Raw genomic sequence first — 71598 nt, 5'->3', positions numbered from 1 at the left:
AGTCTATTAAACTTTCAAACAGGAAAGAAATTTAGAACTGACCCTACTAAGGATTCGACTAGAAGGTGTGGAGTCGAAAAATGAAATTGGTGCTCGGAAAACTGAAGTAATCATTCCAAGGAAGAGACGCTGAGCAGTCTGAAGAGCAATAGTTGCCAGAAAAACTGCCCTTCCCAAAATGAAGATGGAACTCCCAGCAGATAACAGAGCGAACACCCACATCAACCTCTCTTTGCTGACCCTGTCTTCTTTCTCTGTTCCCCAAGCAATCCAGTAATTGCTGCCCATTTGTAGTCCCTGGAAGAGGACTTGACAGACAAGGATGACTGGGACAAGAGCACCTCTATAAGCAGAAGTTACAAAGGTTGAGTAAACACGCCATTTCACTCGACCAGTTTCTGCTTCTTCTTCATGACTTTTTTCTGAAAGTTTCCCATTGTTGATAGCCTCTTTTTCTTCTGAAACCTTTATTAGGTTAACTTGATGAGGTCTTCTGTTATCTTGTTGGCATGTGTTAACTTGGTCAAATGATTTTTTATGTGCAGTCATTTGTCTGACAAGTTCACCGTTGGGATCTGCAATCAAATCCTCATATTTTCCAGACTCAGAAATTTCGCCATCTTTAATTACCTATCAACAATTGAATTGGAAGGAGAGAAATAAGAGACTTGACAAAATATGTTGGTAATAGTATCTGAGTAGAGCAGCAAAGGAAATCCAATAACATACCAAGACAAGGTCTGCTGCTTCTAAGAATTCTAATTGGTGGGTAGCATAGATGACAGTCTTCATGGACAAGTGTTGCAAGAGACATTTCTGCAAAACATTCCAATTTCTGATTAAATCCATATTAAGACATGAACACAAATATAGAAGCACACGAACACAATTTCTGATTAAAATTATAAGAAATTTGGCTTGCCTTAAACAAGTGTGTTCCTGTATGTGCATCAACAGCACTGAAAGGATCATCGAAAATATAAACATCTGAATCACTGTAGACAGCTCTTGCAAGTTGAACTCTTTGCTTTTCTCCCCCACTTAGAGTCATCCCTCTCTCCCCCACTACAGTCAAATCCCCATCTGCCCACGTATTGACATCATGGTCCAAAGCACAAATTTCCAAAACATCCTCATAACAGCCACTATTCATTTCCTTGCCAAACAACACATTCTCCCTTATTGTTCCAGTTTGAATCCAAGCACTCTGTGAAACATAAGCTTTTGTTCCATAGACCTTTGCTCCAGCCCCAGAAATTTTGGGAATCTCACCAAGTATACTGAGTAGTAGGCTTGACTTGCCAGAACCAACAGAGCCGCAAACTGCAACCTTGGATCCTTTCATAATCTTTATCTTCTCCGTTATTTTAATTGTAGGTGTCTTTAAGTCTTGCTCGCTTGTTTTCCATGCATATTCTCCTGGCTCAAGAACAACCGTGACATTGGATACTTTTGAATCCTGGCAAGGTGTCAGCTTCATTTGATCTTCTTTAACAAACTCTTGGATACGATCAATGGATACCTTTGTCTGAGTAATCATGGAAATGAGCTCTGGGAAGTTGTAGATAGGCTCTCCTAGAATTCTGAACGTAGCTAAAGCAGACAATACCGTACCTATTGTTAAGGGTGTGTTTAGTATTATGCATACACCAAAAGTGGTAACTGAGACTAGAGTTGGTGAAGCCCAGAAGAGAAAGACCACTGCTGAGCTTGTATAAAGGTATCTCTTCAGCCAATTCCTCTCAGTTTCCCTGTGTTGAAGCAGCTTCTTCAAGAATGTAGGCTCCCATGAGTGCAACTTTAAAACTCTGATGTTCTTCAGAATCTCTGATGTTAACTTGATTCTTGAATCCTTCTCTTCCATGATCTTGGAGTGAAGCCGTTTTTGCATTTTGGCCAAAGGTGTGTTGCATACCATGATCAAAATTGTGGAAAGAAGAGCAGCAGCAGAGGGGGCCGCACCAAGATTCCTGTATTGGATAGCCAAGGCCAAAAACACCTGAACCGGGAGCAACCAAACACTGTGAATGTACCAGCAGAAATCTCCAATTCTTTCTACATCCACATTGATTAAATTAACAATTTTACCATTACTTGGACAAGAATACTTGATGGAGATAGATTTCTGGTAGATCAACAATGTGAGAGCCGCTCGTACTCGTACACCAATTACTTGAGCACCAAAGTACCACTGTCTCTGACTCAATGATTCCAATGTCTTAGCAATGAAGAATGTGAACGCAAGAATCAGTCCATGGTGGATGCTTGAATTGTCATGTTTTTCAAGTAAATAATTTACAAAATTTGTAATTAGGAATGGACCAACATATGATGAAGCCGTATTGACTCCTGCAAAAAAAATGAATAAAAAAATATAAAAACCTGCAGAACAAGAATGAAAATAAAAAGGAGAAACAAAACTGATTCAAGAACAAAGAGTTACCTGCAAAAACAGCATTTATAGCTAATGATTTTCCTATAGCCCGCATTATGGCTTTTGACAATGAAGAGTCTTCCATCTTCTGTTTCCTAAGTGATTCATCAAGCACAGAGGAAGCATTTTTTGCTCTTTCTGAGGGAGGAACATATGGTATATGAGGTAATTCTAGTTTCTGGATTCGACCCCTTCTGAAAAGTGGGTTCAGCCATTGAAATGTAGCCTTGCTCCAAATTCCAGCATTCGCGTAAGTATCAGTGTTTTCGGGTGGAGCTTCATCTTCCTTCTCAAGTAATGGTTGCTTAAGGTCATTTTTTTTCTGCGCATCATAGCTAAAAGCATTGAAGCAAAGGAGTATTGACAAAGGAAAAGAAGCGAAATCGACTATGTTGGCCTTCAGAAGAATATGTGGCAAATCTATGGATATGAAGTGAGTGATGAGGTAAAGGCACGCATAAAGTAAGTAAAAACTGCAAGCAAAGATCCACCAAATAATGAGGACCCAAGGCCACCTATTCTGCTCACTATGAGTTCTGTTCTTGGCGTAGAGTGTAACTACGGTGGCTAAAATCCAAGTCATGCCAGAGAAGATTGATTTACAACTTACATTTCTACCACCACCCCAATACTCATAAACGCCAAAACCAAGGTAGAAAATTGAGATTAAGGCGTTTGAAAAAATTGTAACCAAAGCAAAAACTTCACATCCTCTGTCTGCTCTATGTATCAAACTGCTGCCATCTCTTCTTCGTCTCATAATATCTAGCAAAACCCACGTCAATAACACTACGAAAAACCCTACATTAACAATCTCCAGCGAGATATCCATGGAGGCCAAGAAGAAGAGCAGTGAGGGGAGGAACGTAGGCGTGGTAAAGTTGGAATGTTTAGGTTTCTAACTATTCATAGTACATACCAAACATTCCCTTTTTGCACTCATATATTTCATTATTTATTTTCAGTTACGGAATGTTACAAAATCAAAATAATATAGGAAGGAACTAAAAAAGGAAAAAAGAAAAAAAAAAAGGGAAAGCTTCTTGTGAGCCTTGCCTGAATTTCAATGAAAGGAAGGAACTATCGGCATTCTAAAATCCTTGTCAAAACTTTCCTTTTCAGCTCTCTGAGATTTTTTTATTATTAAAAAAAAGTAAAATAATCATTAATTTCTATAATGGTATATATGGAACCTGAATCTTAACCTCAGTTCGTTTCCCCTTCAGCTCTATAAGAATGTGGTCATGCATGTCTACATAATCTTCCATTTCAAGCGTTGACCCTTGTTTACAACCACTACGTAGATATCAAAGTCAAAGTCTGCATATACTTATTTATTAATTTTCGAAAGGAAAATGTGTTTATGCATGTCTTCATAATACGTTGTTTAGACATAAATACAAGATCAGAAAAAAGAGGAAAGAGAAAAAAGAGATAGCAGAGAAAAATCCTAAATCTCATAAATTGTGGGTATCTCATTCCTAAAGTGTACGGATTATTGATGAAGAGATTTAAGAGCTTTAAAACTAGTTTTTAAAAAAAGGATATGGATCCTCTGCTGTGATTTTCTCTGTCACGATCCACTTAACTTTCGGTCTCCACATGCCACTTCATTTAAATTTAATCTAACGCATTTAAATTAGATACATCATCCTTTTAAAACTCAATTTTACTTCTAATTAAAAATAGAAAGGAAAAACAATACCCTAACTTGACTACAACTTAACGTCAGTTGTTATCTTCTTCTTCCATCTCACGTCCCCCTTCCAAAACAAAATATGAGCGCTCATCAAATTATTCAGCAAAAGAAATCAAGAACCTGTGTTGAGGGAAGTTATCACCAAAACGGATACTAGATAACATTATAGAATCTAAGGTATTTCTTGTTTGTTTGTTTGTTTGTTTTTTTTTTTTTTCTGAGAAAGACGAAATCCATTTAAGGTTTAATACCATGTCCTCAAGAAGATCAGGAGGTGTTTTAAACAAAATGCACTCGTGCTCATTACTCAAAGCATAACGTGCCAATCTATTATAGCAACCTCATTGCAAGGCCTAGGCGCATGACTAATTGTAGCCTTCTGGAAATGCGACAGAACCTCCCAGTAACCCTCATAAAGTACCCCCAGCAAGAACCTATTAGAATTCAGAACCCCCTTTTGAAACTGCCATTGCAGTTTTAAGAGAATCCGTTTCGAACTCAACTGCACTGTAGCCCAAGTCTTGAGCACAATGAGATGCAATTTTTCCAGTTGTCATCTTTAGGTCTCGTCTAACTACCAGAACCTATCATGAGGAGTCATCATTGTATAGCCCTCAGATTTTGGGGTGAAAATATCTGACTCTACCGGGACGTAGGCTAATTGCCGAACCTCATTAAACCTTGCATTGTTTTTGCTTATTTTTCTGCATCCAGTTGGTTTTTTTTTGGGGGTCAATTTCAATAATGCCCTCAAACTTATATAGGGGGTATTTGTTGTTAGCCCTATTTTAATTTAACAAACCCAACTTCACAACCTTTGCATGCATTAACAAATCCCACTTCAAAAGGCTTTAATTTGTCGAGTTTTGTGCTCCATTGTCAGCACCATTTCTTTTCTTTATAAGCATCCAAAGTGGGGTAAGCTGAACAATTCTTCAAACTGGGTTGAAATTATCAAACCCATTAACACTAAGGGCAGGGACAAAATGACAACAGCTATGGAGATTGGTATTATTGCTAGACAAAACATCAAACCCTCCTCTCCAACCCCCACTCACTTGAAAACCTTCAAGCTTTCCCTTTTGGATCAAATGGTTCCCCCCACTTACATTCCACTGCTGCTCTTCTATCCCACAAGTGATCATCACAGAGCCCGGCAGCTAAAGAAATCACTATCGGAAACTCTAACTCGCTTCTATCCATTTGCTGGAACAATCAAAGACAACGCCTTTATCGAATGCAATGACAATGGGGCATGCTTCATTGAAGCTCGAGTCAGCTGCCTACTTTCACACATTCTCAATGAACCTGACCATGAGGTGCTAAAACAACTGCTGCCTATCAACTTTGAGTCCCCAGAAGAAGGCAGGGGATGTGTTCTGCATGTTCAAGCCAACTACTTTAAGTGTGGTGCAATGGCTATTGGCATATGCCTTTCCCACAAGATAGCTGATGCAGCCACATTGACCACATTCATCAAAACCTGGGCTGCCACTGCTTCTGGGATTGGTGATGAGAGTGTGGTAGTTCCTCTGTTCAATGCAGTGTCAATGATGCCACTGAAAGACATCTCGATAGCCCCGCCAGCTGTTGAGATCAAACAGCACAAGTCTGTGACAAAGAGGTTTGTATTTCATTCCTCAAAGATTGCTGCTCTTAAAGCTAAGGTTACTAATAATTCTGTGAGCGCTGAAGTTGAACATCCTACAAAGGTGGAAACTTTAGCTGCCCTGATTTGGAAATGTGCAATGAAGGCCTCAAGGGCCAATTTGGGGATTTCAACTAGGCCATCAGCGTTGTACCAAAATGTGAACATTAGAAGCAGAGTATTGCCCCCCGTGCCTAATGAATCCATTGGGAACTTTGTTGGGTCCTTCATTGCTAGAACATCGGAGGCTGAGACAGAGTTACATGGGTTGGTTGCTGAATTGAGGAAAGGGATTCTGCAATTTTGCAAGAATGCAAAAAGGGTTCCACTGATTGAGGACATTTCAGTAATTTTGAAGCCTCAGATTGAGGCTATAGGCTTGTTGTGTAGGGATGACGTGGACTTCTATGCGTGCACCAGTTGGTGCAGGTTTCAGGTATATGAAGCTGCAGATTTTGGGTGGGGAAAGCCAATGTGGGTGACTTCAGCTAACCCAACATGCAAGAATATGGTAATTTTGTTAGATACTAAAGATGGTGATGGAATAGAGTGTTTGGTGAGATTGACAGAAGAAGACATGAAAGTGTTTGTGTGTGACCAAGAGCTGCTTGCTTATGCATCTTTGAACACAAGTATCTTCAAAACTGGTTGACCAACTTACTATGCATGGATAAGTTCTTTGTTTCTTCTTGTGGGTTTCGAAAACAAAATCGTAATGCTAATCTAAGACTATATATATGCAAACACATGATGAAAGCTCAAGTTCATTTAGGATGCTCAATTATTATGAGAAACTTTTTTTTCTTTTCATGATTTGGTTCTGCAAATAAAATCTAGACCAGCAAACACACGATGATGCTATTCTCATTCAATTTAAAGACGTGCAAGTGGATTTTCCTTGACATTACCAACTGGGGAGCTAAGCAACGACATAAACTCTTTGTTATGTTCGAACTTGGCCATGTCCTCCTCTTTGAAGCTGAAATAAGACTCAATTCCATCACCATTTCTGGTGTCCATGAAGACTATTTGATTACTGATACGCATAGCAGTCATGCTTACCCATGTAGGCCTTCCCCAACCAAAATCTGCATCGTACACAGGAAACTTGCATACACTAGAAAAAGTCAATGTGACCAGCTCTCCTTTTGCAGCCTTCTCCGTTCTTTTCTTCATGAAATCCAGATGTTCTTGATACCCCTCTTGGAATTTCCTCATATAATTATTGTCAATCTTCTCAATTTCCTCCATCACCTGCCTCACCGATCCATGATGCTTCTCACCGGTAGGCAGAGTTGGAGTTGCCATGGCAGCCCTGTAATAATTTCCAAAAGTATGCTGAGGCAGAGGTGGCTTGAACCTGGAACGAAGATCCATGACATAAACAACTGCGTACAACGTTTGCGGTCTTTCCCTAGGCCTTGACAAAACAAAGATGTCCCATAAAAAAGCAGACAAGGCCTCAACTTTTGATGGCCGTTTCTGGGTTTTTGAGACCTTGATGCTCTGTTCATATCTTGATCTCAAAGCCTCAACCTTTGACACATCAAACACAAACATCTTGGTTTTGATCTCATGCTTGTTGGTGATAGGAAACCCTAAATACCCATCCATATTTCTTGGTGGGAAAATTGAAGCTGCAGAAAAATCTGGATCCACAATAGAATTTTTGTTCCCCGGTCCACAATTAGAAGCAGCTGCCCAATTGTTCACAAATGTAAAACATGAGAGGCCGTCTGCAATTCTGTGTGAGATGCATAACCCAACAGCAATTCCTCCACATTCAAACACATTGAGCTGGACACCAAGGGCTGTTTCTGTGACTTCATCCAGCTTGAATGGCAGCAGTTTGTGGAGCTCAGAGAGGCAGGGGTTGGTGATGACATCAGAGAGCAGATGGGTTTTGACTTTAGCTTCAGAAAATGGGATGCCTTGGTCTTTGCAGTGAACAAAAAGGTTGTTTTTGACTCTCCCAGCAAAAGGGTAGTATTGGGTCAAGACTCTGGATAGAGAAGTCTTGAGGAGGTTGGAGATTTGAGTGATGGTTGTGGAGCCATTGAATTCATAGAAGTAGAGAAAAGGAACATAGGCATGGGGTGCTAATTGATCAAGAAAAGAGAGCTGGTGGTGGTGGAGATGGTGAGGGGTTGGAGAAGATGGTTTGATGGTCTCTTTGGAGATTACTTCAACTTCAATCTTCATTGTGATCTTATCTGCTAGAGAATCTGTTATCGATCTGCTTCGCTGTAGCTAACAAAAGTATGCAAAGTTGGAATCTTCTTTTGCTGTAGATTTAAGTGAATGATAATAACTTATTTTTTTCCCATTAATTTGTTTTTTTAATAAGGTGTTAATAAATTGATTATTTTTTACGGTGGAAAAAGAAAATCGAACTTGGTGGAAATGTTTGTCTGTTTTGAGAAAACTTGGATAAGTTTTTTTTGTTTGTATTGAGAAAACTTGGATGAAATTTTTTTGTTTGTATTGAATGATAGTGGCGTGGCGTATGCAATTGAGACTCTCTATGAGTCAAGAATTCTATAGTGAGAGAGTCTTATATATGGCCTTTAGATGAGATCCTGTTTCTTAATCATTGAATCAAATTAGTTAGTCTGATTCCATAATTAAGAGATAGAACTTTACCTAAAGGCCATATATAATGTCCTCACTATAGAATGACTTCTCTGTGAGTGGTTGGCTAGGCCCTGGGCATGGGCAATAAAGCCTTGGGCTTGGTTCGCCTTTGCCTTTCGGTTGAATGAATTCTTTGTTCGGACCCAATAAAAAATATACAAATTTATAAATAAAACATGTATTTATAAAAACCCAAGACTATTTAAACATGTAAACACACCCAAAATCAACCCAACGTCAACTTTTGGGTGTGTTTATAAATGAGTTTTGAGTGTGTATAATGATGGGTTTTGGGTGTGTTTATAAAGTGTTCTGGGTGTTGGTTTTATAATTTCAACCTCCATTTTGGGTGTTTTAGTGAAACTCCTAAAAATATCATAAATGAATGATCATAACAAAATACTTAGGGAGCTGATTTTCCCACTCCCCTTTTCTCCACTTACACTCCTTTTTTGTTTTTAAATATTTTTTAATCAACTTTGTTCTTTTTTGTTTTTTCTTTTTCCTATTCTACCCTTACCTACATTAATTTCTTTTTACTTCACTTTTATATTATTTATTTTTCTTTATACTTATTAATTTTCCTACTTAAACTCAATTTTTAATGGATGGATGAATTCTTTAAAATTAATATTTTAAAAACAAAAAAATATTTTCCCAAGCCGCAACAACCCCCTCTCTTCATCAACCCCCTCCTCCTCCCACCTCAGCCCACACATCCACCCACCGACCCACCGATAGCCATCTCTACCCCAATGCACCCACCACCGCAAACAACCTTACTGCCCCAAACGCCCGATAGTCAAGCCACACTCAAACCCCGAAACTCCTTAAAAAAAATCCTTACATCTAGATTTGGTGGTTGAAGATAGAGGGGGAAAGAGAGAAAGAGAGGGAGAGAGAGGGTACAGAGATCCTAGCTATAGCTACCAGAATAGATGATTGATGTTATTGGGTTCCTTTTACTTCTTTTGGTTATGTTTTTGGAGGAGAAGCTAACAAAAAGCGAGGAAGAAAATAGAAAAGGTCCTTTAAACTTTGCCATTAGAGCTTCTGTGTTGGCTTTTTAGACCTTCGCACAGCACAGAACAATAGACGGTTGACTTGTTGGGCTTGTTTTTTTTGTCAAAGAAAGAGGGGAAACAGAAAGGGGTAGAGAAGATGGAAGGGATGCGTAGGAGAGAAGAGACCAGAGGTTGGGTGGGGTTTGGGATATATTTTATTGGTTTAAAAATATTTTTATTAAAGAATTCTTAATTTTTTTTTTCACACATCAGCACCCTCCAAAGTGCTCACTTACCACATCACGAAGTGTAAAATAGGAAAGAGAAAGAACTAAAAAGGGCAAAATTTGTTTGTACCTTATCTGACTCCCAATCACGTCATGGCATGTGAAGCATAAACAAGGCAGGGACCAGCTCAGTGGGCCACGCCGGATTGATCGGCATACTCCACCGTTTCATACGTCATCGGCAAGTCGGAAAAGCACCTACAACTGGCACCTTCACCAACCTTGGCACACAATACCGAGTGACCAGTTAGCACATTCGGCCGATTCCGACAGATAAACCTCGGAACTCCCGCCAGAACCTATCAGGGCACGTGTCAATCGCCGAAGACACTCCCACGAGTCTCACATCAAAACTAAGTACTAAGAGTACCACAAATGCTCTTTATAAATAGAGCCTCCTGGCCCAGCCTGGAGGGAAGACGTTTTCGACTTGACTTGTGCTTTCACTCTGTCAATAGAATTTCTCTTAGTCACTAACTTTGCCATCGGAGGGTCTTCGGCCGGCACCCCACCGGTGTCCCAAACCTCACATGCCGTTTCTTTCTCTAGGCCGAATCTAGCACTCGCCTAAGAAAGGACGCTACGGCCCGAAGGCTCCTCGGGTCCAAACCCCCATTCCACTTGTAAGTTAGCTCTATTTCTATCTGTTTAGTTTTAGGGCAAACAAAATTGATTAAAAGTATTAAAAAATAAAACGAAGTGTAAGTGATGAAAAGGGGAGTGAGAAAATCAGCTCCCAATACTTATATTAGAATTAAATTAATTTAAATAAATTAAGGGTTTGTTTGGGAGTGATCCTGGATAGCCCCATAATCACTTCTCCATAAGTGATTTTAAGTGATTTTATGGAGAAGTGCATGTGCTACTCCCCAAAAATACTTAAAATCACTTAAAGTAATTATATGGAGAAAAACATGGGAGGTGCTTATTCAGAAAAGTGGTGATTCTGGCATGTTGAAGAAAAATGTGAACCTCCTAACATAATTTCACCACTACTAAATAAATAATTGGTTTTATTATTTTAGGTTCGAACCATTCAAGACGTGGTGTCTCTTAATTACAACCCCTTATTATTTTAAGGAAACACCTTTGATTCCATCATAAAGAAACAGAACGTGTGTATTTGGTTTTGTGACAACCCCTAAGTCAAACATCAGGGTGTCTACGTATTCCTTGAGGGAATCAAGCCACTCGTAGTTCAAAGAATTGCAATGAATAAATGACTCATTGCGAAGGAAATTTGATTTGAATTGTATTAAGAAGTGTTTGAATAAATTTAGCTGAATAAACCAGGGATTCAATATGGAATTGTGTTTTGGGGTGAATTTGGTTAAGAATAAACTAGAGATTCTGTTCGTATTTAAGATTTGGACTGTTGCATCTAGATTGAATCTCTAGATCGCCTATGTACCCTTTCGAAGGGATCAAACTAACATAGTTCAGAATTTAGAAAATTAATGGGTAAGTGTGACCCATTAATTTAGAATTTGTGTCTTTGAGACAATTTGGAGATTTTTAAGATTTTGGGTTATCTACTGTACGTCCTTGAACTTTGCCCCCAATTGCAATTGGGTCCGTGAACTTTTTTTTTTTTTTTTTAGGCAATTACATCCTTTAACTAGACAATCAATTGCAATTAGGTCATGCAATAACAGAATATGTCGACTTTGACCGTGTGAGTAGCACATGCTCTTGTTGTGACGGGTATAATTGAGTTTTCATCATTTTGAACGAAACAAAATCCAATTTAGTGCTGGAGAAAGGGTTCGAAGCAACCATTGGAGTTCCATATTGTGAACCGACCCTTTTGAGGCAGCCATTGGAGTTCAATTTGCTGCAGCAGTGACTGAGTGAGTGAGAAATTTTGTGTGTAAGTTTCGAAATTTAGGGTTGATTGGGGGTACAATTAAGGGTTTGGGTTTCATTTTGGGGATAGTTGGGTTTTTCGTCCTTTTGGCTGATAGTGATGGAATAGTTTGACTTCCGTTGAGGTGGTGTTGCTCCTAAATACAATAAGTGATTCTGCCTGTTTGAATACGTATAAGTTGGTTTTGTTTTCATCTGTGTGTAGTCTATAACTTTTTAAGATTCCTTACACGCTTTGCTTTATACTGTCATTGACTGCAACATTTAGGGTTTTTTTTTTTATTTTTATCCCTTCTTGTCTTCTATGCCTCACACCAAATCGATTGAAGTTAGTCCATAGCAATTAAAAAAAAGGTGTTTCACTAAAACACCTAAAATGGGGGCTGAAATTATAAAAAAAACCCAACACCCAAAACACTTTATAAACACACCCAAAATCCATCATTACACACTCTCAAAACCCATTTATAAACACACCCAAAACATATACAATTGTTGATTTTGGGGTTGATTTTGGATGTGTTTCTATGTTTAAATAGTGTTTGAGTTTTTTTATAAATACATGTCTAGGATTGGGTTTATTTATAAATTTGTATTAAAAAAACTCACCGAGCTGTGTACTGTATATTTTGGTTTTGGTGCACAACATTTAATTAAAACATGACAATCATCAATAAAAGTAATAAAATACTTTTTACCACCTCTAGTCTGTACAAATTTCAAATCACAAATATCACTATGAATTAATTCTACAGGTTCTATACTTCTTTCTATAGATTGGAATGATGATCTAGTTAGTTTTGCTTCAACACAGGTTTCACATTTATTATGGAAATCAATATGAAACTTAGGTATTGGTTCCATGTTAATCAATTGACGCAATTTGTCATAATTAACATGCCCTAATCTTCCATGCCATAAATCAGATGACTCAAGCATATAAGCATAACTAACTTTATTATTATTAACTTTGTGTACAACAGTCATTACATTCATCTTGAAAAGTCTATCAGCAACATACCCTTTCCCCCACATACATTCCATTCTTAGTAAGTACAAACTTATCAGACTCAAAGACTAACTTGAACCCATTCTTGCTAAGCAGTGATCTAGAAATCAAGTTCTTCTGGATCTCAGGGACGTGAAGTACATTATTGAGAGTGACATCCTTTCCAGATGTCACATTTAGAACTATTTTCCCTTGGTCATGAATTTTGGAGGTGGAGTTTCCCGTGAATAAGGGCTCTCCTTGATCATTTGCTTCATATGTAGAAAACATCTTCCTTTCAGAACATATGTGGCGTGTAGCTCCACTATCCACCATCATTCCTTGGTGTTACCTGCCAAGTTAACTTCAGACACGACTGCAAAAAGATTTATATTTGACAAATTAGTTGAAAGCTTGTCTTCTTCAATCATGTGTACCTCAGTCTTGCCCTTTTTTCTTTTGGTAGTCTTGTCCATTTCCACTTCGTCAATCCATAGCTCGATGGCCTTGCTTGTTGCAATTGAAACACTTTCCCTTAAACCCCTTGGACTTCTGGAGTTCCCTTGACTTGAGCCTTCTCTAGAGCGCTTCCTCTTCGTGTTATTTCTTGAACCTTTTCCACTATGTTAGCCTTAGCTTCCATTATGGATCCAGACTTTTTGTCAGCACGACGATTGTCCTCTTCGATCCTTAGGCTTACAATCAAATCCTCAAGTCCCATCTCCTTACACTTATGCTTAAGGTAGTTTTTGAAATCCTTCCAAAAGGGAGGTAATTTTTCAATGACATTAGCCACTTGGAAAGAGAATGAGTTGGAGTTCTTGGACTTGACTTATGACAGTCTTGAAGTCTACCATCTTGTAGTCAAGAAACTAACCGACAATAAATTTCTTCATTCCTGCATCTTCGGTCTGATATTTCTTGTCTAGTGACTCCCATAAAGCCTTGGCGATCTTAATTGGACTATACACATTGTATAGTGTATCACTTAAGCCAGTTAGGATGTAGTTCCTGCAAAGGAAATCGAACTGGTTCCATGCAAAAAGCAACCACTGTTTCTAGTGTATCACCAAGGTGCAGGAAGATCTGCTTTCAGGATATGAGCCAAATTCAATGTGGTGATGTAGAACATATTTTGTTGTCATCTCTTAAAATCCATCCCATTAAATTTTTCAGGCTTCTCTGCTTGATTATGGGATTAAGGCAACATAACAGCATGTGCACTTGTCTTCACAGAATGACCCACTTTCTATATCTCATTCGACATTTTCCTTAATTGAATGAATAATCTCAATGTCAATAAACAAATATTTGGCAGTCTTAAATAAATAATGACTCAAAACAGTGAGTTACAACAAACCACAAATAGAAATTAATAATACAATACTGATAAAAAAGTATAGCAAACACAATATGCAATTAGTCAAGATAACAGTATACAGAATGCTATAATTCACAGTTACAGTGAAAATTAATGTATGTAGATTAATATAATCAAAATTTATAAACAGAAAATAAAAAACAATGCCAAACAGAAACAGATTCCAAACAGAAAAATAAAAATAAAAACGACGCTGTAATTCAGAAGGAATAACTTTCTATTGTATGTATACTTTGTCTAACAATAGAAACAGAAGGCAATCAGACTTTCTTTGTGGCAATCTTAATTGAATGGGTCCCGATTATGATAACTTAGATTTATTCAACTTTGAATTGTATAAAACAAAAAGAAACTAAAAGGAAAACAAATTAAAAATGTTTACCCAGAAGTAATGAAATACTTGAATCAATGACCAATTAATTTAATCTCAAGTCAACAATGCAGTGAAACTGTTATACGCATCAAATTCAAATCGTTTTGTACTTTTTCATCTAAATGCATAAACACAAACTAATATATATAACAATTAACACATATTTACAAAAGGATAAACACAGACTAATATATAGCATAAACACAGACGAAATATGAGTGTTAAATTGCTATAAAATAAACAATATAAATACTACAAATAAAACATATTTTTACAAAAGGATAATTGAATTAGAAGAACCTTAATTGAGTCGAGGCAAGTGTTGGACACTCTAACCTTAAGACGAATTACGCCCCACACTGGTGCTTATAGTTCACTAGCGTTCGCCTCCCAGGATACAACAACTCCCCTCCTTATGAAAGAAGCAATTCAATTTACTAGGAACTTTGAACCAAATTATGCATGAACTAGGCCTGGGCACAGTTTGGGTCGGGTCCAATTTTGAGTGACCCAGTGGGCTGAACCGAGTAGGATATCGGTTCTCGAGTTGGGTCGGGTCCAAACTTAAAACTGAAAATGGGCCGACCCAATAGGCTCTGGTTCGATTTTGGCTTTTTTGTCGGTTTTGGGCTTTAGCCCAACACTAGTTTTTTAAGCCCAACTCACTTTTTTTGGGCCAAAATCTTTTTTTTATAGGTAAAATTGCCAAAACCTAATTAGTTTATTTATTCAAAAGCTCAATTTTGTTATTTTTTTTCACAATGCCAATTTTTCAAACAGGCCATCCCTTAAAGCCCATTTCATTTTTCCTTACCCAAATCATGTAAATTCAACTCAACTATAACCTGCTTTTTAAAAGTTTCAAAACTAAATCACAATCACAAGCATCATCCAACTATCAAATTAGTTGTTTCTTACAAGTTACATCCCAAGCCATGACAAAAAATACAAGTAAAGCACCAAATTATATTTTACAACCCATAAAAAAAATATAAGTAAAACACCTAATTAGATTTTAAATACCAAACACATTCACTTGTATGATTATATCAGTTAAGGGAGCTGCAAAAAAAAAAAAAAATTACACTTGTATCAGTCAAAAATCACTCACCAAACAACCATAATCATACTCCAACTCGATAGTTAATTTCACCCAATAAAAAAGTGTTTGCAGTTTTTGTCTCAAATCATTTAAACATATCAAAACAAGTTATAGCACCTCAATCAACTCAAATACACAGATCAAAACACTCCTCAATCAGTTATCATTCAAAACATCTTATAAGCTCTGTTGTTTCGTTTTCTTAAGAAATCTATTTCAGCCAAGGCAAACCAAATAGCTGGGAATGCCTTAATTTCCCCCAACCCCAATACTTCAAGATGTTAAATTTTTATTTCCATCAATATTTAATCAACCAAATACAAAATGAAGCATCAAATATCAATCCCACCGAAACAGCAACAGGTCTATCTATAACCACACAAAAATGTCAGAACCAAAATCTCATTAACATCAAACATATTTCAGAACCAATATATCATGAACATCAAGCAAGCAAATTTTCAGAACTCACCACCGCTAGCACTAAGTCAGATTCATCCATAATCACCACCACATTGTAGTCACAACAGACTTTTATCCAAGTCCTTACCACAAAGACGCACATATAAAGTTAAAAACAACATACCATTGATTTGGATTGAAGAAAAATTAGAAATAGCATAGGGTTTATACAGTGTTTTAAAAGGCACGCATCAAATATCAGTCCCACGAGCAGTAATCTTCACTTTTGTCAAATATCCATACTTTTTCAAAGTTTAAATAAAAAGATGCCGTTTTTTTAATTTTTCCCTACAGATCAACCAATGGGTACTCAAAGTGAAGAATATTGAAGATAAAAGTGAAGATATCACCAAGCAGTTATCTTCACTTTTGTCAAATACTTCAAGCTAAACTGAAATTTCAGATGAGTGAGCAAATCACAGATAGCCATCAAACTACATTGAAAATATTGAAGAATTGACGAAACTGAAAGCAAAAGAACTGAAAGCCATCAGTTACTTGCATCGGACAAAGCTCGATCGGGTCTTGACTATGAGGGATTCTTTGTCAAGGTGCTTCGGTTCCTCCTTGTCGAAAGAGAGGTGTAGAGTGCGAGAGGAAAGAGGGTGAGGTGAGAGAGAGAGGTAGAGAGGGTGAGTGAGACAAGAGATAGAGAGAGCGCGATGACAATGATGACGCCGTGTAGCCATCGTCGTCGATTTGGTGAGGACAGGAGCAAAGTGAGATGGAGAGAGCGGCGAGTGTGAGTTAGGGTGAAAGAGAGAGACGAATGAGAGTGAACGAGTTAAGTTAGGTTACTTTGTGAGGGTAATGATCCAGTGCAAGCAGACTCCGCATAAACTCTTCTTTAAGCCAATCAGACAATGACACATGGAAAATGCATATATAATTAAATATTATGCGATTGTTCAGTCTTCACTATGAGGATTGTCAAGGTGCTTCTGGTTCCTCCTTGTCGAAAGAGAGGTGTAGAGTGCGAGAGGAGAGAGGGTGAGGTGAGAGAGAGAGGTAGAGAGGGTGAGTGAGACAAGAGATAGAGAGAGCGACGATGACAATGATGACGCCGTAGCGGTAGCCATTCGATTTGGTGAGGACGCAGGAGCAGTGAGATGAGAGAGGCGGCGAGTGTGAGTTAGGGCTGAAAGAGAGAGACGAATGAGAGTGAACGAGTTAAGTTAGGTTACTTTGTGAGGGTAATGATCCAGTGCAAGCAGACTGCATAAACTCTTCTTTAAGCCAATCAGACAATGACACATGGAAAATGCATATATAATTAAATATTATGCGATTCGGTTCAGTCCATTGGTTTAAAATTTTTAGACTGAACCAAGTCAATGGTTGGTCAGTCCAGCGTTGACTTTTTCGGTTTGGTAAAAACCCTCCTTTTTCGGTTTGGTTTGGTTTGGTTGGTCGGTTCATTCGGTTTATCGGTTTTTATGCCCACCCTTAGCAGGAACCTCTCTTTATGAAAATTCTAATGCTCTCTATATATGGAAGTCTGTATGTAGAGAATTAATTGAATGATAAAACTGCATGAGGATTGCTCTATTTATAGATGATGAAATACCCTTTCCAAAAAGGTATTCCAATATGAAAGTGCAAACAATGCATCCCTAAGTCTCTGATTGGGTTCCAGACACATATGAAGAGTTGTCACCTCCCAATTGAAGATGTGCCATTATAATAACGTCATGTCTTTCATTTGTTGAGGCCCAAAAAATCCACAGTTCGGCCCGACTAAATTCCCAGCCCATTACGACACCTAACTTGGGAAGAAACCCAATTTGGGTACCCAAGAGTTCATCATATACGCTTGCACACATGCCACGCCAAGCAAATAAGCAACACGCCACACTACAAGCTTAAGTGGGCCCAAGCCACGCAAATGCCGGCGGCTTGCTTGAGTGCGTTGTGGTATAGATGATAATGAATTGTCATGAGGCCCATTGATGGGCCAAGAAATGGAAGTCCCAAGTTGCTTGGGAATCCCAGAACTTAAGCTCATTTCTTAGGCCCAAATATGTGGGTGAGCACAAAGAGGGAAAAATAGCTCATTACTTCAACCAAAATAGTCCATTAACTCAACCAAAATAGCCCAACAATTGATGAAGTTAGCCCATTTACTTGATAAACCAACTTATTGTCCTAGAAGGCCCAAGCAACTCAAGAAAATATATGCAAAATCTCAAGTACTTAGCTAAAAACAAAAGCCACGATGAAAGCCAAAATATCCATGTATGTAAGCTGCTGGGAAGCTCCAGCACATGAGAGGGAACAAGTTTCAAGCAAAAAAATCCAAAAAACCAAGGGATACTTGAGCAAAACACCCTTCAAACCAGTGTACGTACTCATTTCTTTCCCTCATCAGACCTAGCCTTAGAAGAGGGGAGAAAAGAAGGAAGAAAGATGGCTAAAAATGGAGATTCTCCACTAAGGCATCTGCGGGAAAGGGGCCTTGAGCTCCCAAAAATCCTTGATTTTATACAAATGGGCAGAGGAAATTTCACCAAAATAGGATGATTGAAGGGATGAGGGGAGAAAGGAAGGGAAAGACTTGGCCAAATTAGATAGAAACCATTAGGGTTTCTTGGAAAAGATAGCTTCCAACGCCTATAAAATGACGCATTTCCTACCCATCATCCCAACACACATATAGAGAGCAAGCTTCATCTCTCATCTCTGAAACTCTGCAATTTTGTGCTACATTCTCCATTCTCTCCCATTTTCCCTCTTTTGTCAAGTTGCTGGAAGAACACCTAAGACACCCATTTCTTTCTCTCCCTCTTTTCTCAGCCAAACCTTCTTGCAAACCTTTCTTTTCTTACCTTAACACTCCATTTTCCCCTAAGAATGCATAATTTTCTCTTCGGTGCTGAACTCGTGTCAATTTTGCTTCCATGCCACAAGTCTCTCATGCCAAGCTAGAAAATTTATCTATAAGCTGTTGTCATTTTTGTTGGTGAAGGTAACCAAGGTATTTCCTAAGGCTTCTCTATCCTTTCGAAGCATTTTTGGGGCTTGATCTTTGAACTCAGGCTCAAGGGGCAATTTCATCCAAATAGAAAATTAATATTAAATTTCTCACAGTGACTCCTATCCAAGTTGGCAGCTACTACGGGCCTAGGCTGCAACAAGGCCTATCCAAAATCACTAAAAAACGACTAATTTGTGCAAAAGTGATTATGAGAGGATTAAAAAATCACGTATATGGAGAACCAAGTGATTATTGATCTATTCAAAATCACTCCCCTAACAAACTGAATATATATATATATATATATATATTAATCAAAAAAGCTAAATAGTTAAACACAATAAACTTATTTGAAGCGAAATGTTTAATAAGATGTCAAAATATCCCGAAGGCCATCAAAAAGAAAATTAACATTGGAGATACCATTTTTTGTTGTTGTTGTATTCATTGGAGATACTCTAAATTTTGAAGAAGAGGAATGCTAGCAAGCTTCTCTCTAACCTTCTCTTTGGACCTTCTCCATTTTTTACTTGACATGTGTCATTCTCCTTACACTTAAAACATTGTCATTAATATATTATGCAAACTAACTTTTGCTTTTCAAGTTTAACCTTATTAAATGTATTCAATTTATCCAAACAAATTTCACAACTTTCTTACCATCTTATTAAATTTTTTTTAACGTCAATTATTTTTTTTAAGAAAATTTTTGCTTTTAAAAAAAGAGGAAATGTCTTTTTTTTTTTATTAAAAAAAAAATCTAAACTTGACGTTAAAAAAAACAAAGGACATTTCCTCTTTTTTTAAAAAGCAGACATTTTCTTAAATAAAAAAAAATTGTCATTAAAAAAATATATATATGGTAAGAAAGTTGTGAATTTTGTTTGGATAAATTGAATACAATTAATAAAGGTAAATCTGGAAAGTAAAAGTTAGCTTGTATAATATATTAATGACATTGTTTTAAGTGTAAGGAGAATGACATATGTCAGTTAAAAGAAGAAGGTCCAAAAGAAAGGTTAGAGAGAAGGTTGTTAGCATTCTCCTTTGAAGAATTCAGATATATTCAAATTTAACTGAGATGAAAATTAAAAACAAACCTTATGGTCACAATTAATTTGACTTGAAATATTCTCTTGTAATGAGAAAGCAAAAGAAAACTAACAGGAATAGGGCACTGGCAGGCAGACACATCCTTTCACTTGAGCTCATGTGGAGAAACAAAATGCAAGCAACTCATTGTCACCTTCAAGTTTAGCCAAGTCCTCTTCCTTCATGTTAATGTATGCTTCTATTCCACCACCAGACTTGGCGTCCATGAAAACAACCAAGTTATTTCAAGGGGAAATACCACAAAATACCATCAAGGCACTTCTCCAGACACCATCCTGGACATTTTGGGAATACCATCTATAAATACATACTTATTGGCCTTACGATTTTTTCTCAGTTTTTCTTTTCTCTCTCAGCTCTCTCTCTCTCTCTCTCTCTCGTACAAAGTCCATTGTCGAGAACCAAAATCTGGGCAGATTTGTCCCTTCAGTCATGAATGGAAGCTATCAGAAAGCAAGCGACCAGGCTTCGCGAACGGGTCGCTAGGCAACAACAGGTGCTTTCATACCAATCCTAATTCCACCAGATCCAATTTCATTTAATCGCTTTCAGTATCTGCACTCTATTCTGATTCCGTATTTGATATTTCTTATTTTGACCAATTTCCCCTTGATTTAGCTCGACTTTCTTTTCCCTTGTCCTGTTTATTCTCTTGGTGAAATTTGCAATCTTGTTCTGCCTGTAATGCTTTATTTTCGTTGGGTTTGTGATTTTCAATCCAACTCAATGCATTTGCTTTTCAAAGTCATAAACTTTTTTATGAATTTTGTTGATTGACATTTGATGTGCAACCCAAAGGAGAGGCGATATTAATTGTATTCTTGCGCGTTAATTGGTAAATTGCTCGGAGAACATTCTTGGAATCTGTTTATGGAAGATTGCAAATAGAATACATGGATAGAACAAAGAAATATATTTGTTGGTCCATAATGCCTTAAAAAATTAGAGCCTACAGTGTGTGTTATGGATACAGAAATTAGAGCCTACAGTGTGTGTTATGGATACAGGTCAGGCTTGTTCATCCAATGAAAAGTAAATGTTGCTATTAAGTATTACATAGATATGCTCCCTTAAAAGAAATGGACAATCAGTTAGATTAAGGTATAGTTTCACTCAAAAAATTCAAAAGAAATTAGCCATTTGAGAAGTTTTGCCAACAAATGTGTTGAGAGATTTCAATTTCTGCTGTAACTTTGTTCTCCATGTCACATTTTCTGTTCCTGTAGTCATATTCATATACATGCCTTGTAAAGTATATGGTACATCTTCAACTGCATCCCATCAAGTTGAAGCTCCTATTTAAAGGATTTGATGTTGTGGGTATTTGGTTTACTCACCTGTTTTGGTTCATATTCTTGTGAAATTGAATTTTTAAAGATCCTTAATTAGATTTTTTTTCTCTCTCTTTTCATATGTCAGGAGGACTTCAATGAATTCAGTTAAACTGATAAGGTCTCTAGTCTGAAAAACATAGTTGGTTATTTACTGTGAATAAGTTGTGTATCTGCTATTGATGTAATTTTGTATTCCCTTTTGTCCATTTTAAAAGAACTCTTTGCCAATGTTGAAGGTGAAACCAGAAGAACCAAGTATTCTAAAAGTTGCTGTTATACATTATACAAATGTTCTTTGGTTGAGTCTTTTTAATAAGGGTAGGATTTTGAAGGTGGACATTTTTATGTTTTTTGCCTTCATGCTTGTAAGAGTTTCTGAAAATGCTGAAGAACAGAGTGGGTATTACAGTAAGATGCCTTAAGTTATTTAAGATTTGACAAGTACATGTCAAAGGTTCTCTGACGAAATGGCAGTTCTGTTTTCTTGAATCGAATTCTCTGTTTTCGTTTTTCAAATACTCTGTTTGTGTTTGGATCTAGATTGGTTTGTGTTTCAGTAGATTTGAAATCCAGTAGATTTAAAAGTAAAACTATTATCCATTTCTCACTTGCTTTCGGTTAATCAATATAGGGAAGCTATGAAAATATGCTGGCAAGAAGAGATGCTGGAGTAAAGGTTTGTTCCATAAGCAATGCTCATTTGACATGTCTACAAGAAGTTAGCAGTTGGTACCTTTATGTTACAGAGTAAAACGAAAATGCAGTTAGTTTGATCTTCTCTGCCCAATTTCGTATTAGTACTACGAGTTTCTTATTTTTCTTATAGAAAATAAAATGGCACTGGTTTCTTTTGCCATCTCATTCTGACAATGCTAATTATGTTGAAGCAGGGAGGTATTGGTAGAGGTTATATGGTTTCATATTCTGTTGTAGTTTGGTGAACTTCTATCCTTGGGCATTCACTTGTTTGACAATTTCTGCAGGTGCTGGTATTGGCTGCCAGTTGTTTTGTGTGACCCCCTTTGATAACTCTTTCTATTCCAAGAACATTGCTTTGTCAAAAACCTTTTGCAATGCGATACAAGCAAAGTAATTTAACAGTACGTTATTTTATTTTGGTTGAGCTTCAATTTTGCATTCATTTGTATTTGGTATGTGCGATGTACATCTGAACTTGACATTCTTATTTTTGCCGCATTTTCAAGAGACAAGCTTGCAAGTTATGGTATTATGATATTATTATATCATTTTTTTGCCTTCTAGGCTTCTAGCATTACGATAATCTCTCTCTGTCTCTGCATGTCCAGCATTGCACCTACTTTATAACAAATCTAAAAAACTTATGGTTATATTCTTCAACAAAAAAATATTTTCTTGTAGGTGAAGTCATTGCTTGCAGTTGGCTTGTGCTTAGTAGCGTGCGATAGTCTTCTTAAGTTGCCTGAGAAGTGGAACTTATTTGGGCTTTGAAATTCAAATTTGTTTTTTTATTTATTGCTTGTTTATTTCCATTTTATTGTCATTCTATTGCCATTTTATTGCTTGCTCATTGCCATTTTATTGCTTCGTGGTGGACAGTTAACTTCACTTTTAATGATGGTGAACTCTCTTCTCTCTTAATATATTTTTTCACTATTAACTTCACTTTGATACGGAGATTATATTTGTAAACTAAATCTACTACATCAAATGGAAACTCTCATTCAGCAAACACATGATGATGCCAACTCTCATTCAATTTAAAGACGTGCAAGTGGATTTTCCTTGACATTACCAATTGGGGAGCTAAGCAACGCCGTGAACTCTTTGTTATGTTCGAACTTGGCCATGTCCTCCTCTTTGAAGCTGAAATAAGACTCAATTCCATCACCATTTCTGGTGTCCATGAAGACTATTTGATTACTGATACGCATAGCAGTCATGCTTACCCATGTAGGCCTTCCCCAACCAAAATCTGCATCGTACACAGGAAACTTGCATACACTAGAAAAAGTCAATGTGACCAGCTCTCCTTTTGCAGCCTTCTCCGTTCTTTTCTTCATGAAATCCAGATGTTGTTGATACCCCTCTTGGAATTTCCTCATATAATTACTGTCAATCTTCTCAATTTCCTCTATAACCTGTCTCACCGATCCATGAGGCTTCTCACTTGTAGGCAGAGTTGGAGTTGCCATGGCAGCCCTGTAATAATTTCCGAAAGTATGATGAGGCAGAGGTGGCTTGAACCTTGAACGAAGATCCATGATATAAACAACTGCGTACAACGTTTGAGGTCTTTCCCTAGGCCTTGACAAAACAAAGATGTCCCATAAAGAAGCAGACAAGGCCTCAACTTTTGATGGCCGTTTTCGGGTTTTTGAGATCTTGATGCTCTGTTCATATTTTGATCTCAAAGCCTCAACCTTTGACACATCAAACACAAACTTCTTGGTTTTGATCTCATGCCTGTTGGTGATAGGAAACCCTAAATACCCATCCATATTTCTTGGTGGGAAAATTGAAGCTGCAGAAAAATCTGGACCCACTATAGAACTTTTGTTCCCCGGTCCACAATTAGAAGCAGCTGCCCAATTGTTCACAAATGTAAAACATGAGAGGCCGTCTGCAATTCTGTGTGAGATGCATAACCCAACAGCAATTCCTCCACATTCAAACACATTGAGCTGGACACCAAGGGCTGTTTCTGTGACTTCATCCAGCTTGAATGGCAGCAGTTTGTGGAGCTCAGAGAGGCAGGGGTTGGTGATGACATCAGAGAGCAGATGGGTTTTGACTTTAACTTCAGAAAATGGGATGCCTTGGTCTTTGCAGTGAACAAAAAGGTTGTTTTTGACTCTCCCAGCAAAAGGGTAGTATTGGGTCAAGACTCTGGATAGAGAAGTCTTGAGGAGGTTGGAGATTTGAGTGATGGTTGTGGAGCCATTGAATTCATAGAAGTAGAGAAAAGGAACATAGGCATGGGGTGCCAATTGATCAAGAAAGGAGAGCTGGTGGTGGTGGAGATGGTGAGGGGTTGGAGAAGATGGTTTGATTGTCTCTTTGGTGATTACTTCAACTTCAATCTTCATCCTGATCTTCTTTGCTAGAGAACTTTTGATCGATCCGTTTTGCTATTGCTAATTAAATTATGCAAAGTTGGAATCCTTCGAATCCTTCACAGATAATCACTTTCTTTTTTCCCATTTTAATATTTTTTGAATAAGGTATTGCATTTCTCGGTGGAATAAAATAATCCAACTTGGTGTAAATGTTTGTTTGTTTTGAGAAAACTTGGGTGGAATTTTTGTTTGTGTTGATTGTGGCATATGCGATTGGGACTCTATATTTATGTAAAGAAACCAATGATCATGCGAATTCCAACCAAAAATATCATAAACTAATGACCATAACAAAATAATTACATTAAACTATATTAAAACAAGGTAGTATTGTAGGAAGGTGGATACGAATGACCATGCCTCGTATGTATGAATAATTGCTCTTAACTATTAAAATGAAATGTTTAACAAAATATCAAAGTACATCGGAGACCCCAAGAAAGAAATTTGACATCTTACACATATTTATTAGAGAACACACAATATTTTATCCAAATTTTGACAAATAATTAAAACAAACCTTATAGTCACAATTATTTTGACTTCAAATATTCCCTACTAATTCATATACTCATTCACAACACAAGAAGATAATAACACACATCACCTGAGCCCATGTGGAGAAACAAATGCAAGGAACTCATTGTCACCTTCAAGTTTAGCCAAGTCCTCTTCCTTCATGTTAATATATGCTTCTATTCCACCACCAGACTTGGCGTCCATGAAAACAACCAAGTTATTGAAAGTGAGGGGAGGTGAGCCAACCCAAGTGGGTTTTCCCCACCCAAAATCAGCTTCATACAGAGGAAATCTACACAGACTAGTGAAGCTCAGCGTCACCATCTCTCCCTTGAAGAAGTTCTCAGAGCTCTGTTTGATGAAATCCAAGTGCTCACTGCCCTGCTGCAGTTTGCTGACGAAGTGTTTGTCGATTTGTCTCACGTGGTCCCTCACCTGCCTCACGAGGCCATAGCACTCCTCCCCTGTTTGCAGCGATGGGATTGTCATCGCAATTCTGTAGAGATTTCCAAATGAGTGTTCAGGCAGAGGAGGGTCAGTTCTTGTACGTAGGTTCACTGTATGAACAATGGCATACAGCCTCTCGGGTGCCGGTTCTGACTTCACTTGAGTGCTTGCCACAACGCGGCTCCATATTAAGGCTGACAAAGCTTCCACACGAGAAGGGGGTTTTTGGTAGCTTTCTAAGCTTTGGCTGTAATTATCAATACTATATTTTGCTTTAAGAGCCTCTATCTTTGAAGCATCAAAGATAAATCTCTTTGTTACAACATTCTGCTTTGTGATACCAGTCCTTGGATTAAACCCGGATATGTTTCTTGGTGGGAAGAGTGTGGCTGATACAAATTGGGGGCACACTATATGTTCATCTTGTTGTCTGGCAATGGCTGCCCAACTTTTGATGAACATGAAAACTGACAAAGCATCTGCAATCTTGTGGGAAACGCAAGCACCAAGAGCTATGCCACCACAGTCAAAGATGTTGAGTTGGACACCAAGGGAAAGATCAGCAACTTCATGTACTTGAAATGGAATGAATTTGTTGAGTTCACTTGGAATTGGGTTTTGGATGACATGAGAGAGTTGACAATTAACTCGAGTTTCCAAGTATGGTATGCCCTCATCATTGCAATCAATGAACGAGTTGCCATGGGCTCGTCCGGCTAGTGGGTAGAATAGAGTTAAGACATCGGAGAGGGATTTCTTGAGCTGATTGGATATATCAACAATATTGAATTTTGTATCGGGCTCTGAGGAATAGAATATGACCAAAGGATTATGGACCGGGGGAGATATCTGGTCAAGAAAGGAGAGGTGGTATGTGCGAAGGTGATCAGGAGTTGGTGAAGATGGTTTGATAATCTCTTTGGAGATTACTTCAACTTCAACCTTCATGATCGTCTGCTTAAGTTCAAAAAAACCTTGGTAACAAAACAATGAGGGTATATTTGGCCGTGATTGTGATTGTCTCTGGTTTTGTGTTGCTCTTCAAGGAGACTTATATAGAGCTAGAGCAACTGCATGCTAAGGGGACAGGTAATTTTAGAAAATTAACTTATATATTGTCTCATGGTTGCAGCAAAAACATAATTGGCTCATGGGAATGACATTATTTCCACGACACCATGCTATGTTTTGTTTAACTTAAAGCATGTTGAATTACAGGAATCATGATCCGATACTTGTGGAACATAACATCACACCAGGTTTGTTCATTTTCTTAAGCATCATTAAAGTCTTTACCTTTTTGTTTTCTTAATCTGAGGATTAGCTTGCATGTTTTTTCCAGTGATATTATGATAGTGATTTTGGATGGTATAGTCTGTGTGTTGAAGTGTCTTGTTATCTTTAGTCCAACATGGTTTTTCTTGCAGAAATGCATATATGTTGCGTGTGAAGTAAAGGTAAAGAAATTCAGAACATATACACATTTGCATATCCATGCATTTAGACCACTATTTACACTATAATAACACAAGAAAATGTGGCGTAGTTAGCCACTTTGGGCCCCAAGAGCTCTTGATTGTTTGATGCTGGCCTTTTTTATTTGTTGATGAGTGTTTGTGCTTTGAACTTTCTATTTTTCATAGTAGCAGGAAAATTTGACTTGCTTTTATTTGTGGGTTTTCCCCTACAACAGTTAATAAACATGATTTATTTTATTTGTTGTAATTGTGGTATTAGAAATGTTTAACGATAAGATATCACCTTCAAATTTTGTACCAAATCACACATTCATAGAAGAATCTTCTTCTTTTTTTTTGGTCGAAAGCGAGATTAGATCAAAATGAACTCAAATAATTGAGTTCACACAAAATGCAATACAAAGAGACATAGAGCCCACTACAAATAAAACTAACAAAATGCGTAGAGTACACATAAAGCATAAAGCCCACATAGAGGCCAAGAGCCCACATAACGATAAAAAGTCCACAAAAGGCAAAAGCCCACAAAGCACAACACAACATTAGGAAACCCTAACACCATTAATAGATATGTGCTGCACAATCCTACAGTCACAAGCCGCACCACCATAGCAAGTCGACAACCACCAAAGAGAAACCAGTAACCAACAGAAAATGGTGGTGAGCAACCCAAGGTACACCTAGTAGGAGTAGCGCTACCGTAATCCAAGTGATAAGTGCGATTTGCACTTTAAGGGCATTCCAAACTCCATCAGTTCCACCAAGGAGCCGATGATAGTGGTTAAGACCAACTGATGTGACGCCGCCTCCAACAATGAGGAGAGAAAATGCATTGTGGAAACTTGTAAAGGGCACCAGAAAAATAAAACCGAAGCCTTCACGACCTAAAAGATGAAACAAATTAAAATTAAATAAAATGAAAAAAGGAAACTAAAAAAGAAGAAAAAAAGGAACTGGCTCTTCAAAAACAGAGCAGCAACCTGAAAATGGAGGATTTTTTTTTTTTGGGGGGGGGAGATGAGAGAGAGAGGAGAAGGTAGGGAAAAGGGGGGTGAAGGAGAAAATCAGAAAGAAGGAGAGGAGAAAAAAAGAATAGAAAGCAAAAGCAAAAAAACAGAAGAAAAAAAACGTGGAGGTAGAGATCTGGAAAAGAGAATAGAAAAGGAAGGAGAGGAGGGGGACGAAGGAGAGAGGGGGAGAGGGAACCAGAGAAGAAAGAAAGGGGGAGAAGAGGGAGAAAAAGCCAAAAAAAGAAAACAGAAAAAAGAACCAAAAGGAGGGAGGAGAAGGGGGAAAGGGAGGAAAGGAGTAACAAGGAGGCAAGAAGGGGAGGGGAGAAGGGTCGGTGACCACTTCCCCTCCTGGCGGCGCTAGAAGAGGGGGGGGCTAGGGTTGGGAGCTTTTTTTCGTAGCCTTTCTGCCATTCTTGCTTCATAGAAGAATCATAGTTCACCCATAACAGACGCATTTTCCTTACAGTTCAGCAACCACTTAGAGAAACACAAGCCAAGAACTCGGTATCACATTCAAATTTAGCCATCACTTCCTCCTCCAAACTAATGTATGCCTCAATTCCATCAGCCTCTTTGGTGTCCATGAAAACCACCAGGTTCTTGAATGTCAATGGCGGTGAGCTCACCCACACAGGCCTCCCCCAACCAAAATCATTATCATACACAGGAAATCTGCAAAAACTACTGAAGCTAAATGTATCCACCTCTCCTCTGATAACATTATCACTACTTTCTTGGAGAACACTCAAGTGCTCATTGCCCTGTTGTAGTCTTTTGATATAGTCATTGTTGATCTTGTTTATTTCTTCTCGCACCTTGGTGATCACTGCGCCATAATTGCATTCTTCCCCACTACTTAATAAGAATGGAGCTGTCATGGCACCACGGTAAAGATTTCCGAAACAATGTTGTGGCAGTGGTGGATCAAACCTCGGTCGCAGGTTCACAGAATGAAGCACTATGTAGTGCTTCTCATCATGTCCTGCATCATCCTTTGTAGTGGCCACAAATCGACTCCATATGAAAGCAGATAAGGCCTCAACGCGTGAGGGTCCTTTTTCGTTTTCCAAACTCAAAGCTCGAGAGTTAAAACCTGAACTGTCCTCCCCTTTATATTTGGTTTTGAGACTCTCAATCTTAGAGGTATCAAACACAAACCTCTTTGTTACTCTGTTCCTTGTGATGCCAATGCCTGCATCATATCCAATATTGAACTCCTTTGGAGGGAAGAGTGCTGCTGAAACAAACTCTGGACGTTCTATTCGTGGTTGATCTCCCAGGGCTGTGGCAGCCCAAGTTTTACTGAACATGAAATGAGACAATCCATCTGCAATCTTGTGAGAAATACATTGACCAATAGCAAATCCTCCGCATTCAAATATGTTGAGCTGAACCCCTAGAGCAAGTTCATTGGCAATATTGTCTAGCTCCAATGGGATGAACTTCTTGAGTTCATCAGGAATTGGATTGTTGAGAAAATCAGAAAGTGAGCACTTGACTTGTGCTTCAACATAGGGAGCGCCCTCATCATTGCAATCAACAAAATGGTTTTGTTTGAAGACTCGACCGGCTAGCGGGTAGAAAAGGGTTAACACGTCGGCCAAGGACTTTTTGAGATGGCCGGATATTTCAGTGATTTTGGGCTGTGTCTGGCCATTGAATTCATAAAAGAGGACAAAAGGGTTATAGACTGGGGGAGCTAGTTGATCAAGAAAAGAGAGCTGCAAATAGCGAAGATGGTCAGGGGTTGGAGATGATGGCTTGATAATCTCCTTGGAGATCACTTCAACCTCAACCTTCATCTTAATTCTCTCTCTCCTATTTGATCAGAATTTGTTTTGATTGTGCAGTGCAGGGACGGAATTTGAAAAGAAAGACAGAAGTGGTTTGTTCAATTATTATTAGGAGGTCAAAGTTGGATTGCTGTCAATTGTGTGATGTTGAAGGGATGGGGATATGATGACATTATTTGGATTTCCACTTCATAGCAGCCACAGGGAAAGTGGTATATATTATTAACGTTCAAAGTCTAGGCATTTTCACACACTATATAATAGCAGGGGAAGGTTTATATATAGACATATTAGCATTCAAAGTCTAAGTTTTCCTACTTTCAACCCAAAAAAAAAAAAGTCTTTCATTAACGTTATCTTAAATAAACAGTAATACAGCAACCTTATCTTAAAATTAAATTTTATTATATCACCTCTTTAAATAAATAACTAAAAGTTTATTGGATCAGCCAAATTTATTGTTACAACCCTAATTGTTTTGTACCCACTTGAGATAATTTAATAGATTAATTTCATAATACGTATGGACAGTTGCAATAGTACAAATCGATATAAAAAACGAATATTTCCTGTGCCTCTTTAGTGTCAACCTAAAATAGAAGGTTCTTGAAGGTCCCTCCCATGCGGGTCTCTCCCCAACCAAAATCATTATAATACAGAGGAAATCTGCAATAACTTTAATGTAACCACCTCCTCCTTCCGTAAAACTACAAGCAATTTGTTGATGAAACTAGTAGTGACTATTTGATCAAGTAATAACACTACTTTGTCGAATTAATACCAACATAGGGAAATTAATTATCTTAATTTTGCGCTCGAATCAATTGAAGATACATAGGCAACGAACTCTTTCAAATTTAGCCATGACTTCCTCCTCAAGTTAGGAGCATTCGCAATTGTTACCAAGTTGACAGCTAGAACTAAACTGTAGTTTCACAGCATTCGCAATATTTTTTTTAAATGATTGAATAAAATAAAATGAATAAATTTAATTACTTAACAGTTTAGTTCAATTTATTGATGTGATTAAACAAATTAATTATTTTATTCTTTAAATAACTTTTTTGAGCCATCCAATTTCAGCAAACCATTCCATCTAAATGACAAACTAGCAATTAATCCTTAGAGTTAAGATTTATATTGATAAATTATGTTTTAATAATTTACACAAGAAGTTGCAGAGCATATCACATTAATCTAGCCAATTTGTGGGCGTGGAGAGAAAGTTTCATTTGCAGTGGTGCAGTTCAATAATGCTCGTACAATCTAAATTAAAAAGCAATATTTTTTTTAATATGATTGATATAGAAGATACAAATTTGAATGATGAATGTTAAGTTACATAGTAAGAACTTAAAGATAAAATTATGAGTGGTTTCAAATGAGATCTTTAAAAGTTCATAGAGGACCAAAATTTTAAATATATATATATATAATTAATAACAAAATTTTATTTGGTTGGTGACAATATTATGTTAACACTTTTTTCTGAAGAAATAGAAGTTGAGATTAAATGAGAGCACCTCTTTTTCAGGTTATTGTAAAAGTAAAGTTGTCCATGTGTAAGAGAGAGCCTGTAGAGTTATTATGGTGTGCTAGCTTATTGAAATGAATTTCATTTCATAATTCATTTTATTGACCTCTAAAAGGAATTATTGATCATTGAAATGAAATATTAATCTCTAAATTGAATTATTGATCACTGAAATGAACTGAATTCTACCACTGCAAGTCAAAAGTTCAATTTATTGAAATAAAATTCAAATGAACCTCACCATTGTAGATGCTCTAATACATGCTTGTATTGTTCCATCATCCTCTTTGGTGTCCATGAAAACTACAGGGTCCTTGTAGGTCAGTCCCCCAACCAAAATCATTATCAATTTAGGGCTTTTTTTTGGTTCGTCAGACTATACTGATAAATTTTTGTCGAATAGTATTAATATGTTATGGAGAGGACTAACTATTTATCCATAGAATTATAAGGCCTTTGGTGTTGTTCCGAATAAATAATCTGACTAAGTTATACTTTGTTTAGTGCTCCGTCAGACTATCTTTGTTTTAATTGTTTGGAAAGATCCATATGACCTTTGTTTTTTTTTTCTTTTGTTTTTTCCAAGATATAAAAGATAAGATTACATGAACTAATAACGCATTTGTTGTTGTTTGGCCGCGTCTCCCACCTCCCAAACCTTTTATCTAATGTTTTAGTTTGCTTTCGTTGTCCCATTATGTTTGTACTTCTCTGTAACTATATATTTTTTTTTGGGTATGACGTCTTTGCCTTTTCCCTGAATTGAAATCCTAGTTTCTGAACCCCAAAAAAAAAAAAAAAAAAAAAAACCAATGCAATGACATGGATATTGAAGAAAAACTCATAACCTAATTTTCACAATAAATTAATACATATAAAGAAAGATAAGATGAAAATAGAAGAAGAGAAAAGAAGCAAGAAGAAACATATTGGAGAGACTATGAGAGAGAGGGAGAGATGAATATGTTATTATTTGAAAGGTTTTTAAATTTTAACGTTTTATTATCTGTTTTTGGTTGTATAGGAGTTACAAATTGTTTAATTTTCAGTTTTTATTTTATATTCATTGCTTTAATTTCCTAGCTAAATGTGTCTGGAGGTTACAAGTGTTGTATGCCTATGGAGTTTATAACAAATGACATGACCGGTTATATCTAAAAGTTATGAATATGAATTTTATAGAAAAGGAAAATACAATTTAAAAAAAAAAAAAAAACCAATGCAATGACATGGATATTGAAGAAAAACTCATAACCTAATTTTCACAATAAATTAATACATATAAAGAAAGATAAGATGAAAATAGAAGAAGAGAAAAGAAGCAAGAAGAAACATATTGGAGAGACTATGAGAGAGAGGGAGAGATGAATATGTTATTATTTGAAAGGTTTTTAAATTTTAACGTTTTATTATCTGTTTTTGGCTGTTTCTCTTATTTATTATAGGAGTTACAAATTGTTTAATTTTCAGTTTTTATTTTCTATTCATTGCTTTAATTTCCTAGCTAAATGTGTCTGGAGGTTACAAGTGTTGTATGCCTATACAAGGCCACTCCATCCTTCACATTTGAAACATACCACAATCAATTTTTCTATTCTCATACTTTCATATATTCTTTACTTTCCATATTATTTGTTAGCAACGGTTCTATGGCTTAGAGATTTTTATTCGACTGTGAACGTGCTCATAGCGAGCCTTAAGCATGCATATTGGGGTCGTATCTATGAGTCTTGTAGACCGTCATTACCTGAACGTAGGGAGGCTACAAAGGCTTTAGAACAACGTATTTGACATGCTTTCACTATACCAGGCTTGCTTTCTTACTCTTGAATTATTTTATTTATTTATTTGTTTCGTTATTTTTACTTTACTATTAAAGCTTTATTTTATATATTATTTATATCTAAAAGTTATGAATATGAATTTTATAGAAAAGGAAAATACAATTTTTAATTACAAGAGTTTTACATAAAAGGAAAAACACAATTTTTAATAACATAATATCTAGAGAAGAAGAATAACATGTGGAGAAGATAGCAAAGAAGAACCCTATGGAGAATTTACATAATCTCAATTACTAATCCTTTACAAGACGATGAAAAGAGCGTACAAAGCCTGTTTTCTTTTTCCGTAGTCTTATAATTAAGCTTGTATTATCTAAACCGGTGTGTTTGGGTTGTATAGTTAGTCAGGTAAGGATAATATTAAAAGCCCAATCCATTTAATATAGTCATGTAATTAAATAATACAAGTTGACACCAAACAACTGACATAGATTATCATATTCATAGTCTAATATAGTATACCAAACATGCTCTTATTGTATAATGAAAATCTACAATAACTACTAAAGCTAAATGGAACCACCTCCCCCTGACCAAAATCATTATCATATAGTGCAATTAATAATATAGCTTTTCCCAAATAAACTGATTATAACATGACATTTTATTACACAAGCCACGTTAAATAGAAATTCACAAAAGTCAAGCCAGAAAAATAATAAAGCAAGGATCCTGCAATTACATCCAAAACTAAGTATTCCTTTAATCACACAATGAAATAAGATCATTATGGCAATCCTCAACGTTTTAAACCATATAGGGATTTAATAGGAACAAAATGTTTGAATACAGATAAGTCATAGGGATAATAGGAAAAAAAATAAAATTTGAACACAAGGTATGTGAATTTTCAAAGCCTTACAAGATTTTTTATTATTATTATAAAGAAAAGTGATAATTATATTCATAAATTACGTATAAAGACCATCATCCACAAGGGTCGGTACCAATACTCACAAAGGATTAATACAAAAATAACAATTCAATATTTATCAGGAAGAGAAGTTCGTTGGGACAAATCAATTTGTCGGGAAAGAACAACCGGGTTGTTGGTACATTTTAAGTAGATGTTCTTCAACATGTTCTTTTTAAGGATAATACGCAATTGGTCTTCATATGTATATGTTTTTTGTTTTTCGAGTTCAGTTTCTAATGCATTTTAATCTCTAATTCTTATTAATGGTTATGTATCTCTCCGGAGTATGCCAGGCGGCCTCATTTTTCCTTTAGTTTTTGTTTTTTCGTTGAGCTCACTTTTCCTTTTCATTTTTTTGTTACTTGAAGAGTATGTGGTGCAATTAACCATTAACAGACTATTATTTTTTCTTCTCCACGCTATTTTGGATTCGTTTATTTCTAAATAGACAATAATCTTTCAATTTTCCCCCATTTTCCCATGTCAACTTGCATGGGTACCTTAGTTTCATGCGAGTGCTTGCATAATCGATTTGTATAGTATGTACTTTTATTGATTAAATTCTATTTTATCCATATATTAAATAAATATTATCAAAGAAAGAATTTAAAATTTTAACTGTAAAGTTCAATTACAAGGACCTAAAACTAAGAGAGGTGTATCCAATTCTAACTTTTAATAACTTTTAATGAGTTTTAAAATTTGAAGGTATTCAATTGTGACTTTTAAATAGTCTTCAAAAGTTTAGTTGTATTCAATTGTGAGTTTTAAAGAGTAGTTAAAAGTTTTGAGGTATCCAAAATGTTAATGACTTTTAAAAACTTTGTTAAATAAATGACTTTTCAATGCTTTTAAAGCTAATTCTTACTACCAATACCCAAAGTCTTGCTAATTTACACCAGACTTTATGAAAGCATTGGGAAGCAAAGAAGATAGAAACAAAACATCTCCAATTCTTTCTTCCCTCATTATATCAAGCAGCAAGCAGAGAGATCTTTTTTCTTCATGGTTAGGTCTCCAATTCGGTATCCCATTTTGTCATCCACTTCCTTCAGGTTAGTAACAAATCTTGAATGTTTTTCTTCTCTTCTCATCCACACATTTTACTTTCCCTCTGTTGATGAATATTTCTTCTATTCTTTTCCTCATGCTTGCATCCTGAAGCTTATCAATATTTCATCACAAAACTATGTTCGCATATAAATATTTTATTATATTGATTTTCTCATATGCTATGTTTACATACAATATTTTATTATATTATGTTTTTCCCCTAAACCCATTAATTTATTATTTAGGTACTGTTTCTTTACCCATAATTCGTTCGGTGGATAATTTTTTCATATAATATTCTCAATTTGATTACATCTCACGTATTGGGCTAGGAGAATAGCTTGAATACAGACTCTTGTAATCTGACCATTTCTATTGATTTGTGAGGGTTTATGAAATATTATTAATGATTGAGTACTATATATTTCTTTATTCACCGTAATTGAAATGAATCATGGCTAAGCTCACTAAAAAAAATGAATCATGGCTAAGCTTTTTTTATTTTTTTATTTTTTATACTGAATCATGGCTAGTTGAACGCCAATTATTTCCTTATGGTACATTTTCAAATGTATTTATTTTTATCATTTTCTAATGTTAAGGAGTACTATTCTTTGCTTTTGCGTAATTGTATCCAATTGTTTTTTATATATATTTTTTATTTTTTGTTCCATGTATGCCGACTAGTTAATTCAACATATCAAAAGATAAATGCTATTCGTAAAATAAATATAAAAATAAGTATTTAAAAGTCTATAAAACTCTATGACAAAAGTATATGAAAGTTTGTCACTTAACTTTATAAAGTATGTAAAAGTCATTAAAGAATCTATCAATTCTAGGAAAGTCACTCACTTAAAAAAGTCTTTAAAACCCCCTAAAACCCCAATAATAAAAAACTTCGGAGCACTTTGTAGTCTGGTAAGAATTCCAAGATGATCCATTAACACTGAATGGAAGCTTTAGATTGCACATAACTTGGCCAGACAATCTACAAAGTTTTTTCCTGGAAAGCAATCACCACGTCACTACTGTAAAGGTTAGTAGCATTGGGAAGCACAGGTTCCTCAAACACCAGAGGCTTCCACCCTTGAACAACTGCATTCTGAAAAATGCTTGAACTGTTGGGGTTTTGGTCAAACGATGTTAACCTATCCATCAAAGTCTGAGGAAACAAATTTTAGTCAACGTTCATTAGGTGATCGAGAGGCAAACTTGTTGGTAGGAAATTAGTTTTGATGATTGACTTCTTTTTTTCCTCTATTCATGGCTCTACTTACATTTTGTCATCATCTAAGATACATACAAGGCAAAGAAACCTGCAACTTGAAAAATAGCAAGTTATACCCAATCTTTTGCTATATAAACCCAAAAACATAAATAAATAATTGCATACTATTATCAATAATTGATATCAGATGATTAAGAGTTTTTATTCACCTTTTTCTCAGCCTTATCAAACCTTATCTTGTAATAAGAGTTTTTAAAATTTAAAATTTATTATGGAAAGAAGACCTCAATTTTATTGTGGAGAGAAGACCTCAATTGTGGTTAATGAATCTTCACTGTAAACGATTCTGATAATATCATAACGATGTAGATTTGTGAATCACAACTAAAGTGAACATGGAAGTGCAAGACCGATTTTTATTTCCTTAGCTTCCCCAAACATATAGTTACACAGAGAAATTTATTACAGTTACATAAGGAAATTTCTAACACAAACATATAGTTACACAGAGAAATTTATTTCCTTAGCTTAGGAGCACCCGACCGGATGGAGCAACATAGGAGAGCAACTCGCTATCACATTCAAACTTAGCCATGACTTCCTCCTCCAAACTAACATAAGCCTCTATTCCACCACCCTCTTTGGTGTCCATGAAAAGCACAATGTTCTTGTAGGTGAGTGCTGGTGAGCCGACCCATGTAGGCCTCCCCCAACCAAAATCATTGTCATAAAGAGGAAATCTACAATAGCTACTAAAGCTAAGTAATTTAGCCATCTCTCCTCTCTTAAAACTATCAGCTTGTTTTTTCATCACACCTAAATGCTCATCACCTTGCTTTTGTAATTTCTTTACGTACTCATTGTCTATGTTGTCTATTGCTTCTCGTACCACTGGGATCACCACGCCGTGACCACATTCTTCATCGCTACCACCACTACTTGGAATTTGCAGTGGAGCTGTAATGGCCAAACGAAAAAGATTCCCAAAAAAACTTTGAGGCAATGGTGGATCAAACCTCGGCCGCAAGTTCACAGCATGTATCACCCTGTACAACTTATTCAAGGTACTATCCTTTGTAACCGCAACAAACCGACTCCATAAGAAAGTGGATAAGGTTTCCACACGTGTTGGGCGTTTCTTCATATTGTGCATACTTTGTTCATATCTTTCTCGGAGGTTCTCTATTTGAGAGGCAGCAAACACAAACCGCTTTGTTACTCCATCCTTTGTGATGCCAACGCTACCATCAAATCCAATATTAAACTCCTTTGGTGGGAAGAGTGTGGATGAGACAAACTCCGGAGGGTTTATGTTGGCTTGGTCTCCACGAGCAATGGCTGCCCAAATTTTGCTAAACATGAAATACGACAACCCATCAGCAATCTTGTGAGAAATGCATTGACCAATTGCAAAGCCTCCACATTGAAATATGTTGAGTTGGACCCCTAGGGGCAATGAATTGGTAATATCATCAAGTTCAAAGGGCATGAACTTGTTAAGCTCACCAGGGATAGGGTTGCTGAGAACATCAGAAAGTGTGCAATCTAGTACTCGAGCTTCGACGAAAGGGATGCCCTCGTCATTGCAATGTATGAACTGGTTGTTCTTGATGCGTCCGGCTAGAGGGTAGAAAAGGTTTAAGACCTCGCATAATGAGTTCTTGAGGTGGTTGGATATTTCAGTGCTGTTGGGTTGTGTCTTGGCATTGTGTTCATAAAAGAGGAGCAAAGGGTTGTAGACTTGGGGAGCTATTTGATCAAGAAAGGAGAATTGGTAGTGGCGAAGATGGTCAGGGGTTGGAGAAGATGGTTTGATAATCTCTTTGGAGATTACTTCAACTTCAACCTTCATGATCTTCTGCTTAAGTTCAAGTACCTTGGTAACAAAACAATGAGGGTATGTTTATCTGTGATTGTATGTGGTTTGTGTTGCTCTTCAAGGAGACTTATATAGAGCTAAAGTAACTCCATGTGCTAAAGGGACTCCTAGTAGCTCCTAATAATTTAATGTTGCTTTAATTTATGCATAGTTAAAAAAATTCATTAATGCTAACTATTTTTTTTATAAAGATTGACTAATCATATTGAATTAAAAAATAATTAACTATAGTATTTATGACTCCCTAAACTAGGGAGTATGATTAAACCCTAGCTTCCTATCTCCCAAAACACCCTCCTAGAGCCGTTTCACTTTGAGGGGAGAGGAAGCCATTGTTCTTTCTCCCGTCTCCCCTATTCTCTTCCTCCCTCTCTTCTCCCCTCATTTTCAAAGACAAAAGGTTTTCCCTATTTGTCTTTGTTTTGTTATATGATTTTCCTCCAACCATCACAGGCGGCTGCGTTTCGGTGTCAGGTCTCCATCACTATCATTTTTGCAGTTTCTTTATATTCGGAATAAGTCACAGAGACTATTTAGGTTCTCTGTGTAGTTTTCACATCTCCTTTTGTGAGAGCTTTTCACCTATCTTTTTGTGAGAGTTTTTCACATCTCCTTTGTGAGAGTTTTTCTTCTCTCCTCTGTGAGAGCTTTTTTCATCTCTCCTTTATGAGAGCTTTTTTCATCTCTCCTTTATGAGAGCTTTTCATCTCTCCTTTGTGAGAGCTTTTCATCTCTCCTTTGTGAGAGATTTTCATCTATCCTTTGTGAGAGTTTTATTTATATTGTTATGACTTGATTTTTTCAAGCTTTATATCTTTTTGATTACTCTTAGTTGGCAATCTTAATTGGGATACTTATGCCAGAGTTTCTTCGATCTTGCATGATCGTTAGTGGAAGCACACTAGATTGTTTTAATTTTGATGTTAGACCTCTTTATTATTATAATGGTATTTCGTGGCTAGTGACTTTTTTGGCTGAATTATGAATGCAATCCTAGAATTAAAAAAAAAAAAAAAAAAAAACTAGAGAGTATGATTGGAGTTCAAATTTTATAAAGCGCTCGTAAAATAACTTTTTTGTGTTTTTAGCCAAATTTTAACTAAAGAATAGTGAGTATGATTGTAGATGCTCTTAGTTGTTGTTTCTTTTTGGGGTTTCCCCACTCATATTTCATAAATAAATAAAACTTTAATGAATTAGCCATACCTAGTAAATCAAATATATTTTCAAGCTTGAATTAATGTGTAGCTAGCCCATTTATGTGTAATATTGGACTTATCTCATTGACATTATATTCATGACTTTTGAATAGGACTTATCTCATTGGCATTATATTCATGACTTATCTCATTTATGTGTAGCTACTCCTCTGGCCCAAAAAATTTGAATCCTTGACGTTCTCTGTATATTCATGGGCCATAATTGACATTAACACGGTTGAAAATTTTCCATCTCTCTTTTAAAATACTTGAAAATTGATTAGATATTTCTAGCTGGCTATAGCTGATTGATTCAAGGCAGCATTCAATTTAGTTGTTAATGGTTTTATCACCAACTACTAAAGTTAGGTCTTATATGGATAGCAAAGGCAAGTTAACTTCAAAGTCCAAATCCAAACAATTAATAGCAATACTTACTTGCATAAAACACAGAAATATATAGTCAATATACCAAAACAGATCAAACTTAGCAGTCATGTCTAATCTGTATTGACCCAAACAGACCTAATCTGTCATCTCAAACTTAGCAATCCCATTGCTTAAAAGAAATGTGAGCACGTGATGATAAAAAGTTAAAAAGTTATTATCTTTCCCATATTATTAAAACTAATCTGTATTAATGAATTCACATGATTATGAAGCAAACACATTGGTAATGTGTATGTAAATACCTGAGGATGAGCTAAATATGAATTGATATAAAGTTTAAATAACTATGTATATGGGCTGAAATACAATTTACGTTTCAATGTGGAGTTAATACCTGAATATGAGGTAAATTCGAATTAAGCACATGTAATACCTACAACATAGGTTGAGAAGCAAATTGATATGCAATACATAGGATACCTAGAACATAGGTCAAAAGCATACAACCGTGTCCTTCGAGTATACATATAAAGTGAAACATAAAAGAGCCAAAATCGTAAACAAACAAGCATCTTACCTTTCTTACCTATTAAATAGATCTTTTAAATTTGTTACAATGTGGTTCCATCGTTAGGATTTTCGTTAGATATCCCCGTTAGTTGCTTAAATATTATATGAATATTTTCTTACAACTAAATATAAAAAAGAAAAAATGTAGGACTCATAAATGCCATGTAGGCAACTAACGGGAACATATGATAGAAACTCTAACCGTAGAACCACATTGTAAAACTTTTTAAAAGACCGGGGTATGTGATTGTAAAAATTGAGAAGATAGGGACTAACATATCTTAAGGATGTAACCACAAGATACTAAACACTCTCATTAACCCAAAAATAACTACCTAGTCTCCCCATACTAATAACACCATTCCCAGCCCTGTCTAAGTAAGACTGAAGCCCAATCTAAATTTTCTGAAACTTTTCCCTACCTATATAACCAAGACCAATCTTCTAAGAGAGAGAAGAAAAAAAAAAAAAAAAAAACAGCCACTCCACCCACCCAATCTAGTTTTATCTTCCCAAGAGTGACACAAGAGGAAAAGGGTTTTTTTTTATATAAAAAAAAAATCACAAATGGTCCATGATGTTCACGAAATTATCACCTTTAGTCATTTATGTTTTTTTTTTTTTTTTGTGACATAGTTGGTCCTTAATGTTACTACGCATATATCAAATTGGTCCCTCCATAAAAAATTCTCATATGTGGAGCCCACACATCCAATGATATAGAGCAATGTGACTTTAAATAATAATATAAAGATGAGCTAAGATGAATTACACACATGACAACTAATGATGACTAGACATGCATATTTGACTAATCATACATGACAACACTATAATGCATGCAATGCAATGTTTAATTTTTACCTTCATTCTTGACTTCATTTGAGCCATGACAAGGTTGATATCAACTTCTGTAATCATCTTGAATGCAAACTTATACTACCCTAAATTCCTTGAACTTGGATAATTTCATATAAGATTACAAGTTTGTCAAGAAAAGCTTTAGCTAAACAAAACCTAACAACTAGTTAGTTTTGGGAAAACTCATATAAAAAGATAGCAAACACATAAATTAGTATGAGACCACTGACTACACACACCACTACCTACCTAGGCCAGTAAGGCCATCTCCAACCATAGGCTATATCCCAAAAATAATGCGAAACTCATCTCCAGTCATGGGCTAAACAAAATTTAGCCCTCCAACCGGGCCACATTTAGCCTAGCTTTGGCCTAGGCCAAATTTTTTGTGGGCCCCATGCATGTGCTTTTGAAGAAGATAAATTATCAAGTGTGGGTAAGAGCACAAATCATCTCGTGCAAATGCATATCCAACAGCCAACAATAAAAGCGTTGACGTCATCGATATATTTTTAAATGTTTTCAATTTGTGTTGTTTAAGAAAATTTTATAAAAAATTATTGGTCATGACCATTGGAGGTTAGACCATTTAAACCCAATCATTTTTTTTTAATTATAAATGTGGTCACCTTTTTAAATGTGTTCAATTCATAAAAAAATTAAAAAAAATTACTAGTCATGACCGTTGGAAGTTAGACCATTGAAACCAAGGGCGGAGCCAATGAAGGCTCACAGTGGTCAAGTGAACCTTCTCATGTTTCATATTTTATCTTTTTACATGTTCATATTTGATTTTTTTAATATAATATTTTTAAAATTTGACCATTCTCACTATCTTATCTTTTGAAAACACTACAAAAGTATAATGTTGAGTTACAGAAGATGAAAACTTTTGTCTCACATCACTAACTTGCGCTACTTACCTTTGTAAATATTTTTTTTATTTGTAATAACTTAATAATTATTAACCTAATTACCAAAAACTAAAATCTAACATAATCTTACCCCCCAAAAAAAAAACTCAGACAATTCAAATTGAAGATCAACAGCCTTTGTAAATATTTGGGAATGATACATAAATTAATACAAAGGATTTTTTTTATTAGATGAATATTTTTATTTTGTTTCATTTGATGTTGACCCCTCTTGATAGATTTTTTGGCTCCACCATTGATTGAAACCCATCCTTTTTCCTATTTCTTTTTTTAATAAATATGGTCACCTTTTTAAATATTTTCAAGTGTTATTAAAAAAAATTATAAAAAATTATTTGTCATGAAATATTGTCTTTAAATAGTAGTTTAATTAAATTAAACAATACATAGTTGTGGAATGTATGAGTGTTGTATCATAGTTTTTCTCAAAATAATAAAATATGAAGGACCCTAAAATATAGCTCTACATGGCTGAAGATGAAAAAATTTAGCCCTACACTATTCTTTAGAAAATTAATATTTTAGAGGGCTAAATATTTAGCCTTGGACTACACTTAACCCTATGACTAGAGATGGCCTAATAAAAAAACGATGAGTTCATGCATGACGCTTGACAAAAGTCAATTATTGAAAATATACTCAAAGAATTAATTAATGAATTAGTGATGTCCCTTCTGAATAATTAATGAAGGAGGAGCAACTGCACGTGGTTTGAAAATCTCTTTGGAGCCATGTCCCTTCTTAATTAATGAATTAGCCATGTCCAACATGTTTTTTCTTGAATGGTGTAGTCACTGTGTTGAAGTGTCTCATTTTAAGCAAACAATAGAATACATATATGATTAGTATCTTTAGTCCAACATGTCATATGCCACATCATTCAATTCAATTCAATTTTTTTAGTAAACCATTTTAATTCATTTTACTTTAATATGTTTATTTCTCAAAACGCTACTACTGCTCATCCTTCTCCATCCTTCAGCACCAGAACCCTCCATTGCCGCCCAATATCACATCAATTTATAGTCATCATCACCAGCATAGTGGCCCTTTGATCTGATTTTAGTAAATGAAAAATTTCATAAAAGAGTAGATTTGATGTTCTTAAAAGATTCAAGTTTTTTTTTTTCCTTAAAAGAGTAGATTCAGTCAAAGAACATGGAGGCCTTTCAACCCAAACCAAGGGCATAACCTCCTCACCAAAAAAATAATATGAACTTGTTTCACTTATGACTAGTTTGGCATTGCTGTGTCTTTGTGAAAATAATCGCTATCAGATTTGCTGTGAGAGAAATCAGCTATGAGAGAAAGCATTTTGACATTTAGAAAACTTTTTGTTAAAAGTGTTGTTGGTACTGATTCACACATAATCAGAAAATGATTGCCGCATAATCATTAAACCCAACGCCTCTTCGAAACGATTCTGCATAATCGAGAAAATGAAAGCACCTCATTAGTTGCTTTTCCTTATAGCTTTCTCTCACAATAATTTTATCATAGTTTATCAAATAGGCTGGATGACAGGACCCGACCCAAATTCACTTTGGAATCTGAGCGAACCACTGCATGTCCGACACTGCAGTGCAGGCATAAATGACCAATTGCCCTTCTAACTAGAAACCAAATTTTCTTTAAGTTTGACTTGCCAAAAATTAGAGTCTCCTTTAAATTGTTCGTTTCCCAAAATTTTCCACCTATCAAACAAGCTTATATATATTATATATATATATATATATACACAACCTAATCGTTCAGCATGCATCAACATAAAATTCCAACAAACCAACATCAGAACTAAATGGCCTCATGCCTCTTTGATTCAAATAAATGTTCTGCCAACAAAAACTATTCCAAACTTTTGAAACAACATGAATACACTAATAGATTTCAAACTAATTTAACTAAACAGCTTTTCCAATCCTTTGGTCTCGTGGATGCACCTAGTAACTCTAGGTTACCTACGTACCCTTATAAAGGGATCAAGCCATACGTAGTTCTTTCTCTTTTTATACTACACTTATGTATCTCATCAATTGTTATTGTCCATTATGATTGCAAATCAATCCAAGTTCTCATGTCAGCGATATGCTCAATAACATTCACATGCTATACTCGTACAGATATTAAACATGCATATTTATATTTATATCATATTTCACTCATTTACATAAATCATTAAATCAGTTAAAGCATTGAAAAATCAATATTTCACTTCCACTTGGGTGTACCCATTATATAACCGTCAATTCCCACAGTATACCGTCAATCCTTCCTGTCAAATTTGTGACACATTCTCGCAGGTCTCGGTAACACAAAGTGGACCCGAGCCGCAATCCTCGCAGGATTCAGGGGACATTTAGTCAACCTAATCCGCATTCCTCGCTTTGCAAGGTTCGGATATCCATAAGACTCGTGGGGCAACTGTCAAACGGACTGACATAACTAAAGACAACCATTTATTTTGAAGGCAACATTTATTCCAAAGGCAACATTTAATCCAAAGGCAACATGGGTACCTATGGTTGTTTTAAAACATTTCCTGGAAAATCATAAAAACTATTTTTCATCCATCCTTAAATTCTGTTGCCATTATCCTTCCTACTTTCCAAGCCATGCTCAACTTAAATATAAACAGAATATAATAAAAAATATTCAAAATCAAACAATCATGCTTGGAAAGTAAAGTTCATAATAACTCATAAAATCATTTATAAAACAAAAGTCCACTCATTGGACTTCCTCTAATTCATAAATCAATTTATGTATTACTGGCTTAGATTAATATATATATATATATGTAATTAAAATAAAGATGAAAATAAAAATAAAACAAACAACCGTCGAAGACACTTTTAACCTTTCCATCGAAACTCACATAAAACCCAATTATAATTACATATATATATATATATAAGGATTTGTAATTAACTTATTACAGATAAGTAAGAAAATTAGAAAATTATTAAAATAACACTGACTACGTAAATTGAAACATATATTTTCCTCTTTTACTTATAAAACAAACTCATCACTTAAGAAATTAATTGTGAACTGTATAAAATCCTTAAGAAACCTCTCCACCTCAACGTACCTCCATCCATATTCCGTCAATTCCATTAACATTCCATCAATTCCAATAACATTCTATCAATTCCAATATTATTCCGTCAATTCCATCCTCACAGGCCTCGGAAACACAAAGTTAATTGAGCTGCATTCCTCACAGTCCTCAGGGGACCACAGTAGTATATCCAAAGCCATACAGAATAGTCAAAAGGAAAGGGTACCATTTGTCACGACCCGACTCCCCTAGCACGATATTGTCCGCTTTGAGCCCCCATCTCTGCCCTCACGGTTTTGTTTCTTGGAGCTCACGAGCAACTTCCCAGTGGGTCACCCATCCTGGGATTGCTCTAGCCTCCAACTCGCTTAACTTCGGAGTTCCTAAGAATCCGAAGCCGTGAGCTCCCAAAAGGCCTCGTGCTAGGAAGAGAAGTGCCCACACATTTAAGCACTTCACCTTTCCCTCCCCGGCGATGTGGGATTGCTCACCGTTCTTGTTTCCCCAAGACACGGGTCTTACAATCCACCCCTTGGGGCCCAGCGTCCTCGGCACACTTCCGTCGGGTCGGGCTCGATACCATTTCTCGATTTATCGTGTCATCCTTGCGCAGGCCATGCTAATCTTCTCTGTATCGTTCCAATTTTATACCGGAATACTAATACTTTCTACCGCTCGGCTCTGTAGGGAGCCTCACTCTCTTCGGGATTAAAGGTTACTTATTCAATTTGACAAAGGAAATACACATTGGGTCATTCACTCACTCCCGCGGCCCTCCCCTACGCTTTTTGGGCTACGGGGGGGCCGCCTGAGTGCGTTCGTTCATTCCCAACAACAGCAAAGACAATGTTTTTCTCTGTATATCAAGGACTTAAAGTTGATACTAATCCCCATCTATTCTTGAAGGAACGTTCGGCTCCTGTAGGGGAGCCTCACTCTCTTACGGAGGAGATTCTTCATATTAGGATGCTTTTTCCAGTACCCCTATCTAGATTTACTTAGTAGTTGTAAAGGAGCTCGCTCCGCTCGGGGCAGCCTACTTGTTTGTCTTTCTCTCTAGGCTGATACCGGACTCGCTCCGCTCGGACAACACTCCGCTATCGCTCCGCAACTTGTTTGAGTAGCATTCCTCACAGAACTCAGGGGACATGTAGTTGGCCCGAGAACGCATATCCTCGCACCACACGATTTATGAGTCCCCGAAACTCGTGGAGCATGTCATAAATGACGAATCTGTTTCAAGGGCAACAAGGGGGGTACTCCTGAGGTGGGTTTGAAAACCATATTCTGAAATTTATCTTGAAATTCCTCTTGTTTCACAAGCCTTACTTAAATTCTCTTCTCAACTTTCCAGAAACTAGTTCTCAACTACCTTGAAATTTACACTACATACTGCTGAGAACTAGTGTCCCTAATTCATCATTTTCAACTACTGAGTATATGTATTAATATAGACATGCACTAAATAGTACCATCACATACTATAATACACTTCCAAATACAAAATAGTAGAGATATGCATAATTTAGCGATCTATATATATAAACATACACACTCATCCCATAATCATATAAATCCGTAATAGATGGCATGGTAATTTAATCCATGAAATTAATGTTATTATAAACCAATGAACACTCACACAAACATAAATTTTCTAAAGATCCAAAATAATTCAAATAGAATTCAATCCAACACCTTTTTCTGAGGTTCTGGCGACCGTTGTAGTAGATCCAGGTATGGATTTCGATCCTCTCCTCATGCTCTTGTTGATATTATAGTTATTTGGGATCAATTTTAGTTTTTGAGAGCGTGAAAACGCTATCATTTCACTCCTTGCCTTGCATTCAGCTCTTTGGTTGTTGGACTCTAAATTCAAAAATGGTGTGAGAGCTTGTTGAGCTGAAACAGTTGATTGTTTGAACTTTAGCTTTAATTAAAAGGTACAGAGCAAAATGGCTATTGGCGGTTTGATCTTGAACCGGAATTTCAATTCTTTTATCAACTCAGGTACTGTTGCGTTACTACCTTATCCTGATGTTTTTGTTCTTATTAGTTTTTGGTATTTTGATTTTGGCCATTTTGTGAATTGTAGCTTCTCAATGGAATTAATGCATGCATGTGGTTTGAATTTTATAATTTTATTTTTGAATTTCCATTTTTGTGAGCTGAAAGAATTTGTTTATTTGGTTGCATGTTGCTTCTCCTGCATTGCATTATCATCTAGTTATGTTGGTAAATTTTTGGTTGCAAATTGTTGATTTTGCTGCTGAATTTTTCAGGAAATGTAGTAATTTAAGCCAAGTCTAACTTTAATTCAACAATTCACCAATCAATATGTATCATTGAATATATATATATATACTGAGCAATTTTGGATTGGACATGACCAAGTCTACCTTTATTCCATATATATATATATATTCATGTATGTATGAATATATGTACTGAGCAATTTTGGGAATGCTTTTATCTCTCTGAGTTCATTAAGGACTTGTTTAATTTAGCCAAAGAAATTTAGACAATTTATAGGTCGAATTGGAAATAGATGGAGGAATTGACAATTTGGGAATGCTGATCAACATAACTTATTATCTTCATTTTGATGCTTCTGGGGCAATTCCCTTGTTACTATCTGTAACTCTTTGATATTGGTAGGGAAAATATGTCAAACAAACCACATTATTGTGATTCCCTTGGTACTATCTTCATGCATGGACTACCAAAAGTTGTTCTGAATTTTCATCATCATTAACTATTTCACTTGCAATGTCACTGGCTTCGAGAGTTTCCTCAAGGAATTCGATTTGGTACTCAGGTTCTTTTGGACTCTCCTTGATGATGTCCTCTGACCCAATTTCAAGATACTTCGAATATATCAGGATTTCTTATTTTCGGCAAGTGTGTCTCACCTGTTTGTGTGATAAGTAGAGTGTCTGGTTTACCAGGGGCCTCAGTTGCCTTCTTCCCTACTTCAAGTCTAGCTTTTTCTTCATGATCATCTATCATAGATGTCTTTTGTAGCTTGTCCTCAACACATTCTTTAGCTTCCAAGGTTGGCTTCATCATTCTGAATGTCAGGACCTGCAACTATTGTTGAGATGGAGTCATTCTCTGTATTTTATCATTATTGAGTATTAATTTTGAGTGGTATGAAGTTGTACACTTTTATCATACCTATTATGCAAATGAAATGATGTAGTTGTTAACTTCCAATAAGTGGTATAAACAGTTGTTGTACTATTCATACCCTGTAATTGAGTTGATTTCTATAACATAGTATTAACAATGTACTTTTATGACATAGTATTAACAGATTTTCAGTAACAAAGCATGTCACTACTACATTTTAGTCTTTGCGCGACGAAAGGGTATTCGTCGCGCAAAAATGATTTTAGTCGCACATCATTATGCGCGACAGAAGTTTCGTCGCGCAAAGTTCGTGAAGAAAGGATTTGCGCGACGAACAAATGTCATTCGTCGCGCAGTTTGCGCTACGTATAACAACTTCGTTTCAAAAAACATTTGGGGACGACCTCATTGTCCGTCGCACAAATATTTGCGCGACGAAACAGCGGTCGTCGCAAAAAAACTGCGCGACGGAATTGTCCGTCGCGCGAGCTATGAACCTTGCGCGACGACATCTTATTCGTCGCGCATACACATCTTGCGCAACGAAATTACTCGTCGCGCAAGATTAAAATATATTTGTCGATTTGTTATTTAAATGTTTTTGCGCGACGATTTACGTTTCGTCGCGCAAAAGCAATATATATTATTAAAAAAATTATTATTATTTGATTTTTAATTTTGTAAAAAAATAAATTTGGTTTTTTTAATTAAAATGAAATTACAATAAAAAAAATTAATCGTAAAGAAAACATCTATTATATAAAATAAAATAAATGTATACAAATTGTAAAAATAATTATAAAAATAAAAAACTAATCAAATAATGTTCCGAAATCTACTTGGTCATCTGCCACATGCGGCTCGGAGGTATGGGTGTCTGCAGGGGCCGTGGTGTGCTGGGGATGCTCGGGGTGGACGGGCTCGGAGGTCGACGCACTAAAATTCGGGATTGGAATGCCGGACCGCGCGAGGGACTGCAGAATCACCGACATCGACCCTCAAGCTCGGCAACCCGCGATGTCAAAATAGTCACCGATTGTTTGCTGCGACGATGACCGCGGTCGAGGTTCCCTCTGTCGGGCATTCCCATCCCCTACAATACGTTCCCGGCCTCCTCCCGAGAGTCCGATCCAACGTCTGCGTCAAAATCTGAAATCCAGCATCATGCGGAGGATCCACAGACTCGATCGGAGTCTCGGGAGGAAGTTGGGAGGCGGACTCTTGAAGAACCAACTGGCTCCTCTCCACCATCGTGCGTCTGTTTAACATTACATAAAATATAAATTAAAAAATGCATATAAATTGAAAGTGTAACATAAGAATTAAAAATACATAATACTTACATGAAGGGACTCGGCCAACTCATTCCCAGGTCGAACATAAACGTCACCAAAGACGTCGATCTCTGGGAATTTCGACCCCCCCTTAATTGAACAAGAGAAGAAAAATATTAGTATGAACAAAAGAAATTAATAATAATGACGTATTAAAAATTAAATATAAATTATATTATTCTTACCCGACGCCGTGCATCCATCCTATATGAGAAGGGCCTGGAGCCGGAATGGTGAAGAAGAGTCTTCTTCTTCCTATTGCCCTTATTCACTTGGGCTTTATTCTGTTATACAAAAAATAAAACGTAATCATTGAACTATAAATAAATTAAATAATAATGAGATATAAAAAATAAAATAAACATTAAACAAATATTATTAAAAAAATACCACATAATCGGGCGCCTGAAAATGAGCGCAGAGCCACGTAACTATCCTCCCGCCCCTCAAGCTCATTCGGGCAACCCTCCTGAAGAGCGACTATGCGGATCATCAAACGCCTGGAAATGGTGGTGCAAGTCGCTCTTCCACTGCTTGTACCTCTCACCGAAGAGTCTGTTGACGTACGCCAAAGTCTCCTCGTTGATGTCCTCTAAGTCGTAGTTCGTCTGCAATAAATTGATTACATACATTAAGTAATAGAAATATATAAAGTTTGAAAGAAAAATAATTAAAAGATAGGAAAAATACCGACAACTGGCCGCGAACTTGCATCTTGATCTCGTCAGGTATGACCTTCCAAGACTTCCATTGCATCGGGCAATGGGTCCGAACGACGTGCCCAATGTCGTGGGCCAAGGAGCTATGCAAGTCCGCCGTCGGTGCAGCCCGATGGCGCTCGTCATATCCGATGTCTGATACGATGTTGGTCACCCGGTGACCTTCGCCGTCTTCAGCTGCCGACACGGCCCTCGGGTGTTCCTCTTGGCTGCAAAGGGATATGACAATATTGTTACATATACAATCAAATTGAACCATAAAATTCCCAATTAAAAAAATGTTAAAAAAATGAAAGGGGAAGGGTATTACCTGTAGGTGCCCCGAGGCACCAGTCTGATCGATGGATGTGGTGTCGGTGGTGGTAGCGGGCCGGTGTCGCCGCTTAGCGCTAAGAGGCTGCACCACCGAAGAAGATGATGATGCAGCCGCCTGGGATCCCCAGGACCAGCTAGCACGTGGTCCCGCTCCATCGATCGGAGCGAGCGGTACCGATACCGGCCGAGCCGGGCTCCAAACTTCGGTGTAGCCGTCACCGCCCTACGACGTCTAATCAAGTCGACATCTGCACAATTTCATTAATCCAATGTAGCACATACAATGTCAGTAAAAAATTGAACTAACTAATTAAAATCATAGTTTGACCTAGGGTTTGCGATTTCGGAGTATCCGGGACTCCGATCCACGATCCGTCGATTCCTAAACGATTCTATAAATACATGGTACCACATACGTGAGTTTCAGCTCGATCCAACGGTCCGAACATATCAAACCCTAAAATCGCACAATAGGTTCGAACCGTTCGACACTCAAACGATAACCAAATTCCAATCCGAGCACACCTACGCGCTCGGACAACGAAATGTTTGCACTGGGACAAAATGCCCTATGCCACAAGATTTACCCCACGCGCCACCACACGCGGCGCGCGTGGGTGCCCTAAGCGATAACAATCCCCGGAAATCCTACAAATTAAGGGGCAAGGTTCCTACCCTAGGTTTAAAACATCAATTGGAGGCACTTTTGTTCTCGGACCTACCCCGAAAAACGGACGGAAGTGGCTGGAATTTCAATTTCAAAACCGGCCGAAACCTAGGGTTTCAAATTGACTACCCTATGCACACAATCAATCAAATCCTACACAACCATCAGCTAGAGCATGAAAAATAGCCCAGAAAGCATACCTCAATAGCCGGATTTGGTGGCCGGAGGAGAGAGAACAACGGCGGCGAAGATTCGGCCTAAACGGAGCAATTCACGGCGGCAGGATGGGACGGCGACGGCGGAGAAGCTCCTGGGTTCGACGGTGGCGGCAGCAGGGTCTGATTTGGGGCGGAGTAAGGGCTGAGGTCACGGCGGAGAGAAATGGAGGTTTAGGGCTCGGTTTGAGAAATTGGGGAAGAAGGAGAAGATCGCGATTTTCAGAAAACTTATTCGACTTTGCGCGACGCAAAAGTAAAATTTTCGTCGCGCAACATTATAAAAATTTGACATTTGCGCGACTTAAAAACATGATTTCGTCGCGCAAAGTTGTGAACAGATATACCTTGCGACGAAACAACTAGTGTCGTCGCAAGATACTTGTCCACCGCCCAAATTTTTGGGATTTGATTTTGCGCGGGAAAAATCATTGCAATGAGATTGCGCCACGAATGTGTATTCGTCGCGCATGCTAGCTGTTGCCACAAAAGTTTGCGCGACGACTGGATGTGTATTCGTCGCGCATAATCTGCTTTTGCCAAAAAAATTTCACCAAGTGTTGGAGCGGGGAGGGGAGGGAATTTTTATTATTGATTTTGCGCGACGAATGGGCACGTATTCGTCGCGCAAAGCTTTTGCCAAAAAAATGTCACTAAGTGTTGGAGCGGGAGAGGAGGAAATTTTTTTATTGATTTTGCGCGACGAATGGGCTCGATTCGTCGCAAACTGGCTTTGCCAAAAAATTTCACTAAGTGTTGGAGCGGGAGGAGGAATTTTTTATTGATTTTGCGCGACGAATTGGCACGTATTCGTCGCGCAAAACCATACCCTAGTACCCTAAACCCTAAAACCTGTACCCTAAGCCCTAAACCCGAACTCCTGAACTAGTTTCAATGATCCAACCGCCAATCTTCTTTTTTCATAGTTCAAGATCGTATACGTCAAAAATCATAATGAATGAACATTCAGAGATTGAGTAACGGGACAAAACGTTTCGACGGTTCTAAACAAATTGTCCCGATTCAACGGTGATTTTAACTCCGATCTTGAAAATTTTTTACAGCTACGGTTCTTGACCCTATATGAATACAGAGATGTAATTCGATCTTCAATTTCAGATATTTACAGTACAAGACATCACATAATCTTATGTTAGACTGAAGGAATGTATAAAGAAATTATTCAGTTTTTATGAATATTGTGTTTTTATGGAATACGTATTCTAGGAAACTAGTTTCAGTAATCTAGCCGTCAAATATGTTTGTTTATACTTCGAGATTTTATACGTCAAAAATGAGAAAAAAAAAACATTCAGAACTCAAGTAACGGGACAAAATGTTTCGACGGTTATAAACGAAAAGTCATGATTTAATGGTTCTTTTGACTCTGATTTTGATGATTTTTTACAGCTATACTGTTTAACCCTATGTGAATACAGTGAACTACTTCGATCGTCAATTTCAACTATATACGTGTGTATATTTCAGAAATATATATATATGTATATGTTTGCGCGACGAGGTCTGTTCTTCGTCGCGCTAAAGGCACTTGCGCGACGATATTATTTGTCGCGCAAATGATAGAGTATGCGCGACGTGTACGTTATCCGTCGCGCAAAAGTTGCGCGACAATTATGCCTTCGTCGCGCAAGATTATTTGCATTCACATATTATTAATCTGAAGTATTCATCATTACATATAATTAATTGTATGAAAGTATGATTTATTCTATTTTCTTTCGATTTGAGAATGGAAGGATTGTTGATAATCTTATGTTCTTTGTATTCATTTTTTCGGTTATATGGTTTTCATTTTGTAAAAGGTTTTTTGTGAAAATAAATTTAAACTTTATGATACAAATTAGTTGGCTATATTTATTTACCAATGGTTTATAACTACAATTATTTTAATAATGTTTCACTTGGTATCATATATAATGTTTGGATATAACAAGTACATATATGAAAACATTTGCATTACACAAAATATGTCCACTAACATAATAAAATTACAAAAAAAATTAATCATTCATCATCCTGAACTATAATAACTTTCGTTATCGTTGCTATCATCACTTTCGGTCTCCCAATCCTCTTCCTCCTCCTCTTCCTCCACCTCCTCTATAACTACATCATCGTCGTTGCTCGGGCAAACTGCAACATCATATCGCGGAAGATCACCGAGGTCAATTGTAATTGACTGAATCGGTATTTCGATTGAAGACACTCCTTGTATTTGAAATGGCTCTTGTATAACATTAGTATCTCGAAGTGTTTCCGCATCATTTTCCATTGAAGATTCTAAACGTTGGTCAGCTACATTGTTGACGTTGTTGTCGCTGGGTCTAGTTCGTATAGCATACACGTTCCTCGTGATCCATCTTTTGAACAACGTTCCAACCGCTTCCGGCTTTAGGGTCATCTAGATACACAATTTGTGTTGCCATGTTTGCCAAAATATAAGGGTCGTCATCATACCAAGTTCTGTTCATGTTCACAGATAGTAAGCCGATCGATTTTAACACTTCCCGGCCTATTTGGGTTGGTGTCAAACCATCGACACTTAAACATGATCACTTGGTATCGATCTTTGTAAAGCAATTGCACGACAGTTGTGAGTTTGCCATAGAAATCAATGTCCGTACTTTCGCCTCCACTGGGACATGGACACCGCTGTTTTGCGTACACAACTTGTCATCTCGTGCTTCGGCCAAAAATTTGACACCGTTGACATTACAACCCGAGAACAATTCAGCGCGAATCGGGCCGAACGCCAAGTTATATAACTCATCACTGTAAGTTGGGGAATTCGATGATTTCAACTTATTCACCTAATATTATACAAAACCATTCATATGTTAGTCTGACAAAATTTATAAAAAACATTTATATTTCTCAAATAACAAACACTGATAACTTACAGAATCCAAAAACCATTGTGGAAACAATTCACGGTGTTTCTGGGCAACCAAATGTGATGGATGTTCTCGCTTCATCATCTCTTCATGCTCATATAAGTATCCCATGATCTCATCACAATTGTTCAGTACGAACCAATGCGCTACCTCCATGTCATTTCTAGAAAACGACTCTCCGCGTCCAGGATCTCCGAAGGGTCGTGCGCTTTGGGCAAAAACAGAAAGTTTTTCATTTCTCATACCTCCATCATGATTGCGCTGAGGACGATTGAAAACCGTCTCCACATCTTTTAAATACATTCCGCAGAAAGTAAGCGACTCATATTGAACCCAAGCCTCTACGATTGATCCTTCGGCCATGCATGCATACTTTTTTCAGCTCTCCGAGAAGCCTGCCAAAATAAAACGATATGATTGAAATTAGCAAGCATGTGATAATGATGCATACACAAATGATAAGGATTATATACCTTTCTATTGGATACATCCAATGCGATAGTTGACAGTGACCAGCAAGTAATGCCTCTTCTGGCAAGTGAACAATCACGTGCATCATACTTGTGAAGAAAGCTGGAGGAAATATCATCTCAAACTTGCATAGGACTTGGACAATGTCATGGCGCAACTGAAACATGTCCGTTTTTCGCAAAGTTTTCGCCGTCAGTTGGGAAAAAAATCTGGACAACAAAATGATTGGCTTCACTACATCTTCCGGCAATAGGTGTCGAATACCAACAGAAGTAGGCGTTGCATAAACACATGGCAGTCATGGCTTTTAAGTCCAGTAGAATTTACCCTCAGTCAACATTCACACAACGTGCGATATTAGAAGCATACCCATCGGGAAACTTTACTGACGATACAAACTTTAGAAACTCTTTCTTGTCATTCGGTTTCATAGAAAAGAATGCAAGATCCCTTCTAAGCTTTATCATTGTCCCTATTCATCAATAAACCCCTTCGTATGCCCATTCTTTCCAAATCAAGACGAGCTTTGATCGTGTCCTTTGTCTTCCCTCGATATCTAGAATCGTGCCCACCAATGTGTCGAATACATTTTCTCAACATGCATCACATCTAGATTGTGCCTCAATTTTAGTTTCGACCAATATGGGAGCTCAAAAATATAGGCTTGTGCGTTCGGTTCATATGTGTAGAAGGTCCGATACGACTAACTGCTTTTTCCGAAGAGCAAAATCCAACCGTTAAGCCGTCCAATATCTCATCACCGGACCATTCTCTGGGTCTAAGGCGACGCTCAGTGTTCCCGTCGAACTCTTTATCTTTTTCCCTCCACTCATGGTCCCATGGCAACCATCTCCGATGACCAAGGTAACAAATTTTCCAGCATGCCAACCAGAAGTTACATCTTCCTTGCATACAGGACATGCCATATAACCTTTTGTGCTCCACCCAGAAACCATTGCATATGCTGGGAAATCATTCACACCACATAACTGCTGCCCGCAAAGTGAACATCTTCCCAGTTGATTTATCGTACGTGCGAACACCGTTTGTCCACAAATCCTTCAGCTCATCAACCAGCGGCCTTAAGTAAACATCGATTGACCTCCCAAGATCCTCAGTTATCAAAACAGTCATCATCATGTATTCTTTTTTCATGCATTTCCAAGGCGGCAAATTATATGGGAATACGAAAATCGGCCAAGTGCTGTGGTGTTGGTTTAGAACCCCATACGGATTGAATCCGTCAGTGGCAAGTCCCAATCTAACATTTCGGGATCAGCAGCAAACTCGGGAACGTTCGATCGAACTCTTTCCATGCCTCCCCATCTGCAGGATGCCGCATCACATCATCGTCTACCCGTTTTTCCTGATGCCATCTCATGTCTGTGGCGTATGCGTCGACATATACAATCGCTGCAACCTAGGTTTGAGGGCAAATAACGCATGACTTTTGTGGGATCTTAGTCGTCCTATTCTGAGATGTCATCTTGAACCTCGACTCATTGCATATAGGACATGTATCCAACGATTCATGCTCTTTGTAGAATAACATGCAATTGTTTTTGCAAGCATGGATTTTTTCATAACCCAATCCAAGACCATTCAACACCTTCTGCGCCTGTTTATGGTCTTTCGGCAAACAATTGTCCGTCGGAAGCATTCTCTTGAAAACCCCCAAAAAGTAATCGAAACACAGGTTCGACATACGATACTTTATTTTTCCGTGCATTAGCTCCACAATGGCCTTGAGAACGGAAAAGCTCTCGCACCCCGGGTATAACTCTTGGTTGGCATTTTTAACAATTTCTCATATTGTTCAAACTCCGCACTGTCTATTGGTGTAGGCACATCATCTTGCTCTTCTTGATTCATGTTGGTCGATGCAAATGGAAAAACATCCTGTATAATATCCATGACTTGATCATTAGCATCCACAATAGGTTGAACATTGTCCACTCTTGTGGCATTTGAAGACGAAGTATGCTCTAATTGTTCCCCGTGAATGTTCCAAATGCTATATGTCTCAATCATTCCATTCTTTACTAAATGAAATCCAACATTTTCAATTGTCTCCCATAACGTGTTGTTGCACCTCCTACAAGGACAACAGATTCTAGTTGCACCCGGGTTGTGTCTACGTGCAAACTCAATAAAATCCTCGATTCCATCCAAGTATTCGTCACGATCTGCTCGGTTTTGTGTCCACCTTCATCCATAATTCCTGAAACCAGAATCACAACACAACAATCACAACAACTTCATACGAAGTTATAATGTCACCTTATGCCTCCGTAAGGGTCCTATCCTATTCGAATGATACTCGCCACGTAACCTACGATTACATGAGATTAGATTTCGACGTGATGAATTTCGCCAAGATCTCGCCATAGTTTGAGGTGGCCATAGGTATAAATACCTATGTACCACCCGAAGAACGTACCGAGATGACAACGAAATATCCACAATCGAAACCTAATCCTGTAGCCATAGATTACGTGACAACACTATGCATTACCAAACTGTCCAAATAATGGGACAATTCAAGAATTAATTGGACCGCAGTCATGCATTACGCATCCATGCACGAAATCCAACTAATCTCGAACGGGAAACTAAGTGTTACTAAACATAAAAATAAAAGCACGAAGTTAATTTCAATTAACTTCGTACATCACAACAGATTGTACTACGTTACGCACAACATAATATAAATATAACTTCACAAGAACATTTTAAACATATATAAAACAAATAAAATATTTTCAATCGCTTCCACCAATCGCTAATTACAAATATCCCTAACGAAAACAAATTAAAAACCTTAGTACGAACTTAAATTAATACTTTTAAACTAATGACGAAAAATACTTACCCAATCAATGTATTGAAATCAGCATGCGAGATGTTGAGAGAAAGGCGAGGCGTATCGCTTTGTTTTTGCATCCCGCTGCAATGGCAGAATTCTAATATGAAGAAGAAAGACTTTGCGCGACGAACATACTTATTCGTCGCGCAAACTCCCCGCAAAAACCAAATCATTCGTCGCGCAAAACCCATTTTTCGTCGCGCAAACACCGCCGACATCTAACTTTTGCGCGACGCTGAATTTTCCGTCGCCCAAAAGTTCGTCGCGCAAATTGTCGCGCAAAAACAAAATTCCGCCGTGCAAAACAAGATATTCGTCACAGAACGTTGAACTTTACTCGACGAAATGTAATTACGCCGCGCAAAGAAAATATCCCACCCAGGTCATTTTTGGCGCCAAAAATAAAATATCTCTTGTTTCTTCACGCGACGAAACGCCTTTCCCGCGCTAAATGAGGGGATCGTCCTTTTGCGCGACGGAGAATTTCTTTCGCGCAATGTTGCCTTTGCGACGATATTTCTCGTCACAGAAATGTTTCGCGCTAAAAAATTTCCGCTTTTTTAACTCTGCTTATGCGATTTAAAAATTGTTTTGTCGCAGATATACATTTTGCGCGACAAAAAGTTTGTGGCGCAAATTTTGGGATTGCGCGACGAATAGTTGTTTTCGTCGCGCAAGTAATGTTTGCGCGACGAGTTGTTCTTCGTCGCGCAATATTTTGTCGCGCTAATAGTGAAACGTAGTAGTGATGCTCTATATTTTGCTCTATATATAGTTGTGCACTTGAAGTTTATGATTTGCATAATGTGATTTTTACTAGAAAGATAGTTCTATGACATAGTATTAATAGTGTACTTTTTTTTTTCTTGTAAATGAATTTCCTTTTGCCTTTATGATTGTTTCTGGTGAAACTATGGACAATTGGAGATGGTTTCTGCAAACGATATCGGATGTCTTGTTGGGCCTTTTTGGATTTTTTTTGAATTTTTTGTATGAAATTGTATTAACAATGTACTTCTATGATATGATATTAACAATATACTTCAGGCTTGTTGGGCTTATTTTGGGTTTTTTTTTTTGGTTGAGTTTTTTGTGTTGAGCTTGTTTTAAGTTTATCAATGGTAGTCATGTAATTTATAAGAACTTCAATACTCATTTTTTATGTAGTAAATGGATTTTGGGTGTGTTTGTGGTTTTTTTTTATATAAATAATTTCATCTCCTATTTTGGGTATATTAGTGAAGCTCTTTTTTTTAATATTTGTTTTAACAATTAGTGGTAATTTAGAAAGAAAAAAAAAACATAAAATTGAAATATATATACATTAATTTTTTTTCAAAGAAAAAAAGGCTAATTGGAAACCCTCCTGCCTTGAAATATGTTGAGCTGGACACCTAAGGCAAACTCATTAGTAGTATCATCAGATTCAAATGGGAGGAACTTGTTGAGCTCATCAGGAATTGGATTGTTGTGGAAATCAGAAAGTTTGCACTTGACTTGTGCTTCAAGAAAGGGAATGCCCGCTAGTGGATAGCAAAGGGTTAAGACATCGCCTAAAGAGTTCTTGAGGTGGCTGGATATTTCAGTAATTTTGGGTTGTGTCATGGCATTGGCATTGTGTTCATAGAAGAGGAGCAAAGGGTTGTAGACTGGGGGAGCTAACTGATCAAGGAAGGAAAATTGGTATAGTGGCGCCATAGATGGTGAGGGGTTGGAGAAGTTGGAGATCAATTCAACTTCAACCTTCATTCTAATTTTCTCAACTACTGATCAAACTTGATCGAGTTTGTGCCAAAAATTTGAAGACTTGAATCTGCTTGTATTGTGATCAAGCATATACACGTAGGAAACAATGACGGATCCAGGAATTTTTCAGGGGAGGTGCAATATTTAAAAGGCTAAAAGCTTCCACACACAAAAAAATCATACATAGATGGGATCATAAATTATCAAGCAAGCCAACTAAAAAGATAGAAACAAGCAATACAGAAGGTTAAAAGGGCCTACTATCCATTAGAGAATTGCATAAGAAAAACCAGTGAAAAGGTTCGAATTTGAATACTAGAGAGTAAATATAATTCAATCTTATCTTACCAAAACCATAATGTGGTAACAGTCAAATTGAAAACACACCAATACCATTATAATTTTAGTGAACTTAAATATCTCTGCATTGAAAAAGTGAACATTTTGAATCTGGCCATCATGATTTGTTGCTGACCATGCTCTTTATGGTTCATACGGCCACTAATTACAAGAAGAGCCTCCAATTGGTGAACGACAAGGAATTACAGAATTTCCCAAATTGGCTTTCGTCGAACACGTGTGCACCAGCAGAAGGGCACATTCCGACTTCTCCAATGCATTTTCTGGTGAGGTCCGCCAATGGTAGGAAGTCTTTATTCAATCACCACAAACAAATGAAATCTTTGTTTAATTTTTGAATAGCTGGAAAGATTAAAGCATGAGATAATAAGTGAACATATCCTAATAACATAATATTTTTCTCTCAAATTGGACTGAAAAAGCATATGTATATGTGGCGTTGCCTATAAAGAAAATAGAATCAGAGATTTATAATGATTTCAATTTGTTAATAATATACTTTTATCAGCCAAAATATTTTTAAAAACCGAATTAGGTTAACGAAATTTGGCCATGACATCCTCCTCTAAGCTAACATAAGCCTCCATTTCTTGTAGCCCAAACTACATAGCTCATGACTCATGCCAGGACTTAGAAATAGATAAATATATCAAGCTGGGGGAGACAAGTTGTGTTTATGTTTCATTAGCTTTTCTCATTCATGTGGAGTTACTTTTGGAAACTTGTGTAATAATAGGCGGAGACTTTGGAACGATGCTCAAGTGGACACCAGGGCACCTCTATATCCATCTTAGTAGAATTTGTGAATCACAGTGATCATGGAAGTGCGACCCATTGTTTTAGACTTTGTATATACTAATATTCAAAGCGTAGGCCATAATTGAGAAGAGCTCGAAGATTGAAACCTGAAATTATAATTTTGTTACACATAACACAAACATATTATTTATATAGGGAAATTTGTAACACAAACATATAGTTACACGCAAGGAAATTTATTTCTTTAGCTTAGCAGCACCCGACCGTTGAAGCAACATAGGAGAGTAACTCGCTATCACATTCAAACTTAGCCATGACTTCCTCCTCCAAGCTAACATATGCCTCTATTCCACCACCCTCTTTGGTGTCCATGAAAAGCACAAGGTTCTTGTAGGTGAGTGCCGGTGAGCCAACCCACGTAGGCCTTCCCCAACCAAAATCATTGTCATAAAGAGGAAATCTACAATAGCTACTAAAGCTAAGTAACGTACCCATCTCTCCTCTCTTAAAACTATCAGCTTGTTTCTTCATCACACCAAAGTGCTCATCACCTTGCTTTTGTAATTTCTTCACGTACTCATTGTCTATCTTGCCTACTGCTTCTCGTACCGCCTGGATCACCACGTCGTGACCACATTCTTCATCGCCACCACTACTTGGAATTCGTAGTGGAGCTGTCATGGAGAAACGAAAAAGATTCCCAAATGAACTTTGAGGCAATGGTGGATCAAACCTCGGACGCAAGTTCACAGCATGGATCACCCTATACAACTTATTCATGGTACAATCCTTTGTAGACGCCACAAACCGACTCCATAAAAAAGTGGATAAGGTTTCAACACGTGTTAGGCGTTTCTTCAAGTGCATATTGTGTTCATATCTTGCTCGGAGGTTCTCTATTTGAGAGGAATCAAACACAAACCGCTTTGTTACCCTGTCCTTTGTGATGCCAACGCCGCCATCATATGCAATATTGAACTCCTTTGGTGGGAAGAGGGTGGATGAAATAAACTCTGGAGGGTTTATGTTGGCTTTGTCTCCACGAGCAATGGCTGCCCATATTTTGCTGAACATGAAATACGACAACCCATCAGCAATCCTATGAGAAATGCATTGACCAATTGCAAAGCCTCCACATTGAAATATGTTGAGCTGGACCCCTAAGGGAAATGAATTGGTAATATCATCAAGTTCGAAGGGCATGAACTTGTTGAGCTCACCAGGGATAGGGTTATTGAGAACATCTGAGAGTGTGCAATCCAGTACTCGAGCTTCAAAGAAAGGGATGCCCCATCGTTGCAATGTATGAACTGGTTGTGCTTGATGCGTCCGGCTAGAGGGTAGAAAAGGGTTAAGACCTCGGATAATGAGTTCTTGAGGTGATTGGATATTTCAGTGATGTTGAATTGTGTCTTGGCTTTGTGCTCGTAGAAGAGGAGCAAAGGGTTGTAGACTTGGGGAGCTATTTGATCAAGAAAGGAGAATTGGTAGTGGCGAAGACGGTCAGGGGTTGGAGAAGATGGTTTGATAATCTCCTTGGAGATCACTTCAACTTCAACCTTCATTAATCTTCCCATATCCTAATTAATCAACTGCGTTAATTAGTAAAAGAAAGGTTGTGTTTGATTAATGTTGATGGTGTGGTTCTACATGTATCACCACCTATATATAATATATGAGAACTCGAATTCCAATTCTTGATTATGTGATTCTGTTCATACCCCTGAGTGTAGGTCGACCAGAAAGAAAAAGTTGTTCAACTATTGTTTGATTGTGCGTGATTCTGTGGTGATATGGGATGAAAGAATGATCACAACTTAGACTTGGAAGTTTTCTCATCGATTAATTTGTATATATTATTTTCAAATTTCAACTTCTCGGATGCATGCATAGTAGCTTTCCACTTGGTGAGAAGTGACCTTCTTGTCACATGTATAGATTTCCTTTTTGAGGGGAACATAAGAGGAAATCTTTTCCTCCACAAGTTGTGATGTCACTTTTTCTGTTTCAGTTATGATTTAGATTGGCTACCTAATATGATTCAGATCAACTTAAACATATAATTCACATTTTAACAAGTGGTATCAAACCTAATTAATTCGAAAATCAGGTCCAAGCGGTAATGTCGCAACAATTTGACTGCATTTCAAATGTGTAGAGATTACGTTCTTGTTGGAAATGATCACAAAACTAGTGATGACTTTTGTAAATTTTTCGTTCAACCACTCATCAGAAACTCGGAAATCGCATTCACTAGGAATCACATTGACTTTTGTAGACTTAACAATCATTCTAATTTATGCATTCATTTCCAAAACAGACCATTCTAATTTATTTTTATTTTATTTGAGAAAGATCAAGTGCGCTCATCATTCATCCTTCCACTCCAAATTTCTCTTCTCAAAATCATTAACAAAACTTATGTTAAGCTCCTCATCATCAGTTATCAATTCTATGTATCCATCCATGCTACTTTTCTTTTGTAGGCCTCTATAATTCCTTCCCCTACATCTAGCAAATATAGAGGGAAAAAAAGAGTACACGCGATCCTCTCTAGAGATTCTATACAATTTTAGAATAGATCATTAATTACTGGGCTAGCTATAGTCTCCCCATGCTAACAACCTAGGGATATATAGTTTGGTAATTTTTTATTTTTAAAGAACTAGCTAGGCATCGTGCCGACATGGATTTAAGATGACATAATCATATTTTTGTTTGTCGACCTGATATCATGTTAATTAAAATGCGAGCATTCAATTCAAAATCAATTGATAATGGTTGAAGAGGTCCAATATGTTTAAGCTCCTTATATTAGGTTTCCACAACAACCTTCAACCTCACCCTAAGTATTCCCCATACTTCAAAGCTAATCTTTCGTTACATTCTACCAAATTCATCAATTAATTAGTGTACAATTTTACTCTTAAAATTAATTAATCAGTTTTTATATAATTCTTCTTGTTCTTCTTGCTTAGTTAAAACAGAAATAGATTTTAAAGTATTGAAGCATTTATCTCTACATCCTAATTGGATTCTAGGTGAACTTAACGTAAAATTAACTACGTACACCCTATTTAACTACCAAAAATATCCTCGGTACACCCTAATACACTCTATCACATAACACCCTAATATAATATCAATCCTAAACCTGATTTCTTTTTTTTTGCATGAATTTGTGCCTTCTTTTCTGATTTTGGGATTGCATCAAAATCTTTAATTTCATAAGTTATGGAAGTAGATTTGCTATCTTCTTCAATTCAAAGCTTGATTCTTGTAAGTCTTTCTGCTAGCTCCTTCTCTTCTCCCTCTGCTCCTCGTTTCTCCCTTCTTCTTTTTTTGGTTCAAATAGCAATAGAAAGCAAAGCAAGGGCGACAAAGCCAAACCCAGGTACAACCTCAGAACTACAGAAGTGTCAAGTACACCAACTAAAACCGAAGGACATGAGCTCAACACAGAAAAGGTAAAAACACATAATTTAGTATGAGTTCATGCATGACGCACGATTGACAGAGATCAATTATTGAAAATATACTCAAAGAATTAATTAATTAATTAAGAGCCATGCCTTGTAAACCAAGTATATTTTCAAGCTTGGATTAATGTCTAGACACGTATAATGAAGGAATATCAGTTTTCAAATGTGAACAATTTGTGGTTTGCGTGAAGCAATATCTTTCCTATGTCATCAACAATAATTAAATATCTAACACAGTACTACATCTACTATATAGCTATAAGATTTAGTGGGATTTCTCTACCTGTTGTTGGAAGAGATTTCAAATTTGAATCTATATTTTCCGTATATTGATTAAAAATATAAAAGTAAAAGCTTTTATATCAAATACTGTTGCACTTATAAAGACCCAACCACCTAGGTGACACAAATTTATTTATATATAACTTATTAACATAATCTATGATTTTGCTATTGTGATGAGAAATTTCGAATCTCTGCATTTAGAATTGATGCATTTTGACACATCCAAACCATACAAAAAATAATAATAAATTATAAAAGCAGAGAAATGCACCACTTCTAAATGCAAGCACTCACGATTTTGTGAGGAGATATCTAGATAACATAACTGGATTAGTGCATTAAACCCAGATGAGTACCAAAGTATATAAGTGGCAGGACAGTAGTAACGAAAGATCTGGGTTAGTGCGTTAAAACCAGATGAGTACCAAAGTATATAAGTGGTAGGACAGTAGTAACGAAAGCAACGGCAAGCTAACTCCAAAGTCCAAATCCAAACAATTAATAGCAATACCTACATGCGAAAAGCACAGAAATATATAGTAGAAAATATACCAAAAAAGGTTAAATTTAGCAGTCAAGTCTTTGCTTTTACTAGGATTGCAGTCCCTTTCTATTGAGGGATTCCTCAAATAAATTATTTGAGGGACGCCATTTAGGATACCCCATCATTTTTTCTTCAATGTTCCAAACAATCTATTTTTTAGGTCTTCATTCATAGATCATCTTTACAAAAAAAATTAGACAAATAGGAAACCGTTTTGCCATCCAATTGTGTCCTACAAAATCAATGAACACGGTGCTTCAAGAAAGTATTAAAATTTGAATAACTCAATTGAGTGGTCAAATGATATTGAATTCAAGTGATTTTTTGTAGAGATGATCTTTGAATGAGTATCTACAAAATAGATGGTTTGAATTAGTGAAATACGATCCAGAGTGGGCCCTACAAGATGTGTCTCTCAAATAAACTTATTTGAGGGATCCATCAATGGAAGCTTTATATATACTTGTTGAAGCATTATAGCTTTAATGTATCTAATGACACAAAGTTAAAGAATTGGTCGGTAGAATATTTGGTCAAAGGCTTCATCACATAGTTAATTATACTAACCTAATCAACCAGTCTTACTCTTTGTGTGTGTGTGTGTGTGTGTGTGTGTGAGAGAGAGAGAGAGAGAGAGAGAGAGAGAGATAGTGTAAATATATAATTACTAATGTTACTACTCTTTTTTCTTTGTATGTGAGAAAGAGAGAGAGTGTGTGTGCGCGCGCGTGTGAATATATATAGTGTATTAGTGTTCCCGTTTTCATTTATGTTGATGATATTTAGTGTATTAGTGTATCATGAGCAAAACCAAGTGCAACAACAGAACCAATGATGATGATTCTAACCTATGTGCACCTTTTTGTTATATCAAAGGTTGATATTGGTGTCGCTCATGGTACTTTCAGGGTGATTGGGGAGCAAGAAAGTTCAGGTAACTTGAATTTGGTTCCATCAAAATTCATGCCAACTAATCGCTGGAAGTCGAGAATGGCAAGGTCCCTAACAAAGATGGTAAGTAGGGAGATCGATGGGGAAGATAAGTCAAAGCAAGAAGATAGCAAAGCTATGGAAGAAAGAGGTGCCCAGGAGTTATGCAAGAAGGGGATTCTAATGGGAGACAAATGCAGGCCACTGAATTTATCTGGCACCGTTCAGTATGATGAAAATGGCATTTTGATAACCGAGATTAAGTCAGGATATGGGTATTTGTTCCTTTCATGATTTTGTTTTCTTTTCAATTTCCTCGTGTTCTAGTTAGATGGAAAGATTTAGCAAGTTTCTTGTTATAAAAGTATTCAGTCCTTGTTATATTAAATAGTGTCGTTAATGCTTCCACAAATGCACGGCATTTGTTATGGTCCATAGTACCATAAAAACCAAGAGTTATAGTTTATCCTGAAAAATGACCGCCTGAACAGTCAGTAAAAATGATCTTTACATGAACTCGAGTGCCACTTAACGGATGTACAGGAGATACTGAAAGCACTAGCTGTAAAGGTTCACAAATCCAAAGCCAGTTGAAATACATTCGCATTAACATGAACTAGTCAACCAACATTATCACATCTTCAGAGGTTTCAATCCAAGAGATGCACGGAGCCTGTTCGCTTCAGCAATCTCTGGATCTGGATGGTCTGTCCCATCAGTCTTCTTCTCCTTCTTTTCTTTCTTCTTCTTTGACTCCTCACGAGTGCCATGCTCATCATGCCCATCCCGTCTCCTGGGACTCATGCTGCTGCGGCCATGTCTTTTGCGATTATCCCCACCCTCACGATCCCTACTCCGACTTCTGCTCCTTGAATAGCTCCTCCTCCTGCCACGATCCCTCTCTCGCCTGTCCCGCCCCCTATCGCGACCAAGATCCTTTTCATCTCTTAGTCGATAACGGTCCCGATCCCTATCTCTGTCTCTATTCCTATCTCTTTCTCGTCCATGTCCACGTTCCCACGTCTCTATCCCTATCATAGTCTCTATCCCTATCATAGTCTCTGTCATAATCGTGGTCCCTGTTTTATAGGGGTAAAGGTAAATAAGGAAACATAAATGGCAGTGTTAGCTTCAAGATGACAGTTTCAACCCTTTTTTTAACAACAAACAGTAACCATATGGTAGAATTGAACATTTACAAATGAAATTAACCACAGGGCTTCCCAGAAAAAGAACCAATGACATTCAGTTAACCAACTTTCGGGATTAACTCCAAATGCCAAATAAGAAAAGACACAACTGACCAGGGAACCATATTTACACTGCAAGAAAAATGTACGATCCATCATACTTCTCACTGCACACTGTCAGTGCAGAGAAACCTGGCTGGATCAGGGATATCACTATAGGAAGCCATTATATAATACCTACGGCTTAAAATGCCATGGTAGAAACTTCAATGACATATAAATGTACTAGTCTGAATTTGAATAGTCAGACAACAGCTTCCACTTTAAAAGTTGACTGGTTCATCCAAAGACAGGCAGAACCCAAATGAAAATCAGTTGAGATAACTTAACTGGATTTTATGTTTACCCAGACACTCATTTATAAAAGGAAAAAAAATCAGTTTAGACTTGCTTTATTTTATTTTATTTTGCCTCTCATTCTATTACTCCATGCTCTCAGCTCAGTTATCAACAAAATTTTACTTACCCCGCCCCATCCCCACCCCCAAAAAAAGAGAGAAGAGAACATTCAGTAATTTCAGATATCACCTGAATATCCAAAATATCTCCACTCACACACAATAGCACAAAGAATAAGAACCCAACCAATCTAATTCCCAGAGCTATTAACCAAGCCTTTATCCCAACTGACCAACACACACACACACACAATCCAGTTGTGTTAGAATTAATATATGGTAAACATAAAAAATTTGTATAAAAGAAAATTGTTCATTCTCGGTTAATCATCATGATTCAAGGAGTCTGTACTGTACCTTACTATGTTAAATATATATATTAGAAAGAAACATCTATCAGTGATCAACATAAACATTACTTCAATGTCTAAAAAACAAAGCTTATGCCACAAACAGAGAAAAGAACCTGTATCTGTGACTGTCACGTCTTCTATCCCTGTCCCTTTCCCTTACAGGGCTTCGGCCACGATAATAATCCCTATCATGGACTTCATCATCCATTCCATCAAGTTGATCGTTCTCCTCTTTCTCTTCCTCCTCCTCAAAGTCCTCCTCCAAAGCACTTTTTCTGAGTTCCAATGAACCAGTTGCTTCCAGAGTCCATCTGTATGAATATAGCAAGAAATTACATACACAAACCTAAAATTGTAGAAGTAAAAATGGACCCTCATGGAAACCTAGAACAGGGCGAGAGATACAAGGGACCAAATACAAAAACAGGCCAAGATGCGTTCCAAACGTAAAGAAGGATGAGGATATTCCACTATGTCCACGGTAAAAACAAAAGAAGTCACCATGATAAAATCAGCTAGGAAATTTTTATTCCAATAAATAACCACCTTTTCTTAATTCGTGGCATCGCAATGTCACATGAGTAATCTTTTGTCAGAAGTTCATCAATAACCTCATCCACATGCGTCAAGGCATAATCTGATACAATTAGAGCAAGAGATTATTAGCATTCTCATTAAAATCCAATAGTAAGTATGCTAATCAATGCAAACTTCAGAGATGATCATATAACTTACTCCCATCAGCCACTTTTCTCCTCAACTTCCGATAGTCATTGTACAGAGGCTCTAGGTACTGGTACACGTCAGTATCAGTGCCCGTAAGACGCAAATAAAATGCACCAAGTATCCGGACATATCTGAAACCCAAATAACAAATGTTAATTTTTGGATATGTGAAAATGCTCCATGTCCACATTAAATATGAAAAATAAATATATTCAGCGTTAAGAATCATAAAGCTACTTCAACCAGAACATAACAAAAACAATCTCTACCCGACCAAACCAACTTCCACTATTATCCCAACCCTTTCTGTTTCAACCTTCCTGAACAAAAATTCACAAACAGAAATCACCAATTTCCTCTTCATATCATATAAACAACAAGACCCTATTATTTCCCGTATCCTTCCATTACCTCCACCTAACACAACAAAGAATATCAGATATATCTCCTACATTTTTTACATAAAGCAAAACAATACTATTCCTTTCATACTACCATATATCCAAACCACCCAAAATATCTCATTTCGCATCTGAAAGAATTCAACATCTAAAACACACTTTTTGGATTCGGGTTTCTTAGCAAAAACCACAAAACTCCACAAATTCCCCTTCCTTTCCCTTCAACACTAATTCTCCCAGCTACCGGAGCATGCACATTGTCAAATCACATAAGCACGTCCAAAACCAATTCCAGTTACTATCAAAAGCAATTAATTAACTGGACAGTAAAACTCACTTGTAGTCGTCGTTTTTTATGAACTCAATAACGATTTCCTTCTCCGGCTGGATCTGAAGCATCTTCATCACGAGGCACATGAAAGGCGTGGGCTTACGGTTACCTCCGAAGGTCCCACCTATGTGGTCGAGCTCCATGGCTTTGTCCACTAGGGTTTCGGCCGTCAACCCGAAGCACTGCTCCTTCCAGTACGTGTTCTGGTATATCTTCGACCGTACAATCTTCTCCACCAGGTTCTGCGGGTTCGTCCCCCTTATGCTCTTGGCCGACGGGTCTGTACGGTTCGCCATACCTGGAAGACGAGAGAAATTGAAATGGAAAGTGGACGAAACGAGAGACCCTAACCCTAAAATCAGAGTGAGATAGAGATAAATAGAGACGTTGAACGGTGCGTTTGGATATCCCCCGCCATGTCTAAAACGACGTGTCGTTGGACTTAAACCCGTTAAGCGATAGAATAAAGGGACTTACGGTTTCATATGCAAGCATTTTTATGGGAAACAAGAACAACTAATAGATAGATAACAAAAAACACATTCGTTTGTGAGATGCCCATTTTCCTTGGCCTCTGAATTATGAGTTACAACAAGTAAATGTGTCCCAGTCTCTATCCACAAAATGTCCTTGTTGTCACAATTGAAGCCGGATAACAAAACATCTAAATCCAAACAGCCAACAACCCTTAATCAAACAAATACTAAGATAACATGGGCACACGTTTAAGATTCATTCTCCCAGGATAAAAACCACCAGCACCTATGGCTCCAAAGAAAATCCAAACAGAAAAAAGATGTAATTCGCAGCCGGGAAACCGATGCGGGTGTTACCCTCTTTTCGGCCGGGGCGGCCGACGGAAGGAACTTTTGGTCCTTCTTCTTTTGGATGCAGGGCGTGCCACCACCAAGCCCCGAAATTGGGCTTGAATGGAATGAGAATAGATGGATGTGTTGCGCTTCTAACTTCTGAGCAAACGATTGATCGACCAAGCAAGGAACCTCTTCTTGGCCTAGATTCTTTCACTTTCTCGGGCTCGAGAATGGTTAGGTTTCGTACGGATGTTTTTGTGATTTTTATGGTTTATGTAAAAATAATGCAATTAAACTAAATATGCGTATAAACGTAAAGACAAGAATTGAAATGCAATAAAATAAATCAAAGCGATAAATAAAGCGAGAACGAAATAAAAGCAATAAGAACAATAAGAACGAAAAGGAAATAAACTTGAAATTAAATTTAATCGAAGTGCGATAACAATTAAATGTAAAGGAATTGAAATAAACTTGAATTGAAACGACAAGAAATATAAACTGAAACAAGAATTTAAACGACAAGGAAAATATAAACTTACACTAGCAAAATGAAGAACTCACTACACTAGGTGCTTGAAAAATAAAATCCTAAGTCTAGGAAAAGAAAAGTGCGAGACGAAAGATAGGTTTGTTTGTCTGATGTTGTGTCCTGATGTCTTCATGGAGCAAGGTTTATATAGGGCACTCGTCAGCCCATGGGCTAGCCATTGAATGGCCAAATGTCAACTCTTCTTTAAAATCTTTCCTTGAAGCCCTCCTAAATCCGTGAGATTGCGCTGATATTCTGACAGGCTTGATTCTTCCTTGTTTTGGAACACTCGAGTTACTATAAAAACTCCCTTGATTTCTTTCCTTGTGAGGCCCTCCGTCACGTGCACATTATCCTCCGAAAATCAATATATGCATATATGGGAGAATGAATCAAGACAGCTTGGTTGAAATGTCTGGCCCATGCGGATGGGCCTCATAAAGTGAAGCCATCCATTGTGATATACAATATAATATATATATATATATATATATTAGGTCAATAAGTTGGCAGCCGATTCATCCCTTTATGCCCAAAGCCGCATATTCATCCGGCCGCACTAAATTGTGTCCACTGCCTATTCATCACACCCGCCGCATATTCATCACACCCGCGCTAGCTCTTCCATCTGTCCGCCGCAGCTTTCCATTCTCTCCGCGCAGCCTTCCATTCTGCGCCGCGACGCAGCCTTCCACCTCCTGCCCACCGCAGCCTTCCATTCTACCCGCCGCAGTTTCTAATTCTCGCCGCCGCAGCCTTCCATTCTGCCTGGCCACGAACTCCTCCAATCCTGGCCGTGCCCAACAGAACAATCCATATGCACTAGCCCAGCCGCAATTCTTCTCGTGCCCATCCAATATCCCGTGCCCGGATTAGGTGGGTTTCCACCACCCCCAAACATTGCCCCCCGATTTGTTTAGCTTCGGAATTGGTGT

The 71598-nt window shown here is 37.2% G+C and overlaps 8 protein-coding genes, 1 long non-coding RNA gene, 1 other non-coding gene and 1 pseudogene across 10 annotated transcripts in view; 2 read left to right on the top strand and 9 right to left on the bottom strand.

The window, feature by feature from the left end:
* LOC103322005 (putative ABC transporter C family member 15) overlaps positions 1 to 3648 on the bottom strand; it is a 6051-nt gene extending 2403 nt beyond the window's left edge. The window contains exons 1-4 of the mRNA XM_008223861.2: positions 2444 to 3648; positions 923 to 2349; positions 730 to 816; positions 43 to 630 (exon numbers count right to left, since the gene is read on the bottom strand). Coding sequence (XP_008222083.2) covers positions 43 to 630; positions 730 to 816; positions 923 to 2349; positions 2444 to 3266 — 2925 coding nt within the window. The 5' untranslated portion in view covers positions 3267 to 3648. The remainder of the gene's footprint in view (positions 1 to 42; positions 631 to 729; positions 817 to 922; positions 2350 to 2443) is intronic.
* Positions 3649 to 5115: 1467 nt separating this feature from the next.
* LOC103321948 (cocaine synthase-like) lies at positions 5116 to 6555 on the top strand. Its single transcript, XM_008223798.3, has one exon. It carries the CDS (start codon positions 5120 to 5122, stop codon positions 6431 to 6433), a length of 1314 nt encoding a protein of 437 aa, XP_008222020.2. The 5' UTR covers positions 5116 to 5119; the 3' UTR covers positions 6434 to 6555.
* On the bottom strand, positions 6530 to 8060 carry LOC103321947 (stemmadenine O-acetyltransferase-like). Its single transcript, XM_016792220.2, has one exon. The coding sequence runs from the start codon at positions 7981 to 7983 to the stop codon at positions 6655 to 6657; it is 1329 nt and encodes a 442-aa protein (XP_016647706.2). The 5' UTR covers positions 7984 to 8060; the 3' UTR covers positions 6530 to 6654.
* Positions 8061 to 20025: 11965 nt separating this feature from the next.
* LOC103321946 (uncharacterized) lies at positions 20026 to 22943 on the top strand. Its single transcript, XR_513415.3, has 4 exons — positions 20026 to 20461; positions 21931 to 21975; positions 22283 to 22399; positions 22680 to 22943. It is a non-coding gene; the product is annotated as an uncharacterized LOC103321946 (long non-coding RNA).
* A 74-nt stretch (positions 22944 to 23017) lies between these two features.
* LOC103322002 (stemmadenine O-acetyltransferase-like) lies at positions 23018 to 24451 on the bottom strand. Its single transcript, XM_008223858.3, has one exon. It carries the CDS (start codon positions 24365 to 24367, stop codon positions 23039 to 23041), a length of 1329 nt encoding a protein of 442 aa, XP_008222080.3. The 5' UTR covers positions 24368 to 24451; the 3' UTR covers positions 23018 to 23038.
* A 312-nt stretch (positions 24452 to 24763) lies between these two features.
* Positions 24764 to 26419, bottom strand: LOC103321945 (stemmadenine O-acetyltransferase-like). Its single transcript, XM_008223796.2, has one exon. The coding sequence runs from the start codon at positions 26309 to 26311 to the stop codon at positions 25001 to 25003; it is 1311 nt and encodes a 436-aa protein (XP_008222018.2). The 5' UTR covers positions 26312 to 26419; the 3' UTR covers positions 24764 to 25000.
* Positions 26420 to 27129: 710 nt separating this feature from the next.
* LOC103321944 (stemmadenine O-acetyltransferase-like) lies at positions 27130 to 29788 on the bottom strand. Its single transcript, XM_008223795.3, has 2 exons — positions 27822 to 29788; positions 27130 to 27725 (listed from the first exon to the last, which is right to left on the bottom strand). Exon 1 carries the CDS (start codon positions 29654 to 29656, stop codon positions 28322 to 28324), a length of 1335 nt encoding a protein of 444 aa, XP_008222017.2. The 5' UTR covers positions 29657 to 29788; the 3' UTR covers positions 27130 to 27725; positions 27822 to 28321.
* Positions 29789 to 36641: 6853 nt separating this feature from the next.
* Positions 36642 to 38127, bottom strand: LOC103321943 (stemmadenine O-acetyltransferase-like). Its single transcript, XM_089046538.1, has one exon. It carries the CDS (start codon positions 38075 to 38077, stop codon positions 36749 to 36751), a length of 1329 nt encoding a protein of 442 aa, XP_088902664.1. The 5' UTR covers positions 38078 to 38127; the 3' UTR covers positions 36642 to 36748.
* Positions 38128 to 45688: 7561 nt separating this feature from the next.
* LOC148919852 (U6 spliceosomal RNA) lies at positions 45689 to 45789 on the bottom strand. The gene has a single exon (XR_016124864.1). It is a non-coding gene; the product is annotated as a U6 spliceosomal RNA (small nuclear RNA).
* Positions 45790 to 60740: 14951 nt separating this feature from the next.
* On the bottom strand, positions 60741 to 62329 carry LOC103322001 (stemmadenine O-acetyltransferase pseudogene; annotated as a pseudogene).
* Positions 62330 to 66322: 3993 nt separating this feature from the next.
* LOC103321942 (uncharacterized) lies at positions 66323 to 69680 on the bottom strand. The gene is given in 6 exon segments (XM_008223792.3): positions 66323 to 66886; positions 66888 to 66939; positions 67975 to 68172; positions 68408 to 68498; positions 68597 to 68718; positions 69326 to 69680. Coding segments are annotated over 6 exon segments (1146 nt in total). The 5' UTR covers positions 69616 to 69680; the 3' UTR covers positions 66323 to 66493.
* Between the last annotated feature and the right edge of the window lie 1918 nt (positions 69681 to 71598).

Source organism: Prunus mume, linkage group LG2 (assembly GCF_029339155.1).
Source record: "Prunus mume cultivar Tortuosa linkage group LG2, ASM2933915v1, whole genome shotgun sequence".
Lineage (NCBI taxonomy): Eukaryota > Viridiplantae > Streptophyta > Magnoliopsida > Rosales > Rosaceae > Prunus > Prunus mume.
This window is presented reverse-complemented; position numbering and strand designations above follow the sequence as displayed.

Excerpts from the sequence above, each read along its gene's own strand:
- LOC103321948 (XM_008223798.3), top strand. The coding sequence starts at position 5,120 with ATGACAACAGCTATGGAGATTGGTATTATTGCTAGACAAAACATCAAA.
- LOC103321947 (XM_016792220.2), bottom strand. The coding sequence starts at position 7,983 with ATGAAGATTGAAGTTGAAGTAATCTCCAAAGAGACCATCAAACCATCT.
- LOC103322002 (XM_008223858.3), bottom strand. The coding sequence starts at position 24,367 with ATGAAGATTGAAGTTGAAGTAATCACCAAAGAGACAATCAAACCATCT.
- LOC103321945 (XM_008223796.2), bottom strand. The coding sequence starts at position 26,311 with ATGAAGGTTGAAGTTGAAGTAATCTCCAAAGAGATTATCAAACCATCT.
- LOC103321944 (XM_008223795.3), bottom strand. The coding sequence starts at position 29,656 with ATGAAGGTTGAGGTTGAAGTGATCTCCAAGGAGATTATCAAGCCATCA.
- LOC103321943 (XM_089046538.1), bottom strand. The coding sequence starts at position 38,077 with ATGAAGGTTGAAGTTGAAGTAATCTCCAAAGAGATTATCAAACCATCT.